Below are 61,163 nucleotides of genomic sequence, written 5' to 3' on the forward strand. Positions count from 1 at the left end.
ATGCAAGGTTCTTTGTATATTAATCAGTTGGCAGTCAACTGCACTGTCGGCTGAAACGTCGAAGAAGCCCAATCATTTTTGCCTGAGTTGAGTTCACCCGTGATAATGTTGTGGGCCTAGCACACATCCTGAGCACTCCTAATTTGGAAACATGGCGAAGTAGCCATTTCCTAGGCATTAATGCTTCATTGTTATTAATAGGTTAAATACTGTATGAACCAAAGTAGTATTACATACTAGGTCGTGTTGAGCAAATCCTGTATAGGCTAAAATATTTACCAACAGGTCAGGAACATGAGTTCTACCTGCTTTCACATTTTTTACAAAGTGAGACTTCTGTTGCCAGCCACTGTTTGTTGAAAAAAGCATATACAAATTATCACAAATATAATTACTTATTTTATTGATCAAAATAAAGTTGGTAAAAAAATAAAAAATGGGGAGGGATCCTTTGTTATAGACAAAACAAATCTTCAGACCAAACATAAAATGATTGAAGTTTTTATTGTAAACTCTGGTGTTCTGTAATTTTAGAGTATATTCCACATTATGGAATAAAATAATACAGTGTGAACTGAAGTAGGTGTGCGGATGTTCAGTGACAGAATCCAGGCTTTAAGCAGTCTCAAGAGAAGGGAAATAAGCTGCCTCAACTGACTTGAGGAAGCAGTGAGTTGTTGGCAAGGTTGCACTGCCTCTGCCAGTATAGAAATGTCCACTTTCCTCTGCATAAACGATGTGGCCCACAATAGTTCTGATTCAGATCTGAGAGGAAGGGGAGAGAGTTATGTTACCAAGTGGTATTACCTGACCCAAAAGCAGACAGACACAAAGACAAAGCATTCAAGCAAAATGGACAGAGCAAAAAGCATTTCACTCAATTGAATGTGATTTCAATTGATTGACTGCATCACACCAATTATTACCTATGGATGGCATTCCTTGTAACTTGCAAGAGGAATCCTCTACTTACATCATCAATGTCCTCGTCGTCGTCTCCAATGTCATCAAACTGAATATCCTCATCATCGCCAGGTCCAAATGTGTCAGTCTCATTGATTTTAGCTAGGGTGTTAGAAGATAGCCACAATTAATAAACTAGCCTGCTTTAAAAAGAGTGAACATGTGCCTATAATTTGAAGCAAGACAATTCTCCATTCCTGGCTTTGTGGCTTCAGCATCACATGGCGAATGATGGCTTACCTTAAGACTAATATGACATTTCAAGAAGGTTAAGTTAGAGGCTATTAACCTCCCTGACTCCCTCTCAGTCAATTGTAGTGGTCCAAGATACATACCATGTTCAGGAAGCTCCCCATAGGCCTTCAAACTCCTGGCCTCGTCTGCATTGTACTTAAGGATAACATCGGCTTTTTGGTCCTTCAGGGAAGAATGTAACCATTAGGACATACTCTTCGATCTTAGGGCCTCCTAGTGCCTTGGGTTGTATTATCATTAAAAAATATATTAATTTTTTTACCTGGTAATCTCGAAGTCCCACAAGGATGATGTCTGAAGTATTGATCCAAACCTGCCCAGGAGCAAAGAACAAGATGTCAGCAAGGACAGCTTGGAGTATAAAAACTATAATACTTCCAGCATAGACACAAACTGCCCAGGTAGAAGTCTGTCAACCCTCATGTCATGTCAAACCCAAAGCATGATGGAAGTGGAGTGTAAAGGATGATGACATTGGATTACATTTATACAGTACACATAAGATCTCAATGGTCTTCAGCCTCCAGCTACAGTGAGGGAAAAAAGTATTTGATCCCCTGCTGATTTTGTACGTTTGCCCACTGACAAATAAATTATCAGTCTATAATTTTAATGGTAGGTTTATTTGAACAGTGAGAGACAGAATAACAAAAACAAAATCCAGAAAAACGCATGTCAAAAATGTTATGAATTGATTTGCATTTTAATGAGGGAAGTAAGTATTTGACCCCCTCTCAATCAGAAAGATTTCTGGCTCCCAGGTGTCTTTTATACAGGTAACAAGCTGAGATTAGGAGCACACTCTTAAAGGGAGTGCTCCTGATCTCAGCTTGTTACCTGTATAAAAGACACCTGTCCACAGAAGCAATCAATCAATCAGATTCCAAACTCTCCACCATGGCCAAGACCAAAGAGCTCTCCAAGGATGTCAGGGACAAGACTGTAGACCTACGCAAGGCTGGAATGAGCTACAAGACCATCGCCAAGCAGCTTGGTGAGAAGGTGACAACAGTTGGTGCGATTATTCGCAAATGGAAGAAACACAAAATAACTGTCAATCTCCCTCGTGGAGTTGCAATGATCATGAGAATGGTGAGGAATCAGCCCAGAACTACACGGGAGGATCTTGTCAATGATCTCAAGGCAGCTGGTACCATAGTCACCAAGAAAACAATTGGTAACACACTACGCCGTGAAGGACTGAAATCCTGCAGCGCCCGCAAGGTCCCCCTGCTCAAGAAAGCACATATACATGCCCGTCTGAAGTTTGCCTATGAACATCTGAATGATTCTGAGGAGAACTGGGTGAAAGTGTTGTGGTCAGATGAGACCAAAATTGAGCTCTTTGGCATCAACTCAACTCGCCGTGTTTGGAGGAGGAGGAATGCTGCCTATGACCCCAAGAACACCATCCCCACCGTCAAACATGGAGGTGGAAACATTATGCTTTGGGGGTGTTTTTCTGCTAAGGGGACAGGACAACTTCACCGCATCAAAGGGACGATGGACGGGGCCATGTACCGTCAAATCTTGGGTGAGAACCTCCTTCCCTCAGCCAGGGCATTGAAAATGGGTCGTGGATGGGTATTCCAGCATGACAATGACCAAAAACACACGGCCAAGGCAACAAAGGAGTGGCTCAAGAAGAAGCACATTAAGGTCCTGGAGTGGCCTAGCCAGTCTCCAGACCTTAATCCCATAGAAAGCTGAAGGTTCGAGTTGCCAAACGTCAGCCTCGAAACCTTAATGACTTGGGATAAAATCCCTCCTGAGATGTGTGCAAACCTGGTGGCCAACTACAAGAAAGGTCTGACCTCTGTGATTGCCAACAAGGGTTTTGCCACCAAGTACTAAGTCATGTTTTGCAGAGGGGTCAAATACTTATTTCCCTCATTAAAATGCAAATCAATTTATAACATTTTTGACATGCGTTTTTCTGGATTTTGTTGTTGTTATTCTGTCTCTCACTGTTCAAATAAACCTACCATTAAAATTATAGACTGATCATTTCTTTGTCAGTGGGCAAACATACAAAATCAGCAGGGGATCAAATACTTTTTTCCCTCACTGTATTTGCCAAAACACGTGGTGGATATTGTGACTCATGGCACTAACACTATATAGGCTACTGTGTACACCATTACCTTTTTCCGTAGCTTTCCTCGGATGTGGCATAGTCGCTTGACTCCATCAAAACACATAGCTTCCAGTCGTCCATTACCCAACATCTTAATCACCTGTGCATATTCTAGATTAGAACAGAAGTTCAGCCAGTTAGTCAATTCATAGAGGGGGTCACGAGGTGGCTCAAATGTAAGTGCTGAACTGTTAAACAGGGAGTAGGGCTGTTACGGTGACCGTATTACCGCCAGTCATGACCGAAAGTCAAATTCCACATGACCGTTGAGTCACGGGAACTAGGCTTCTTCAAAACTGTGCTCTGATGCCGCTGATGGTCATTAGTAGTCTACTAAACTTGCTAACAGCTAGTGGCCTGGTACTCAGCGCTCTATTGTCCCTCAAATCACTCTGACATCAATGCAAATGCAATCAAAAATCTAATCAATCACTTCATGAGAGCTCTGGCATTCAGAGTTTGAGCGGAATAGGATCACCTGTTGCGCAGCGAGAGCCAGCTCCTCATAGCTGGTTGATGCATGGAGTTAAATAAGGGTTCTTACAATAAGCCCATGTTGAACAACCTTTCTATAGGCTATGCTATGCAATTGTGTGAGAAAACAAGAGTTTTGATGGTAATAGGTGAATTACCCTATGTGAATGCAGCCAAATACAAATTGTTTTTCTTTCCACAGTGCAGTGCATTTCAAATTCTCCTTGCTTGATGTGTGCCTAGCAACTCCTTTGGTTCTATTAAAAGCATGCTCCCAGTTAGAATACCCGCCTTGGGTGAAGGCCTTGTTTGTCTGCGTTACCATTGGACCCAATACAGAACTTTCGACATGGGAACGAAACTGCCACATCTGCAGTGACTGAGTATTCCAGCCACTCTCTTCCTATGAACCAGTTGCTATTAAATTAACGTTTTTGGACAGAACACCTGCGGCTAGGGTATGATTCGAGCCATTATCCTGGCGGCAATTGTGGGAGGGGGGTAAGCTAGCGGGAGTTCGGCAGCATAATTTCTGCTGGGCTTGACAACTGCCTCTGTGGTTTCATTTATGATATCCATTGCGGCAGTGGCAGATTAGCTAGTTAGAGCTAACTAAACTCTGTAGTGGTGGGGCGTGAGGCAGAGTTGAGTGGAGCAGCTTCAACTGTATCTTGTTATTCACTTAGCCTACCACGTTATTCACGTAGCCTACCACAGATGAGAAGCATTTTTTCCCACTTTTTATGGAAACCCAAAAGGAGTCATACCTAACCGCCCAGTGACATTCCATAGCCGCCCTACACACTGCGCGGCATGTTATGTCCATGGTGCTGATACAGCGCAGTGGATATACAGATTTCGTGCCAACCTGTCACTCAATAATTTCAATTTTGCTATTTTTATATAGGGACATAAACTAAAACTGAGCCGGCCAGATTGACAGTGAGTCAAAACCTGTTTGCCAAATGTACAGGTTAAATTAGGTTGAAGGGGGACGATGAACTCACCTTGGCCATCCTCTTTAAATACCAGCTCTCTCTTTTCTGATTCATTCTCGTTCTTACCACGTCGCCGATTCTTTCCTCCCTTACCTGTAATGAGAAGATGAGAGATAGTGAACATGTGTCATTCCAATTCTGGTAACTGTCATTCCAATTCCACCTGTCATTAGCATCATAAGCCAAATAAACGCTGATAAATAAACCAACCAAATGCCTGTAACCTAGCAACAAAGATTCTTTAACTAACCCCTTTTATATGTGGTAACTAACTAGTCAGCTAGTGAATGTGACAGCGATCAGGGCAGAGGCTCAAGATGATGGAAACTGCTGGGCAGGGATATTGTTGGCCTACCAGTACCACTAGTTGATGGTAACGTCATTCTGCGGCGCCACAATGTGACAAAAGCAAGCAAGGCAGTTCAGTTACCTGGATAATCGCCATTTGAATTCCTTAATTTTTTATAGTCAAATTACGATTAAATAAACAACGCCGATGGTTGTAACTAAGGGTAACGTTTCCACGCTTTCAGGACTTGTTCAATGACATACGGTGTCTTCCTCTGGTTACGTTGCTAAGCATGGGCCGGGAAGCTAGCTAGCTAGCATAAACTTCAACCCTGAAATGGTTTAACAACCAAAGGCAACGTATTTGGTGCTTACCTTTATTCTTAGGCATATTCCCAAACGAACCAACTTAAACCAGTCCTGTTTTGTCGGTATCGAATTAACTAGCTAGTTTTCTTAAAATGGAATGGAAACCAATCCTTTACAAAGTTAGCTAGCTATCAAACTTGTCAGCTAGCTAAGCCAGAGCTATTAGAGAAAGGAGGAGATGGAAATCTCATTGGGCAAATAATGGAGGAACCTATAACGCCCCACCCAGCAGACTGTCGACCAATCGCGTTCACGTTGTAATGTCACGTCACGCGGTTGCTAAATTAATCGTCAGGCAATCCCTTCTCAAAGTCAGGGTAAATCGAGAAATCTGCCTATTTTCCTCGAAAGTACGTAATGTTACGATTTCAAAGCTGTATGATATTACAGAGAACAGGTTAATTATCTCGGAAAAGATTTGTGATGTTGTACTTCTTCACGAAATTAATACTAATGTTGTTTTTTTGAGCTACCGCCCAATAGGCCCTTTTCACGATGACGTCATCTAACTTCCGCCTTTCCGCGTAGCAGGTTAACTTCACTTCCGTTCGCCCGTAACCTGAGACTTCTCTTCTGAGGTACGTTTAAGTTAAATTAGTAAAGTTAAGAGTAATAATGTTTACGTATATGCAATGGTTTGTAACTTGCTAACGTTATTGTTAATTCATAATTGTTCACTGCCTTAGTTACTTATAAGTGGGCTAACGTTAGCTAACAACAACTTAGTACCAGATACCGATAACGTTAAAAGGTAGCGTTACATTGCTGCCTGGCTGTAATGTAACAAGTTTACTTAGCTAGCTATCTAACCCTTTGTTAGGCAGTTAGTTTATTCATGAATGTATAGTAACTCACCTATTCAAATACTGTTGTGCATGATAGCTAGATAAATATTGATTCCTGGTCAAAGCTGAATGTTAATTTAGCTGTTTCTTTTCTCCCGGTGTCTGTATCGCAACAGTATCCCATCCAACACCGAAGCATGGCACAATCTTCGAGAAGATGCTATTGCAGTGTACCATTTTGTTCAAACAACAAACAGAAATTCCCGTATCTTCCCGTAAAAATCTCCTCAGCTCAGCAGGGAGGACACTCTTAAGACCCAGGCCATCGCCCGGCTGAGGATTTTAGTCGAGAGGGCCATACGGAGGGTGAAGGAGTACCATATCTGGGATGGGCTTGTTCCTCTTTCCACAGTGGGTTCAGTGAATCAGCTGTGGGCCATCTGCTGCCTCATGTCGAACTATCAGGGACCTCTTGACATTAAAGGAGACAAACCAGTCTGATGTTTTTGTCAACTGGAAGTTGTATATTTCCTGAGTAAGCTAGATGGGCTGTAAATAGAAGTACTTTTATATTACTGTATTGTATGTACAAAAAAATGTAAATATGAATTAACTTTGTTGGTAATTTAATTGATCTAATGTTATACTGTATGTTTTTTTTTTTTTTTTTAACTTTTTCATAGCTATTAATGAACCTAATGTGATATATTGTAAAAATATCCAACTATTAACCATGTTATGTGCTTATGTGTCATGGCACTGATGGAACTATTAAATATATGTTTGCAAGCAACTGCTTCCAATCCTTTTTGATTTTGGTAAGAGCATTTACAACATCGCAATCCTTTTCAAAATTTGTATTTCAATACATAGATATACAGTATATAACACAATTAAGTTCATTTGCAGTTAAAGAAAAACATGTCGACATTTACATCACAATCCTTTTCAAAATGTGTGTTTCAGTACATAGGAGATATACAGTATATGACAAGTTAATTTGCAGTTAAAGAAAAAAATGTCAAAGGTTCACCTTCCACATTTACCTTAACACTATTTACACATAAAATTCTGCCTTATGTTTTATAACTTAAGAAGACATCCATGTAGATGTTATAATAGAAATGATCAAGCTTCTGTCGCATTGAGTGGATAATCTCCTCATCCCTAAAGATTCTCTCAACTGTGAAGTCAGTGCGGGTATCTGTAATGAAGTCACACCACTGAAGTCCGCTTAAGGCGAGTTGGCCTTGAACCTGATAGTAGTATTTGTGGCTCTTCTTAAGGCAGGCCTGGCCTTTAACTGTGATCAGGTGTTTAACTTGGGTAACATTTTCAACATCGCAACTCTTAACCTCAGCAAGACCAAATGGTGGTGCTTCTGTTGGGCAGAAGACTTTAGCATCCGGGCTGGCTGCAAGGTGAGGTGAATCAGGGTGGATGATGACCCCGCATTGTTTCAGAGAGACATCACAAAAATCAGAATATTGCCTCAGTATCTCAGGTTCCAGATCCAACCCTCTTCTCATAGCAGCTGTCTGAGGAGTTCCTCTCAGAATGCGGGTTGCCAAAGCCTTGGCAGACAACTCCCCACGAACATGGCATATTTCACGGAATCTGCTGGCTGTCAGTCGGGGTTTGCGTACCTGGCTCCACAGCTGGCATTCTGACTGCATTCTTGTTTCTGCTTCAATAGCAGCAGACATCTCCTCTGACACAATCAGGCTGTCCAAATGACATTGTTGTATGTAGTTGGGCTCAAAATCAATGGGAAATTTAAAGTTGTAACCTTCAATAGGCAACTGAGGAAACTCACTGGCACCAGGGTGTTTAATAATATCTCTACTTAATTCTAGAGGGCACTGGTAAGAAAGCACAGACCCAAATGGCACAGGGCCAAATTTAGAGTCCACCAAATTAAGGCCCTCAAGCCCGTGCAGCAATTTGCAAATCCCTGGTTGTGGACGGATGTCTTTCAGTTTCTCAGCACTGGCCATGACGTGAGGATCCGGAATAGGCCCTGGCATGAAAGTGAGATATGTCAAGTTTAGATTTCATTAAATGCCACCTTATCTTTTTCACTAAAAAAGACAACCACACTCATCCAGTCTCGTACATGCTTCTAATACAAATAAAAAAATATCCACTGAAAGTCTATATAAAAAGTAACAAATAATAATCACTTTTATGTTTGTATTATTTTAGAAATGCACTAAAGTCTTTGTGCTCTAGTACAGGCGGGGGCTCATTCAGACTCACCATCATAGGCTCGGTACAGTGTGCACTTCACACCAGCTCTGACACTTGTTTTTTCTTAGCCGCTGGTTTACACACCGCCATATCATTGGTGGCCTCTGGTACAATTCCCTGTGATATAATAATGATGAACAATACATTGTCAAAAGTCAATACAAACTGCAAAGTTCTGCATCAGTGTAACAAATAATGTCTGACCTGTGTCCTAGGCCGGTGCCAGGTCTGCAGTGCGCTGGTGCATGACAGAGGCAATGGCACTGTCTTAAAGCCCATGGTAACATAGTGAGCACTTTGAAAAGAAGTGCTACTATGTGATTACATAGTGCTTTCCCAGCAGAGCAGGAACATGACATGTGATTGAGTACCACAGGAACCTCTGCAGAGTCTAGTGTAACCTGTTCATAGAGACATAACAATTAGTGCTGTACTTACAAAACATTTTTTCACGTTTCATTATAAACTACTGTACACAATTTTCAAAACCCAATTTCTTTTTTTAATTAAGAAAAATTGGCTGTTCTGAAACCTTTGACAAGTAGTGCCAACACTTATCGAAAATTTGAACATTTTGAGTTATCACAGAATCTTTCCCAGTCTTTATTGCCGTCAACAACCCACATCGGTTTGTTAGAATTTCGTTGTGTATTAAGTTTAATGATACAAAATCAGAGCTCAGACTGAGAAACAAACTGATCCACAGTGGAACATTGTGGAATCATTCTTATTAAATCTGCAACCGCAGCAAAACACAACAAAAAGAAAACTTATCTATCTTAACCTATCTTATCATAATGTTAGAGAACTGTTTATCTGAGAAACCTGAAGCCGATGAGCCTCCTCATTTTTCTTCATGGACCTGTAACATCGCCCTCTCACTGTCACCTCACCGTTAACTACACTTGAGACTGTTTCAATACAGTGATTGGGAGAAAGGGCGCAGCATTAGCCATTAATACATTACTGACTCTTATCTTACGGTCGATACAAACAGCAGTAATATTAAAAAGAGGCTGCAAAACAGAAACTCGTCAGCTCATAACCTTCGCTAGCATAGGGCTAATTTAAGCTAAATAAAGATAAACACGTACCTTCATAATCAAACAGGTAACCTTCAACGAAGAACTTGTAGCCTTTATCAAGCTTCGATCTTGAAGTAAGGGACCACTTGTCAGCAAGTCGTTCTACGTCGTTAAGTCGTATTGGTGGCAGATGTGAAAGGGACTGGGTGAACTCCATAATGATGTGCTACTAGCTAAGCGTTCCTAAGCGACACCGGATGTAAACATAACCTGCATCGCGGCAGAACGGAAGTTGTCTGACGTCACGTGAAAAGGGCCTATTGACTCCCATTCACTCCTTGAAGGAGACCTCTCCTTATCCCAGAATGGCCAAGAATGCACTGTGAGGCCCATTGACGAAGCATGGGCAACGTACACAATGGGCGTTAATACCATTCCAGTGGAGTTTCCCATCTCCTTAACAAAATTTTGCCAGATATACTTTTTTCTTGGGAAACCTCTTCCTCTTGGAACACCGTACTGTGCTTGCGTGAAGCAGTATTTGGTTATAGAAAGTGGTTTCCTACCCCCTATCTGGTCGCCTACATTATTTGACTTTTCAGTGGAGGAAATAATAAAAGACTGATACATTATTTGATTGTATATTTATTTAATCGTGATCAATTTCATTTTTGAAGCTACAAAATAAGCTGCAGTCACTTGCCTGGACCACACCTGAGATTTTTTTTTTTATCTGTAAAAACATGGATAGACAGATGCCAAAACAGAGGGGAAATACAGTGTCTATTCTCACCTCCATCTAGCTTGTTACATTTCCACAACAGCTTCTTGGAAAGCCCTTCCCTTTCAAACAAAGCTGTCCTGTGGCCTCATCAGTCATGCACACCAAGTAGGAAATGTTTCATTCATCCACATACAAAAATAAATTCTTAATAGGCTCTTAAAACTAGACTGTAAAAGTAATCTTAATTGCTATAAGTATATACCTTGTTCACGTTTCCCTTTATAAATCATGAAAAGGACAAAAAATGTAAAGACTGATAAAAAAAAGAAACCCCTTTTGACCCAACACAAAGGTCTGAGAGAAAGTGCAGCAGCAGAGGTTAGCACATGTTCTCCCCCCAGTTTGACAGGGTCTTGGTAAACTGATTGTTGTAGAATTGAGGAGTTTGCCCAATAGATGGGTATAAGCAATATAGTAATAGCTCCATATTGAGTACCTATCTAATATTCTCAGATTTACACAAGTGCATAGGTAGTGGTAGGGGCTTAGGTTGATTTGCAATTGGGCAAAGGTCCGTACACAGTTAATGATATTTTTGCAGTAAAAATCTCATTTTCATAAAATAATATATACTGTCTTGTAACTTGATCTGTAGGCAGTGAAGATTGTACAAGCAAATACATTGTCAAGTTTCTTTTTGGTCTTACACACTGTTATTCTAACACAGTGGGAGTCGAAACTCACACTAATGCACTGGTGCAGGTGAGATTGATACTAGTGGCAGGTGGATCACAGGGCTGTGGAGGTCAACTTCTTCACTCCTCTTCGTTGAGCTAACGAGGAGTGTCCTACAGGGTCCAGCACAGGGGGAACATGCATGTTCAGAGCAGAGTAAGTGGCTTCCATCGCACCCTGTGGGAGGAGAGAGAGAACAGTCTTGGAGTTAATTTATCAATACCCAGCAAATAATTTATTTCAGAGTGGCAGAAAATAGAGAATTTTGTGCATTGAATAAAGTTTTATTGTTACCTTGACCAAATGAGGAGTATCATGTCTATTGAGCTGGGACTTGGGCAACCGGTCCTTGTGTACTATCCAGGAGTGTCGCAGCACCTGAGCAGCAGTTAGCCTCTGGTGGGGGTCCACATGCAGCATCTTGGACACTAGGTCCTAAAGAGAGCAATCCAAAGTTCAGTTTGTGCATTAACCTCAAGTACATTGTGCTAGGAAAAGTATTTACTTCGGAAACTACTATCACAGAGTAATTGGATACTATGGGAAGCACAGTGCTGCCGATGTTCCAGACATACCTTGGCCTCTGCTGAGACAGAGTTCCAGTAGCCGCCCTTCAGAGAAAACTTTCCACTGCCAATCCGAGCCAGGACCTCTTCAGGAGTATCCTCTGGTCCATTGGCAAAAGGAGTGAACCTGAAACATCAAGAGAAATACATACTTCAAAAGGACCTATAAAATATGAAAGTACTTTATTGGTCCTCTTGTACTGTATTGTATTTCTGTGTTAATATTATATTTGTATGCACATCATTGGCTATTGCCTGCATTACTGTTGGTAGAGTGCACATACCCAGTAAGCATTGTGTAGAGCAGTACTCCCAGACTCCAGATATCACACGCTGCATCATAGCCCTGTTTCTTCAGCACCTAACAACAACATTAAGTATTGCACACTGCATTAGAATACAGAAAGCAAAGAATATTGTGTCAGCTACTAGACAAATATATTGAAAACACGTTGGACAAGTTATACAGTTAGACAAACATTAGCTGAGGATGCAGGTACTAATCACAGAAACATATAGAAGAAGAGACACCTCGGGGGCGACAAAGTTGGCCGTGTAGCAGGGAGTCATCAGGAGCCCGTTTTCAGCTCTCAGCTGTTTGGCGAAGCCAAAGTCACAGATCCGGATCGACTCTGGGTTTCCAGACTCATCCACATACAGGATGTTACTGGGCTTCAGGTCTCTGTGGACAACCTGAGCAGGGGGACAGATATTCCATCAGTGACATCCTAAGTCAAGGAGTCAAATTTCATAGATAGCCAACTCGTATTTCCTATATAGTGTGCGGTAGGATTTTAACAGTGAGGAGGCTGACGAAGTCAATGGATTTTTCTTGCCCAGAGTGAGGCTTTTTATTTGCAAGTGAAGATAATAAAAGCCGTGAAAATGTACAAGTATTTACATTACATTAAAATAATAAACTGGATCAAATAGAGCTCTTCAAACAAAACGAGCAGCATGCCAAACTGTTCTCTGTCCTGTCCCTCAAACAATGAGAGGACAGGCTTTTTATAGCAATACCCATGATGCAACTGACCAATGGGAAACCCTTACACATACTGTAGCTGGTCAATTAACATCTAAAGCACATGATATACCATACAGACATGTTCAAATAAACATACAGTATGTAATTATACCAGCACACATTTCAATAAAGGTGCAACCATGCTTTATGCATCAATAACCTGGGATAAAAACATGTACGTCTATCGTAATAAGATACTACCGCATTACCCGCACCCTCAAACCATGCGCTCGAACGAGCCCCATTTTCCCATCAATTCTCTGAACAGGAAATTAACAGAACCCTCTTCAATAACGTGAAAAACAGGTACGTTTGCGAACAATTCTTTACCTTTAACCTAGCGATTACATTACCAAAGTATGTGCACTTGAATGTTAATATTGCTAAGAAAAGGGACACTATGATTGAGTAACACAGCACTACAAACAAATGGTTGGCGCACCCAAAACCAAATGACTGTCGACGTAAACTCTAACATGCATTTCTCTCGTTACAGGCGAACGTCGGCAGCACCGAAGGACATAGGTAAACGCATTAAATTCAATAAATATATGTGCATTCTCATGAACCAATAAAGCGTTTCAAATGTCTGGTTATTGATATAAGGTATGTTTTTAAATGATGTGACGAGATCATAAGTCGATCGTCACATACAGGAAAAGGTCCATATAGTGCATTGAAAGTACCAAAGTGCTCTAGGTAAAAAATATAATACATACTCTGAAAGCATAATATATTAGTATTATGTATCATAGTGATGGTGATTGCTTACCCCCTGTCCATGTAGGTACTCCACAGTTTTTGTGATTGTGTGGAGAACTGCACTGGCCTCCCTCTCAGAGAAGAACTTCTGTCGGAGGATCTTATCCAGCAGTTCCCCTCCTTTCATCAGCTCTGTCACCAGGTACACAGAGCGCCCATCGTCATACACCTACAGTCAACAGAGCACAACCTCACACTGTCACCTAGAGAGATACTCACAAATAACATGACTCATTATAGAAGAGTATTCAGCACAATCACAAAAAATGGAGACAAAATTAGTCAGAGGAAATATGCCCATAACTCTCTCAGAACATAGACATACTAGCCAAACAATGAAACAACCAAACATGTGAATCTAGAATAATAGCAACCATCTTGCTGTAACTTTCAACTGTGGCTTAAAAGCAAAACAGTGTTGCTTGCTTCATGAGCATACTGCTGATGTAATGACTCACATCTTTGAGAGTGATGATGTTGGGGTGCTGTCCGTAGCGCAGAAGAATCTCCACCTCTTCTGCGGGGTCCCTCTTGGCCTTACTGATGATCTGAGTTAATAACATCAGTAATAACCGTTAATCATACCATTCTAACATGGGCAGCCCAAGAGTGCGATATTGACCGTGTTTAAGGACAGTGTTACAGCTCACCTTCACAGCATACTCCATACTGTTGCTCTTCTGAACACAGCGTTTGCATATGGAGTAAGAGCCAACACCGATGTCCTCCTTCACATCGTATGCTTCACTGAACTGTGCTGCATTTCTGTGGAGTTGCTGAAGAGACAGAGAGTCAGATATAACGACCAGTTCTGTTATTTCCACACACAACCATATAACAGCAGGGATCATACCCCATAATGTATGTGTTGGTACCTGTATTGAGGTCATGTTGATGTTCTGTGGTGGTTGACTCTCCTCCTCCGAGATGGCCACGAAGCTGAAGCCTTTGAAAAGCTGGTGGGCGTTGGCACTCGGGGGACAGCCGGGAGAGTCTGTAGGGACAATCCTCATGTCAATCCGCTCACTACTTTTCATTCACACACACACAATTATTATTAATAATAATAATAATAGTGGGTGCTTATTGTTCTGGCTATTGTTAAGTTCCAGTTCGCCACTTGATGCATGAGTGATGGAAACTGTTGCTAATGATGTCATGTCCAGACTTTGATATACTGTTGAGCGATGTTCCCATTTAATTAACAAAATAATACGATGACATATTAAACTTGATGATTTACCTTGGTGACGATGGTTTGTGGTCGAGTAATCCGGGTTGAATAGCGGTAAAAACCATGCAGCCCTACTATCTGTTTGCCTGTGACCCTATACACCTGACCCATAAACCAAGTGAGACTGCTCTCTAGTGGTGAGAAGACCAAACAGACACAACATACATCAAAATGGCTCTTACACATATATTTGTCCTATTTCACACATGTACGAGTGTGTATTATACGCATGTGTGAATTGGAAATCATTTGTCTGACTCCCCGAGACACCCTCGGAGAGTGGGGTCACGGGCAGGGTCTGCCACTATCAACAGCGACTCTGGAGCAATGGGCACAGACGATTTTTTTTCATCTTGTCGGCTCTGGGATTCGAACTAGCGACCTTTCGGTTACTGGCCCAACTATCTAACCGCTAGGCTACCTGCCGCCAATAACACTGTTCAGATTATGAAACTGTGTATTGTAAAAGCGCCAAACAATATTATTTTATTTACCTCGTGGAGTTTTTGCAGTGAATTCCGAGTCAAAGTAGACAGTGTCATCAGGTCTGCCACTCGCAGGTTTAAAGGGGGGATGGATCTCTCTCCTGAATAATTTCTACAGGCATACCAAGAAAAAGGGATACTTATTGGAATAAACCTAAACATGTATGTTAAAAACACACAAAACAACATGTATAATACACAAGGACAGAGCAGTGGGCAGATGGTACACATCTGAACAGCCGAACTTACATTCCAGTCAATAGTGGAAAAGAAGGAATGTCTCTTGATCTCTTCCACTCTGTCTGGACCAGCACCTGTGACCAACAAAAACCACACACATTACATCAGGATAGCTGTGGTAATAGGATTGCAGTTCTGCAAACATTCAGTGATGTTTCAGTAAAGTCTGACTAGTTTTTTTCAGTTTGAGTGTGATTTATTTCAGCCACCCATTAGTTACAAGCCACGACACAAAATACATTTTTAGTGATGAGATTGATTACCTAGTCTGTTGCCTGGGTTGCGTTTGAACAGGTTACGTAGGAGAGACTGGGCCTCTTGACTCAGGAACTGTGGCATTCCTAGCTTGGCCCTGCAATGCAAACAAAAAAATTACTATGGTAGATTAAGAACAAATTATGGATAACAATTTTAACAGCCTGGTAAAACTGGTACTAGAGGACGGGACATGTTGAGTAGGACACACTTCAGTATCATTGTCATGGTTTCCTTCCGATCCTTCCCTTGGAAAGGCAGTGTTCCAGTCAGCATCTCAAACTGGGGAAGATGAAAACAGTTTTATTCCCATGTCCACTCAGTGGTACTGTCAGCCATTGGACACATTGGCCCATCCAGGCAGATATGAAGACACTTGATACCAGTCAGATATTTGAACACATCTCAGAGTAATAAAAGGTTAAAGAGCTACAGCATTCACCATGAGCACGCCATAGGACCACCAGTCAGCGCTAAGGGTGTGTCCTCGGAGGTTCACGACCTCTGGTGCCATGTACTCCACTGTTCCACAGAAAGAGTAGGCCTTGTTGTCATGATCAATGGACTCTTTACTCAGGCCGAAGTCTGGAACAAACAAAGCAGCAAAATGAGTCGAGCTGAAAATGAGCTTGTGTTTAAATTCTATTCATAATCAAGCAGAAATGGTACATAGGCAAACTGAGGGCTCCTAAAATTACATGCAAAGGCATTAATAAGACTAACAATGCTTTCCTATTCTGCTTGGTGGCTGAGTCAGGCTGAGTGTGAATATGAAATATGAAAGCATTACTCACCAGTGAGTTTGATATGTCCCTCCTCATCTAACAGAATGCTGAAAGGACAGAGTGATCTCAGTCAGAGAGGAAAACAACATCCCCCAGCAGAAACTCATACATTAAATAGACAGCATGTAACATGGTCTTCTAAGCTCAAAATAGATTTCACTCAAAATAACATTAGATTTAAATATAAAGAATACACAAGTATTTTCCAGGTTGCTGATTGGAAGAGAAACAAGTACCTAATGTGAATAAGCAATGTTTATAGCATTAGTGTAATAGGTACTTCTCAGGTTTCAGGTCTCTGTAGATGATTCCCAGGCCATGCAGATGGTCCAGGGCCAGAGCCAGCTCTGCCAGGTAGAACTTCACATCCTCCTCTGTGAACATCACCTGGGAGTACGGAGACAGAGACTGGTTAAAAGAACACACAACACACAGCAATTATTCAATAATTGTCCTTTTTTTAAATATACTGAACAAAAATATAAAACAACATCCAACAATTTAAAATATTTTACTGAGCTACAGTTCATATAAGGAAATAAGTCAATTGAAATAAATTCATTAGGCCCTAATCTATGAATTTCACATGATTGTGCAAGGGCACAGCCATGACTGGGCCTGGGAGGGCATAGGCCCACCCTCTGGGGAGCCAGGCCCAGCCAATCATAATTAGTTTTTTACCACAAAAGGGCTTTATTACAGACAGAAATACTCCTCAGTACCCCCCCTCCCCCCTCAGACGATCCCGCAGGTGAAGAAGTCGGATGTGGAGGTCCAGGGTTGGTGTGGTTACACGTGGTCTGCGGTTGTGAGGCCGTTTGGCCGTACTGCCATATTCTCTAAAATGACGTTGGAGGCGGCTTATGGTAGAGAAATGAACATTCAATTCTCTGGCAACAGCTCTGGTGGACATTCCTGCAGTCAGCATGCCAATTGCACGCTCCCTCAACTTGAGACATCTTTGGCATTGTGTTGTTGACAGAAAAATGGAGAGAAATAAGCTTTTTGTGCGTATGAACATTTTCTGGGATCTTTCATTTCAGCTCATGAAACCAACACTTTACATATTGCGTTTATATTTTTGTTCAGTGTAAAACAACCCCCCTCAGCATTAACATTTTGTTCACCTCTTTGGACAGCCGCGTGAATAAATCTCCACCCCTGAGGAAGTCCAGAATCAGGTACAGCTTCCCTTCTGTCTGGAATGCTGCGAAGAATCATGGGTACATGTTCAACTCAAAACTCATCTGTAAGTTTTGATCATCTCAGACGTAAAAAAAATATGGCAGGTCAGTCAGATGTCTGATAACTCACCGTAATGTAGTCGGACGACAAAAGGATGGTTCACCTCCACCAGAATGTCTCGCTCCATCTTGGTCCGGACCCTATCTCGCACTGGTGATACGTGATATTAATAATAATAATAATAAGTAAAACACGGCTGTATAGAATTCAACAAGAAATATATATATATATATATATATATATATATACTGTAGTTGTAAAGTAGCTCTAAACCCAGTGCAAGCAAGATATTCAAAATAAACAAATTCACACAAATCAGTGCAGACTAATGTACCTTTCAATGTGGCCTTTTTCAGCACCTTCATAGCATAGAGCTGTCCAGCATCAGGCCCTGTTATTTTCTTCACAAGGAACACCTGAACATCGATAGACAGATACACAAATCAGTTCAGAGATGTATGATCATACTTCCAACCATTATTCATATGAATAATATCAACATTAAGAACAAATACAAATTCCGACCACTGCGTCTACAAATGTCAACCTCACAATCATTTACCTTCCCAAAGGAGCCCTGTCCCAGGACCTTGCGCAGCTCAAACTGCCGACGATCAGCCCTTTCAGAGCCCTCTTTAACATGATGTGTGATACTGATCTCATTCACAAAGCCCTCATCCTGTGAAAGAAAAGAGACGCAGTCAAGCCAAAGCCAGGCACGCACCAAATACACAGCACAGCAATGTGGGAAAAGTACAACAATACACAGCCATTCTATAAACAAATGCACATGCAAGTACGAAAACAAACACACGAGACATGCAAAGAATAAGCAAATATACAAGGCAATAGAATGAATCTAATAAAATACATTCACAACCTTTGATGTAAAACCCTACTAAGAAAGAGACCGCATACTCAGCGTCTTTTCTCTGCACTTAATAAGATACTGTGGGAGGATGGAGAAATAAACTCCCATGCTTTCCCACCCAAACACAACACCAAACCAGACCCACATACAGCACACCAGCTTTCAGTGAAGTCCTTCTTTGGCCCGTGTTCTGCCCAAGCGGAGGCCAAATCCCCCATGCCTGTGCTGGACCAGCAGAGCCTCTCTCCCTGTGTCAGTGGCCGAGAGGATGCGGTGCTGGAGACTGCGCTGCACTCTGATCAGCCGGGAGAGAGAGAGCTCCTGACTGACAGCTTGCAACTGGTTGCCATGCCGCCAACACCCCCTCCCATTGCATCAGAGGAGGTGTGGAGGAGGATGACTAAAGACACAGAATGCTCCCTCTCTCTTTCACAGTCGCTCTCACGCTCTTTCGCTACCCCCTCATCTTCGCTACCCATTTCGCTCGCCCTTTACTCCGCCCTTTACTCCCACCGACTCCACCACTACGCCATATTAATACATAGTACTCAGCATTATTGTGGAGTGCCTGAATGTAGGTGTTTCAGTGAGTGAGTGAGTGAGTGAGTGTGTGAGAGAGAGAGAGGAGGGAAGAGGGACAGAGAGAAGACAGAGAGAAAACAGAACATAAACACATATGCACACACCAACTGTGGAAATTAGACAGTCAGGGAGAAGACAGAAGGTGAGATTATATATATTTTATTTTTTTTTACTTACACTGCATGCAGTATCGTCATCATCCCCCATGGAGTCATCCATGACCTGTACAACACATAAAAAGTTATAATCTCTCTCTATCCCTTAAGGTCCTTGTGTAATGTGTTATTGTACCCCCTAGCCCCATTGTAATTTGTATACTATTTCTGTATACTTGTGTTCCCCATGTACCTTTGTATTGATTTATTATTGTTAATACAAATTTAATAAAAACGTACACACAATTGAGATTGGCTGGTATTTTTTGACACGGTCTAAATATGCTTCAATTGTTCAGTTGATTATAAAACATATAGAAATATAACTGTATTAATTAATAGGCCTTGTTTACACGTTAGAACGTGTCCAATACACATAGCATGTTCCCTGTAGTGAGTGAGTAGCCCAAAGGCCAGCCAGCCCAGCAGCTAGTGGGTGAGTAGCTATGATTCATACACTGAGTGTCCAAAACATTAGGAACACGAACAACCCTCCTAATTGAGCTGCACCCCCTTTTGCCCTCAGAACAGCCTCAATTCATCAGCATGGATTACATGGTGTCAAAAGCATTCCACAGGGATGCTGGCCCATGTTGACTCCAATGCTTCCCACAGTTGTGTCAAGTTTAGCTGGATGTCCTTTGGGTGGTGGACCATTCTTGATAGACACAGGAAACTGTTGAGCGTGAAAAACCCAGTAGCGTTGCAGTTCTTGACACACTGAAACTGGTGCGCCTGGCACCTACTACCATACCCCCATTCAAAGGCACTTAAATATTTTGTCTTGCCAATTCACCCTCTGAATGGCACACATACACAATCTATGTCTCAATTGTCTTATGGTTCACCTACACTGATTGAAGTGGATTTAACAAGTGACATCAATAAGGAGTCGTCTCATTCACCTGGTCAGTCTCATGGAAAGAGCAGGTGTTCCTAATGTTTTGTGCACTCAGTGTATTGCGATTCGTTTTTTTACATTTACATTTTAGTCATTTAGCAGACGCTCTTATCCAGAGCAACTTACAGTTAGTGAGTGCATACATTATTTTATTTTTCATACTGGCCCCCCGTGGGAATTGAACCCACAACCCTGGTGTTGCAAACGCCATGCTCTACCAACTTAGCTACATCCATTTTTACCCACCACAGCTTCCTTCGGGCAACAAAGGTCTGTTTTTACCAAAGGAGGTTGCTGGCACCTTAACTGGTGAGGACGGGCTCATGGTAATGCCTGGAGTGGAATTTTATCAAATACATGGTTTCCATGTGCTTGATGCCATTCCAGCCATTATTATGAGCCGTCCTCCCCTCAGCAGCCTCCACTGGCTTGTTACAATGTAGCAACCTGCACTTGAGAAAATAAGACAGCTTAAGATCACAATGCAGTCCTTTTGTTAATCGTTTAAGTTTTAAAATCCGTTTGTGCGAAACTAAAACGAAGTTGCTGTCCCACAAACTCTAGGGAGGACGTCAATTCACAAGAGACCGCGGCAATCATTGATTACAAATGACAGCTACGGTGGCCATAGGTCATTCATTGGCATGCCTATTTACCTCGGTTTCCGAATTGCCCAATGCCATTTTCTGCCAAGGGTCTGCTCCAAACTGTGCCAATGGCATCTTCGACAGGAATTCAGTTCAGCGCTAGATTCCAGTGACTTTAAGTTTTCAAGAGTGAGATAAGTAAAAGTATTCCTTGAGGTCTCTGTTCAACGAGAAAAACAAAATCGTTCGAGGGTTTCAATGTAACTGTAGGTATCAACTACTTTTAACACTCTTTCTAATGTTTTCTTGAAACTACATACACTTTATCCACAACAAAATCACTCACTTCCGTTGTCAATATGGCGCCGTGGTTCGGTTTACCTGTCTGTCACAACGAGGCTGAGGAATGCGTCACCCATATGTCATTGGTTGGGAGGGACAAGATACCGTCCTCAAGACAGGTAATGATAAGCAATGTCTTTTACAAACGAGCATTTATCAAATATGGCTTGAGATGGCAAATGTCACCTAGGATTTATTACAGTGGGGTCCTATTAGTCAAATAGCCATGTCATTGTGTAACATTGAGCATCCCAACCATGCCTTTTATTAGCAAGGGATAAAATAAAGTGTATATATACACTACCGGTCAAAAGTTTTATCAGACCTACTCATTCAAGGTTTTACATTGTAGAATAATAGTGAAGACATCAAAACTATGAAATAACACATGGAATCATGTAGTAACCAAAAAAGTGTTAAACAAGTGTTAAACAAGTAGCAACCCTTTGCCTTGATGACAGCTCTATTTAGTAAAATACCAAGTCCATATTATGGAAAGAACAGCTCAAATAAGCAAAGAGAAACGACAGTCCATCATTACTTTAAGACATGAAGGTCAGTCAATATGGAACATTTCAAGAACTTTGAAAGTTTCTTTAAGTGCAGTCGCAAAAACCATCAAGAGCTATGATGAAACTGGCTCTCATGAGGACCGCCACAGGAATGGAAGACTCAGAGTTACCTCTGCTGCAGATGATAAGTTCATTAGAGTTACCAGCCTCAGAAATTGCAGCCCAAATAAATGCTTTGCAGAGTTCAAGTAACAGACACATCAACTGTTCAGAGGAGATTGTGTGAATCAGGCCTTCATGGTCGAATTGCTGCAAAGAAACCACTACTAAAGAACACCAATAAGAAGAGACTTGCTTGGGCAAAGAAACATGAGCAATGGACATTAGACCGGTGGAAATCTGTCCTTTGGTCTGGAGTCCAAATTGGAGATTTTTGGTTCCAACCGCCATGTCTTTGTGAGACGCGGTGAGGGTGAACGGATGATCACTGCATGTGTATTTCCCACTGCATGTGTATTTCCCACCGTGTGTGGGGGTGCTTTGCTGGTGACACTGTCTGTGATTTACTTACAATTCAAGGCACACTTAACCAGCATGGCTACCACAGCATTCTGCAGCGGTACGCCATCCCATCTGGTTTGGGCTTAGTGGGACTATAATTTGTTTTTCAACAGGACAATGACCCAACACACCTCCAGGCTGTGTAAGGGCTATTTGACCAAGAAGGAGAGTGTTGGAGTGCTGCATCGGATGACCTGGCCTCCGCAATCACCCGACCTCAACCCAATTGAGATGGTTTGGGATGAGTTGGACCGCAGAGTAAAGGAAAAGCAGCCAACAAGTGCTCAGCATATGTGGGAACTCCTTCAAGACTGTTGGAAAAGCATTCCAGGTGAAGCTGGTTGAGAGAATGCCAAGTGTGCAAAGCTGTCAAGGCAAAGGGTGGCTACATTGAAGAATCTCAAACATAAAATATATTTTGATTTGTTTAACACTTTTTTGGTTACTACATGATTCCATGTGTCATTTCATAGTTTGCCTTCACTATTATTCTACAATGTAGAAAATAGTAAAAATAAAGAAAAACCCTGGAATGAGTAGGTGTCCAAACTTTTGACTGGTACTGTATATAATTTATTTATATATATATATATATATATCACACACTTTCTCTTGCTCTTAAAAAACAGCATATGCCATTTAGCAGACTTTTATCCAAAGCAACATAGTTACGGATGCATACATTTTTGTATGGGTGGTCCCAGCGGGAATCAAACCCACAATCATGCCGTTGCAAGCGCTGTGCTCTACCAACTGAGCCAGTGGACCACACATTCACATATACAAAGCCCAAAACAAGTTCATTAGTTTCTTTCAATGTTTATTTGTTTCGACAGACAATAACGGAGCACATACACTTCCTGATCTCATCACCTCCGGGGGAAAACCAGGACAGATCCCTGTGTAGTGCCCCACTGTTCTGTAGTATGACCATTATTCACTGTAACAGTTGACCACCAAGACTCCCAAAAGAGGCATTTTCTATTCCTTCTTGAAGCAGTTATAGTTTGAGTACTGGTACGTTAGGTGCAAAACACATTCAGCAATAAATACGAGGCTGATAGGACAAAACAATTATTTCAGGGAACTAGAGAGCAGGGGGCATTATGATTTAGAAGGTGATGGTCTACAAAAATGGTGTATGACTAACAACACAGTGAAGGCATGAGGTCAGCAGTATTCAATAATCTGTCTCTGAAGCATCACACCACAATTTCCAGACTCCGCCTTCATTCATGTGGATCTTTAGTGCTCCGCTACGAGTGACACGCAGTCTAGAGACACATCTTCCAAACACAGACAAGATCCCACAGGCACAGGTTTGATTTCGCAAGATATATAAAAATGCTAACATCCCAACGTAAAGCCCTTTATTTAATATACCCTTTATTTAATCTTATTTGGATAGGGAGAAGAAAAAAAACAATCAAATAGGAATACATTTTTTTTTCTTCATTTTAGCAGACGCTCTTATCCAGAGCGACTTAATTAGTGCATACATTTTATTTTTTCCCACACTGGTCCCCCGTGGGAATCGAACCCACAACCCTGGCGTTGCAAGCGCCATGCTCTACCAACTGAGCTACACGGGACTATGTTATACCAGTAATGTTGATAAGGACAATTGGTCCAAGTGACCAGTCTCAGAACAACATTTGGAGAGGGATAATGAAAGGCTCTTCTTACTTCTCTTGTGTTTTAAGTGACTTTTCAACAGAAAAGACAAGAGCCAATAGTGTGGCATGAGCACTGCAAGTAGCAATGACTCAGAGTTAGTCAATGAGGTATGACACAGTCAGGCACTGTTTTTGGGTGTGGAGTGTTTGGATTAGGGCTCTCAAGGGAAAATAAATGGGTGGTATAAGTTATTGTCGGCATGGGATAATGTGTGTGTGGGGGGGCAAGAAGATTAGTCCATGAAGGCCATTGGCTGAGATGAGGAATGTGATGTGTGCAAAGAGAAGTGTGCGTTGATGGAGCATAGGGGAAGGGCCTGGAAGACAAAAGGGTGGGGCATGAGAGCCTTTAGCTGGTCGACGTCAGCTTGGTCCATGGGGTGGCGCCACGCACTTCAAAGGGCTGATCGTTGGCGAAGATGTGGCTACACAGGTCATCCAGAGGGGGCTCTGGGTCTGTGGTAGCAAACTGTGCAGCATCTTCAATCTCCTTCCTCACCGCAATATCAATCTCCTGCACACATACAGGACAAGGGAAGTTTGGTCATTACATCCTCCAAGACATGCTTCTGTCAGCTGTAACTATGTATATACTGCCTATTCATACTGTGTCGAATGGCCAGTATATTAGTGAATATTTGAGAATCACCTTGAGCTCCTCTATGCTGGCCATGTTGTTGCTGAGCATGCGGTCCTTCAGCATGGAGATGGGGTCGCTCTTACTACGGACCTCCTGGATCTCCTCACGTGTGCGGTAGCTAAGGAAGGGGAAAGAGCGGGGTAGGGGTATGCAGTGTCACTACGGCAGGTAAGAGAATGCAGGGAGGAGGCTACTGGGGGACATAGCAGAGTGCAAGGCAGCAATATATTAAAGCACTGAAAAACTAGCTGTTGAATCCCTGGTAGGTCAGCACTAGGCTAGGTTTCCATCCAATTGGTGCCAGATTTTCATGCGAATATTCAAAAGAATCTGCGTATTTTCCCACCAGAGGTGTTTCCATCAAACTGATTTGTTGCGGAGAAAAGTCTGTGTGATGACGTAGTGCACATAAAAAAGTTCCCATGTACCCAATTTAAAGAAAAATAGGCTGTGGCTGCAGATCTGTAGGTAACCCCCCAGTTCTACCCCCCCGTAGTAGTTGAGTATCCCTGTAATATGCTATGCTATTATATTGGGTTCTGTTATGTACAATACTATCATCATGTGATGTTGCAGACATTGATGATTCAGCTTTGATCTAACTTTATTGAACAAGCACCAATCGCCAGAGTAGCCTGTTCTCCACGAGTAGAGCAGGGACTGAGTAAGTAGAGAATCCCGCGCATGCGCAGAAGCGTCGGGACCTTTAGCTGTCGGGAAGAAAGGTCCAGAAAAGTCGGATCCGCAGCCACTCCGTAAAAAAAATATATCAACTCTGCCGAGGGTTTTGTCGCAAAAACGGTTAAATTGAAAACTTGCCCAATCTGGTTTTGGCGCATGCTCTCTAGACAAGTTTGCTGATAAAGTGGACAGGTTTTATGATGAGATATGGATAAGAGCAAGATCATTTTATTTGATTATTGGCAGCAAACAGCGATTATCATGTCACCAGCATTCAAATAGTCTACCCTCGATATTTAGCCTATTGGAAATGTGCATGATCACTGTGCACTTAACCAGCATGTGAAGTTCATCATAACTTATTTCATCCACCTATATGCTTTCCTGCATCGTGTTGGTAGGCCTACAACGTAACATATTGCGTGACTTGTGGTTATTATATCAATATTTGTGCATAAAAAAGGTGTTTCCACCCCCATTTCTCACATAATACATTTTACAGACACAAAAAGATCCCACCCTGTCGAACGAACAAATTGTCTGTCGACATTTATGAATTTTATCCGACATTTCCTGTTTCCATTACCCCTGTCGTGACTGTTTTTATGGGGCAGGTAAATCCTTCGCATTAAATGGTTGGGTGGAAACCTGTTTACTGATGGAGTTCAAATCACTTCTACAGAGAAAATAACAGATAGGTAGGTAATAAGAATCATGTCTATGGCATCAACAATACTAATCTACTAATCCAATAACGATATACAGAGCATACAAAAAAGAACGCTTGCTGTTTCCATGACAGACTGACCAGTTGAAAGCTATGATCCCTTATTGATGTCATGTGTTAAATCCACTTCAAATCAGTGTAGATGAAGGGGAGGAGACAAGTTAAAGAAGGATTTTTAAGCCTTGAGACAATTGAGACATGGATTGTGTATGTGTGCCATTCAGAGGGTGAATGGGCAAGACAAAAGATTTAAGTGCCTTTGAATGGGGTATGGTAGTAGGTGCAGGCACACCGGTTTGTGTCAAGAACTGCAACGCTGCTGGGTTTTTCACGCTCAACAGTTTCCCATGTGTATCAAGAATGGTCCACCACCCAAAGGACATCCAGCCAATTTGACACTGGGAAGCATTGGAGTCATTGTTTGGTACACTCAGTTGAGCTGTGGACATTTACCTGACGCCAGGATCGCTCATGCTGTGTCCATGATAACGGTAGGTCTGGAGCTCCATGAGGATAGGGCCCTGAACACAGGTGGAGCAGAGAAACAGTCTCAGTTGTGCTACTTCGACTTAAAAACACACAAACCTGTACACAGTACACAGACACAAAATCAACAACCCTACATACTTGATGCTCACCTTTCCAGATCGGCAGTGATCAGCTGCAAACTTGGTGGCCTCTCTAACACACAGAACATCCATCCCATCCACCTGGATACAGATACATTACTTGAGTTTAAGAATTACATTTTGCAAGTTATACAGAAGCGTGAATGTATTAGTTAGCAGTCTACCCTGAGGCCAGGAATGTAGTCTCCTCTCTTGTAGTATTCGGTGCTGGCAGCAGAGCGCTCTACTGATGTGCCCATGCCATATTGGTTGTTCTCACAGATGAAGATGATGGGTAACTTCCAAAGAGACGACATGTTATATGTCTCAAAGATCTGACCCTGTGGATTAATAAAAATTCAGTCAACAGTTGGGCTCAAATCGTTGTACTTCATATGTTCAATGCATGCAGGTGTTAAGAAGCATGTTGTATGTCAAACCTGGTTGGCTGCTCCATCACCATAGAGACTGACACACAGCTGGTCATTGCCCAGGTACTTGCAGGCCAGGGCTACACCAGCTCCCAGGGGTACCTGAGGGGAGATTAGGCAGGTGTTATATTTGAGAGGGAGAATCCACCCTCTTTGAATGGGATATACAGCTTAGACAAATGATCAGGTTAAAAAAGGAATCAAATGGGATTCTTTCAAATCTAAGATAAATAAATAATGCTAGGCCTTTGTGAATTACCTGAGCTCCCACAATGCCATTGCCTCCATAGAAGTTTTTAGTGTACATGTGCATAGAGCCTCCCTTGCCTTTAGCAATGCCTCCTCTACGACCTTAGTGAGACAGCAAGGGAAGAAAATAATGAGTGAAAGAGGTGTGTTTGAATGGTTAGGAAGACAAAATCAGAGGTGCAATGTAGAATGATTAGCTCTTGGTGCTGAGCGATTAACCAAATGTTGCTTTTTTGGTTATTAAACAAATAATTGACAGACAATTTCAATTACTTTAATTCCATTTTGTTTTTTTTTGTGAGCCAACGCGCCGTTTCTCTAGAGAGAAATCAAATCATTCACGAGATAAATGAAGCCAAGAACTATATGGGACGCTGGGCTGACGGGAGTTGTAGTTTTTATTTTTATTTATTTTTTATTTTATTTCACCTTTATTTAACCAGGTAAACCAGTTGAGAACAAGTTCTCATTTACAACTGCGACCTGGCCAAGATAAAGCAAAGCAGTGCGATAAAAACAACACAGAGTTACATATGGGGTAAAACAAAACAAAGTCAAAAATACAACAGAAATACATATAATATACAGTGTGCAAATTTAGCAAGTTATGGAGGTAAGGCAATAAAATAGGCTATAGTGCAAAATAATTACAATTAGTATTAACACTGGAATGATAGATGTGCAAGAGATGATGTGCAAATAGAGATACTGGGGTACAAATGAGCAAAATAAATAACAATATAGGGATGAGGTAGTTGGGCGGGCTAATTTCAGATGGGCTGTGTACAGGTAAGATGGGCTGTGTGATCGGTAAGGTGCTCTGACAACTGATGCTTAAAGTTAGTGAGGGAGATAAGTGTCTCCAGCTTCAGAGATTTTTGCAATTTGTTCCAGTCATTGGCAGCAGAGAACTGGAAGGAATTGCGGCCAAAGGAGGTGTTGGCTTTGGGGATGACCAGTGAGATATACCCGCTGGAGCGCAGACTACGGGTGGGTGTTACTATGGTGACCAATGAGCTAAGATAAGGCGGGGATTTGCCTAGCAGTGATTTATAGATGGCCTGGAGCCAGTGGGTTTGGCGACGAATATGTAGTGAGGACCAGCCAACAAGAGCGTACAGGTCACAGTGGTGGGTATTATATGGGGCTTTGGAGACAAAACGGATGGCACTGTGATAGACAACATCCAATTTGCTGAGTAGAGTGTTGGAGGCTATTTTGTAAATGACATCGCCGAAGTCAAGGATCGGTAGGATAGTCAGTTTTACGAGGGCATGTTTGGCAGCATGAGTGAAGGAGGCTTTGTTGCGAAATAGGAAACCGATTCTAGATTTAACTTTGGATTGGAGATTCTTAATGTGAGTCTGGAAGGAGAGTTTACAGTCTAACCAGACACCTAGATATTTGTAGTTGTCCACATACTCTAGGTCAGACCCGTCGAGAGTAGTGATTCTAGTCGGGTGGGCGGGTGCAAGCAGCGTTCGGTTGAAGAGCATGCATTTAGTTTTACTAGTGTTTAAGAGCAGTTGGAGGCTACTGAAGGAGTGTTGTATGGAATTGAAGCTCGTTTGGAGGTTTGTTAACACAGTGTCCAATGAAGGGCCAGATGTATACAAAATGGTGTCGTCTGCGTAGAGGTGGATCTGAGAGTCACCAGCAGCAAGAGCGACGTCATTGATATACACAGAGAAAAGAGTCGGCCCAAGAATTGAACCCTGTGGCACCCCATAGAGACTGCCATAGGTCCAGACAACAGGCCCTCCGATTTGACACATTGAACTCTATCTGAGAAGTAGTTGGTGAACCAGGCGAGGCAGTCATTTGAGAAACCAAGGCTATTTAGTCTGCCAATAAGAATGCGGTGGTTGACAGAGTCGAAAGCCTTGGCCAGGTCAATGAAAACGGCTGCACAGTACTGTCTATTATCGATCGCGGTTATAATATCGTTTAGGACCTTGAGCGTGGCTGAAGTGCACCCATGACCAGCTCGGAAACCGGATTGCATAGCGGAGAAGGTACGGTGGGATTCGAAATGGTCGTTGATCTGTTTGTTGACTTGGCTTTCAAAAACTTTTGAAAGGCAGGGCAGGATGGATATGGGTCTGTAACAGTTTGGATCTAGAGTGTCACCCCCTTTGAAGAGGGGGATGACCGCGGCAGCTTTCCAATCTCTGGGGATCTCAGACGTTACGAAAGAGAGGTTGAACAGGCTAGTAATAGGGGTTGCGACAATTTCGGCGGCTAGTTTTAGAAAGAAAGGGTCCAGATTGTCTAGCCCAGATGATTTGTAGGGGTCCAGATTTTGCAGCTCTTTTAGAACATCAGCTGTCTGGATTTGTGTGAAGGAGAAGCGGGGGGGGCATGGGCAAGTTGCAGCGGAGGGTGCAGAGCCGGGGTAGTGGTAGCCAGGTGGAAAGCATGGCCAGCCGTAGCAAAATGCTTGTTGAAATTATCGATTATTGTAGATTTATCGGTGGCGATAGTGTTTCCTAGCCTCAGTGCAGTGGGCAGCTGGGAGGAAGTGCTCTTATTTTCCATGGACTTTACAGTGTCCCAAAACTTTTTGGAGTTAGTGCTACAGGATGCAAATTTCTGTTTGAAAAAGTTAGCCTTTGCTTTCCTAACTGCTTGTGTATATTGGTTCCTAACTTCCCTGAAAAGTTGCATATCGTGGGGGCTATTTGATGCTAATGCAGTACGCCACAGGATGTTTTTGTGCTGGTCAAGGGCAGTCAAGTCTGAGGAGAACCAGGGGCTATATCTGTTCTTAGTTCTGTATTTTTGAATGGGGCATGTCTATTTAAGATTGAGAGGAAATTACTTTTAAAGAACAACCAGGCATCCTCTACTGACGGAATGAGATCTATATCCATCCAGGATACCTGGGCCAGGTCAATTAGGAAGGCCTGCTCGCTGAAGTGTTTTTGGGAGCGTTTGACAGTGATGAGGGGTGGTCGTTTGACCGCGGACCCGTTACGGACGCAGGCAATAAGGCAGTGATCGCTGAGATCCTGGTTGAAGACAGCGGAGGTGTATTTAGAGGGTAAGTTAGTCAGGATGATATCTATGAGGGTACCCATGTTTACGGATTTAGGGTTGTACCTGGTAGGTTCGTTGATAATTTGTGTGAGATTGAGGGCATCTAGTTTAGATTGTAGGATGGCCGGGGTGTTAAGCATATCCCAATTTAGGTCACCAAGCAGTACAAACTCTGAGGATAGATGGGGGGCAATCAATTCACATATGGTGTCCAGGGCACAGCTGGGGGCTGACGGGGGTCTGTAGCAAGCGGCAACAGTGAGAGATTTATTTCTGGAAAGGTGGATTTTTAGAAGTAGAAGCTCAAACTGTTTGGGCACAGACCTGGATAGTATGATGGAGCTCTGCAGGCTATCTCTACAGTAGATTGCAACTCCACCCCCTTTGGCAGTTCTATCTAGACGGAAAATGTTATAGTTGGGGATGGAAATTTCAGAATTTTTGGTGGCCTTCCTAAGCCAGGATTCAGACACTGCTAGAACATCAGGGTTGGCGGAGTGTGCTAACGCAGTGAATAACTCAAACTTAGGAAGGAGGCTTCTGATATTTATGTGCAGAAAACCAAGACTTTTACGGTTACAGAAGTCAACAAATGATAGCTCCTGGGGAGTAGGAGTGATACTGGGGGCTGCAGGGCCTGGGTTAGCCTCTACATCACCAGAGGAACAGAGGAGGACTAGAATAAGGATACGGCTAAAGGCTTTAAGAACTGGTCTTCTAGTGCGTTGGGTACATAGAATAAAGGGGGCAGTTCTCCGGGCGTTGTAGAAAAGATTCAGGGCATTATGTACAGAAAAGGATATGGAAGGATATGAGTACAGTTCAGGTAACCCTAAGCGTTGGGTAACAATGAAAGAGATAGCGTCATTGGAGGCATCGATTGAGCCGGTCTCGGCGTGTATGGGGGGAGGAACAAAGGAACTATATGAGGCAGTTTGAAAGGGACTAGGGGTTCTACAGTGAAATTGTATAATAAGAACTAACCCAAACAGCAAATGTTCAACCTAGTGTAGCAAATGTTCAACCTAGTTCAGCGCAGAACCGTGGTAATTAACTACAATGACCATAATCCATTGCGCCTGTTCTTTTCCGGCTCGGACCCAGATGGATACACTTTTACGCCTCCTATGTTAGGTTAGATACACAGATAGCATACGCCGCTGCATGAGAGAGTAATGTACACAACAACGAGAAGAACTAGTACAATTATTTCATCAGACAACTCTGCAGCATACTTAGGCAGGCTAGCCTAGCTAAATAGGATGACTAAAGACAGTACAGTATGGGGAGAACACAGAATGTTAGATGGTTGTCTGGCTGCTACTGTCTGAGCAGAGGAGATGAGATGACTTAGGAATGAAAAATTATAAAGTCAAAAAATAAAACTAAGTAATATACACAACTGAAATATCTTATTATTTAATAGTAATTTCCTTTTTTTCTATATGGACCTGACAAAGACAATGGAATATTTTCAATGTTTTGGCAATTTAACGTTCACCATTTCTGGCTTTGACATTTCCATTAAAAATCTCTCGTCATTTTAATATCATTAATTCATAATGCATTTAATGTTTAAAAAAATAATAGAAACCGAAATTCGTGATTATTTTTTAATAATCGAACCGACCTCAAAAAGCACTAATCGTTCAGCACTATTAGCTCTTATTAGAGTTATCTATTGGATTGGGTCAAGTCAAGTACACTCACCAGTGAGCTCAGCCATGATCTCCCTGACGGTCCCGCCCCTGGTGAGGGTATAGCCGTGGGCGCGGTATGCAGTAATCAGGTGATCTGACAGGGTGATACCCCCCTCAATGCCAACCGCACAGGCTTCCTATCATAGAATAACAAACAGAATCTCTGAGCGTTTATATTTGAATGAAGTATGTGTGTATACATGCGAGACTATATTTGCTTATACAATCCATGAGAGTGATTGTGTGCGCCCTAACCTGGCCATCATACAGATGACAAAAGCCTCTGATGATCTTCTGCTTGTACAGCTGATCTGCCTTCAGCTCCATGCGTCTTATGGTCTGCATGGTGCGGTAGTACTTCAGTCCCTCCTCCCGGGTCAGAGTGGCCGTCAGAGGTGGGCCCTCCTCCAGACGATGTAGGTCCACTTTCTATACGAGGGAACACACACAATGCGATCTCATCAAGGCAAACAGTGAGAATCAATCAGCTAAAAACGTTTTATTTTTGTCTTACCTTTATGTCAAAGGTGGCCTCAGGAGTGAAATCAGCATATGAACGTGATGACGCCACCATGCTGGCGGCCTAAAATAAAACAGAGGACGTTGAGAGATGCACTCCATGTGTACATTCTACCAGACATCATCACGTCTTTTCACAACTACAAAAATACTTCACAAGACCTGCAGTTGGGCAAGCCAGGAGAGGCAGCACAAAAGTATCTGAAATAGGACAGACCCATACAGTGATAAAGGGTGGAGTGAATAACCTTGAGATAAAACATACCTACACTTCCAGAGGTTGATCCACACACCACAACACCAACTAGCATGAATAAACACTCCATTGTCACTGAGATCACCAGTGAAAAGTCAGATTGTCTCAATCACTGAACCAATCAGCTAACAAGAACGCCTCATTGGCTGAAACAGACATATCCAGAATAATGTATGTTCAAATGTGAATGGTTAATGAGGGGAAAAAGAGAACATATTATTGTGTTGTAGACCAAAGATGAAAATAGTTCATTTTGGGGTGGGCAGGTTCACACAGCCAGTCAATTCAAACACTAAGGAAACAGTGATCATCACACCATGGGCTTAGCCTTAGCGTGAGAAAACAGCAGGATCACAGCACCTGTGCATAAGGGCATGCAGAGCACTGTAAAAGCGTGAGTGGTTGTGAGGGGAGGAGAGTAAGATACAGAGGGGCTGCCAGTACTCACAGCAAGCTGTGGCTCTGGTAAAGGAGTGTCTTCAGTCAAGCTGAGGGCGATCTCAGGGCGTGAAAGCAACATTATGTCTGTATTCTGGCTCCTCTCTGCCAGCTGAGGCTCAGATATGGATGAGTTAGTAGTGTCGCTGTTAGTACTGATGTCAGGTTCTGAGAGGTTTAATTCCTGGGTCGGTTGGCCTGTGTTTAGAGGTCGTTCTGGTGATGTTAGTTCTAGTGTTAGTTGGTCAAAGTTTATTTCTGCTTCTGTTGAAGAGTGGGCTATGATAGGTGCATCAGAGGTTATTGGAGGCTCTGGTAAAGTCGATTCTGATACTTGAGAGTCCATCGCAGCTGACTGTTCAGATGAGTTTGATTCTGGAATAACTGGGTTTGTTCTAACAAGTGGTTCGGATAAAGTTAATTCTGAAACAATCGGGACATTTAAGGGTTCTTCTAAGGGTTCTGAAACAGTCAAGGCAGTATCTGCCAAGGGTTCTGCTTCTGAAACCGTCAGGGTAGTATCTGATAAGGGTTCTGTAACAGTCGGGCCAGTTGCTAAGGGTTCTGGTGAGTTTAGATTTGGTTGCTCTGATAAGGATAATTCTGAGACTGGCAGGTCCGTATTTATCACATGGTGAAGTGATGTTGGATCTGCAAATGGTTTGTCAGTGTCAAATAACTCCTCTTCAAGTTTACTGTTAAAGGCAGGGGACGGATCGACTAGAGTGGCCTCTGGGGGTTCTTCTTCAGGTATTAGTCTGCTGGCAATTGTAAGTTCTGGGGTTAGTACAGCACTGTGGTCTGTTTCAGTAAATGTTAGATCAGTCTTTGGTCTTTTGAAATTGTCTGCTAGAGGACTGTGTGAGACAGAGTATAAATCTGTGTCTGGCTTGCAGGGTCGTAGTGCTGGGTCTGGCGGAGAGGTTATGTCAGCATACTGCCCCTGGACCGCCAGCAGCTGCAAAACAGCCCTGCACATGGAGGACTGGGGAGAGAAGAGCCAGGCAGATCAGTCACTGCAGAGTCTAGCTGTAATGTCAACACCCACTGAGGGGTCTGAAAACAGCAGCAGTTACCTACTCCAGCTCAAACAGCTAAAGGCCTGGTGGTTGTTCTGAAGGTGTTGATCCAGTCCAATAGAAAAGGCTTTTCAACACTTAAAGTGCATCATCTGAGTGCTTTGTTTCATCTATGAAACAAAACTAAGCTCTGTGAATTAAAATTTGCCTTTGAAGTGGAATTCCACATAAAAACCTCTCCCAATGAAGGCCCTATGAAGACTCAGGCTAGTTCTAAACCACATTCTCTGCACTCATTAACTCACTAACCAAACAACTTTCCACTCACAATATAAAATAAACTGTACCTACCTACCTATCAAACCACTTTTGGCTTTGCCAAAGCATCTGCACTAGCCTGTTGGCTCTGACACCGCTATCCAATGTAAAATAAGTAGGACTAGCTAGAAGATATACATACATATGAGATAGGTTTGTGTGTGCATGTGAGAATTAATATCTCTTAACAGTATAAGAACTTTCAAAAAGCAACAAGATGAGGGATTAGAAGATAGCAAAGCATTCACGAGATAAAATCATTGAGTGAAAGTATGGCACATACCAAGTGAAAGGGAAATAAATCATTTAGAATAAAGCTGGAGTCAGGTGAGCCACAGGGATTGTATCACCCTTACACTACAGTAAAACCACATCTTACCTCTGACACAACCTGGGCTCCCTATAAGGCAGGGAGTGAGAGAATACAAGGGAAAGACATAAATGGATAAAGAGACAGATCAATGAGAGAATCACCTGAGAGATTATATTGTCAGACATGAAAGGGAAAGTTCTGACAATTATGTGCCACATCAAATGTTTGAGGTGTGTTATCCATGGTGGCCAGCCAATCATTGAAAACGTGAGTTTTTAGTTCCCTGTGATTACCTTCATATAACACTGATCCTTTCATCATACTGACACTTCAGTCAGAAGCTTTTTCACATCATTAAGACCTTACCATTGGGTATCTTGATTAATAGCTGACATTGTGGCACAGAAACAAAACAACCAATGATGTGACATGAGGAGATACTCTCGCATTTAACGTTATTAGAATTACTTTGATGATGATGCTGCTGCTGCTGGAGTGGAGATTAGGCTTGTTGAGGTCAACTATGTTGACAAGTTAGCAGCTCGCTAAACGATTTGCTAGTTAGCTAACTAGATAAAGTACCGGTAGGCCTTTAATATGATTCGCTTGGATCTTAGCTAGCTAACATTAACAGGTTTAATTAACTACAGCTAGGCAACAGTCCTATGTGTATCTGAAGCCAGGCTAGCTAACGTTACCCCGGTACGAGTACGAATCCGGGCCTTGCTGTCTAGCAAGGTCAAGACGGCAGCTGCTCTCGTTTAAGAAAAAGGCAAGCGGTCCTTTTTATCCTATACTAAAGTACTATCCAGAAACAATACTTACATTTCTGCTTGCACTACCCCTAAGCACGTTGGAGATTATTGTCAGCATCTTTTGCATACTATCTTGCCGCCACCGATCTGCAGAACGTTTCTGCTGCCCGTCTTCTTCTTCTTCTTCGATGAGGTTTAACGGCGGTTGGCATCCAATAAATGTTGCATTACCGCCACCTACTAGACTGGAGTATAACTCCCTTATACTTCGCTTGAAAAAATGGTCTAAATCAACAAATACCCTACACTTCCAGAGGTTGATCCACACACCACAACTAGCATGAATAAACACTAAATTGTCACTGAGATCACCAGTGAAAAGTCAGATTGTCTCAAACACTGAACCAATCAACTAACAAGAACGCCTTATTGGCTGAAACAGACATATCCAGAATAATGTATTTACTCTGGATAAATCAAATGTGTGTTCAAATGTGAATGGTTAATGAAGAAAAAAGAGAACATATTATTGTGTGGTCAACCAAATATAAAAATAGTTCATTTTGGGGTGGGCAGGTTCGCACAGTCAGTCTATTCAAGCACTCTAAGGAAACAGTGATCATCACACCATGGGCTTAGCCTTAGTGTGAGAAAACAGGTGGATCACTGCACCTGTGCATAAGGGCATGAAGAGTACTGAGGGGCTGCCAGTTCTCACAGCAAGCTGTGGCTCTGGTAAAGGAGTCTTCAGTCAAGCTGAGGGGCGATCTCAGGGCGTGAAAAATATATATACTTTTTTTATTTTTATAATCAACAAATACCCTACCATCTAACCCTGCACTCACTAAAAACCCACCATCCTACTCCACTATTTAAATCTATTTAGTCCTACCTCAGGCCAACAGCCTGAAAGGATGGGACACCACCACTTAACACACCCTGTAACTTCTGTAATACTCTAACTATGGAAACCTCAACCTGCCTCTTGCACTGGACATTTCTGATCCCCAGCCCCATGGGCACCCCTACAATTAGCACATACCACTACTTTCCCCAATGCTACACATTCCTTTGTCTCATGCCCTTCTGCACACTTCTCACACTTAGGAACCTCCCTCCTACACACTGCTGCCATATGCCCATAAGCTTGACACCTGTAACAATGTGTTCGGCACAAAAGCTCGTAAGGAATAACTTATATATCCTAACATCACTTTGTCATCCTAACATCACTTTGTCGGTCAAAGACTCAACATCAAAACGTCAGACAATGACTCTTCTGTTTGACCACTCACGCCACCCTGTCTGCGTCACACCAAACGACGAGCATCACAAACATTAGGAATCTTCCCCTTCAGTTGGTCAACTTTCACATTTACCCCTACCCCAGTAATCACTCCTCTCAATGGCGCCCTTTCCTTGAGAGCAAAACAAGTCACCTCTCTTGTCCCCCTTCATTTAATGCGGAGCGCCTGCTCCCTCTGACCAGCAGAAACACAAACAATTATCACTAGACCACTTCTGGTTACCCTCACCGATTCCACAGCACCCAACTCTGTTTTCACCCACCCTGAAACCACAAATGGATCAGCCAAAATGCAAGGGTCAACTTTTTACAAAAATGTCACTCCACAGACTCATCTTTATCATGACCCTCGGTGCAGCCCTTATGAAAAAAGATTCCAGTCAGAGTGCAGTATAACTGCAGTATGCTGCAATTACTGCTTCCAAAGTACCACAGTGCACTGCCCTTTTACTGCAGTTTCAAAACTGCGATCTTTTTTTGTAAGGGAAGCCTCCCGGGCTCCAAAAACTTCACCACACCTACCACCTCAGATACTTCTCCCTCATTCACTTCCATTTCTCCTCCTGTCTTTGATCCGGCGTACAGCTCACTCTGCTTACACTTTCTACCATTCTTCTTTAACAAATAATATCCCTTTTCCCGCCATTTTTAACCAACTCAAGCTCACCCTATTCCTCCCTCTCTCTTCGACCTCCTCTGCCTCTTTCTCTTTTTCCCTCCATTCCTCCTCCGTATTCCAAGTATACGTCTCCTTATGATAATACTGCACTTCTACTGACATACATCTTGTTCTTGCCCTCTCAAGGGACGCCATTTAACCGGCTGTCACAATCTCTGTTCAATCAGCACAAACCACTCGGGATGTAGCGCTCAACAGTGCATCCCACTAGAAAAGCAGCTGCTTCGTCTTAATGTTCTTCTTTGTCAGTAGCTATCGAAAAACTTTTCAATTTCAAACAAGCGCGCTCTTCCAACCACCATCCACAGACCGATTAATCGGTGTTTCTATGATCATCTGCAAAATAAATGCCGTCTAATATCATCTTCCCCTTCAAAGCGCGCTCCTGATGCCTGTCAAAACAACGTCGACTGCAGATGACGACATGCGCTAACCAATGACGTTTTGGCGCTAAAGTTGCTTCTAATTTAAATGGCTATCCGGAATACTTGGGACGTCCCTACCCGATTGAAGTTTACATTAAAAATAGTAGGGGTTAGGATTTAGCGTAGGAACGTCCCAAGGATTCAAAATAACACTGACCCTTCTAAATGCACAGCTTCGAGATAGGGCACGAGCATAGGCCGGGGTAGCTATAGCAAGGTAAAATAAAGCCGATTTCATCTTCAAGCATTTAATTGCAAAATGAATTACCGCATACTAAACAAGTACGTATAAATAGTCATGAATAAGGATGATGCATAAACTGGTATCTGACTGTTTAAACAAGGACCTTCAGAGGATTACATTGTATTTCAAATACTTAAAATACATCCTTCACATCCTCAGTTCTACTGAGTTCTCCTCAGCACGACTTTATCTGTTTTCCTGTTTAACTGTTCACAGGTGTGCGGTTAAGGTTACACCGCAGAGCACAGGGTTATCACTTCTCGTATTTTGTGTTGGGTGACTAGTGAAAGGAAAGTTTTCGCTTCGGGTAAGAGTTTGCTTGTCCACTTTTCTTCCTCCATTTACTTTTGTAGCTAGCGTTACACGGCTAGCTGCGGAGACTTGGCTAGCTTAGCTGCAAGGCATAGCTAACCTGGCTAGCTATCCTGCCGACTAGCTTTTCTACCTGGAAGGGAGAATTACTAGTTTGCGCTCTCGTTTAGTTCAACCCACTACCGGCATTGACTAGGCCGAACGTCCCAGCTTTGCTGCTTATCGGTCGAGAGCCACACGTGTGTTCGTCGCAAGACCAACATAGCACTAACTTTGTGCTAACTAGCTAGGCTACTAGCCCAAGTGGTGAACGCTAGTTACGTTTCACTCTGTTCCCAGATTAGCTGTTTTTTGGAGCCATGGAACCTGCTAGCTCGGCCCAGGGATCACCAAGCAAGACCCCGACCCATTCCCCAGCACACCCATGCCTATGCAGGGCGACCATTTCGGGCAAGGACACGCACTATGTCGTCTGCCTGGGTGTCGAACACACGGAAACAGCGTTTGACCGACCCCCGGTCATGCATCCATTGCAAGGTTTTTGCTGCTGAACAAGTCTGCTAAATTAACATATTCTTTCTACAGCTTATCAGCATACACCCAAGACGTTCCCTTTGTTGATGATGCTTATTATGCATTACGGTTTAACCAAAATATTACATGTAACAAAGATTAAATTAAATGGAAACCATGAAATAATGTTGAATGTATTACTATGGACAATATCTAATTATGTTGCAATATGATAACAATAGCCTAATATTCAACATGCTGTAAACTATTGTCTTAACAGTTTAATTTGTTTTCATTCTCATCACCCTAATAACTGACACACCCCTCACTATTGTCATTGGTTTGTCTACATAACCTGGTTCAAGCCTTCAATGACATTACCGTGAAGAAGGCACAGTGATTCCGAAATGTTGGTGGTTTACACAATAAATAACTGGGAGCTTGTATATAGAGTGCGCAACAATTTTTTTTTTAAGCCTACAATTTACTCGCTTTTAGTCACCTCTACCAACTTTTCTGGGTGTGCGCCAGCTCATGCTTTTTATTTGTTTTTTTTGCTGCTAACAACCTCTGTCGGAGAGTGCGCAGAGCAGCCCAACATGGTTCGTCTCCCACTCTTAACTCGAGTGGGGAGACTGCCTCACAGACCCAGCCCTCATGGGCCGACGACTTGGATGACTAATCTGAGGACCTTTACCCACTTTTCCAGGGCTTGGTCCCAGTGGAGGGGGAAGGAAACCTTGTCATCGATGATGGCGAGGGTATAACTGACCTCCTTCAGGCAGCAGAGGATGAAGAGGACGAGGAGGCGCAAGCCGCTCTGCCCTCTTCCGCCCTTAGCGTGGCATTAATGGCGGATGACAGATATTCGCTCATTGACGTCTGCAAACGTGACCAGATTGAGTGGCAGCGCAGAGAGGGACTGGTACGACGGGAGTAGGGTTGCAAAATTCCAGGAACTTTCAATAAATTCCCTGGTTTTCCAGAAAGAAACCTTTGACTGGCAAGGTCCAAACCAGACTTTTTGTCAACATGAATGTCAAGGACATGGAGGAGCTGGGCCTCGACAAGCCACTGGTGGTCGAGCCATCACTGGCTAACCACCTCAACCCCAGTGCCTTAGCAATGACAGGCACTTCACTCCCTGGTAAAACAGACTGCCTCTCTGCGTCTATCTACCAAAAAATATACGTGTCTGCCGCACGTTCTGTACTGGCGTTGAACCTTATGTCCCTACTACTGGCTTACCAGGCCGATTTGATGTTGGAAATGCACCTATCGATTGGCCTAACCCAGACCTTTGGGATAAGATCTGTGTCGACAGACCTCAACCTCCGAGTCTCCAGGGGCGCCATTCAAGGCTGTGGCCGTGCCATGAGCCTTGCAGTGGTAGAGGAGAGCGCCCTGTGGCTCAACCTGTCGGACAGAGAGAAAGCAGATTTCCTGACGAGCCGAAGGAACTGTTCGGAGGGCGAAGCCTTCAACTTCTGTCTGCCCCATAGACCCGGGAATTGTGGCTACCTGAGAGAATTCACTCTACCCCTGAGTGCCCTCCGTACCACGGCTCTAGTTCAAGCAGCTCGGGCAGGAAGCACTGTTCCCATGTTCCAGTGTTTTAACACTGCCCTTTTAAATAAAAAAGCTTCTGCTGTATCCCGGCATCATGCCAAAGACACAGAGTGAAAATACTATGACAAGGAGACTTTCTCCATCACCACCTAAGGGCGTGTCGGCACCACTGGTGAGTGAGAGTCTATCGACCTGTGGGTGACTCGCCAACAGAGCAGGGAATTGGCGTGCATGCGCAGTCCATCCCTGGATCTGGTCCACAGTGATGAAGGTGTACAGACTTCAGACCTACGGGTCCTCAACAGCTATCTGACAAAGTTCACGTTCCATATGCTCACATTCAATGTGCTGTCTCATTATATTCGTTCAGGTGACTGGTTCACCTCAGTCTTCCTGCAGGATGCTAATTTTCACATAAGCATCCTTCCAGCACACAGGATGTTTCTGAGGTTTGCTTTTCAAGGCACAGCCTACAAATACCTCGCTGTCACATTCAGGCTAGCACTAGCTCGCCAAACGTTCAGCAAGTGTGTGGAGGTAGCTCTCGCACCTCTAAGAAACAAGGGGTTGAGAGTCTCCGCCAACATAGACGATTACCTGCTTTGCTCCCCGTCCCGGGAGCAAGCGGTACAAGACACAACTTGCCTTGTAACCCACTTCTCCGAGCTAGGGTTAAAGTTCAATCAGAAAAAGAGCTGTTTGGTGCCAACGCAGAGAACAGAATACCTAAGTGTAATGCTGGATTCTCTCTCTTAACAAGCAACACTCTCGGAAGACCACATCGCGTCATTCTGATAGTGCCTCTCCCAGATCCACAGGGGGCCCTCGGTCATGTTCATGACGTGCCTCCGAGTGCTGGGGTTGACGGCGTCCACCATCTCAGTAGTACCTCTTGGCCTACTGAGGATGAGAGACTTCGAGAGCTGGGTGTTTGCCCAAATTCTGTGTAAACAACGGCGTCACCTTAATCGTCATGAGGTGACTTCCGCATATCTCCTGGCTCTCCGTCACTGAAAGAGCCACTCGATCTTTGTTCCTGGCACTCCCAGGTGACGACAGATGTGTCACTCCAGTGGAGGCTGCAGAGGGGAGGACGGCTCATAGTAATGGCTGGAATGGAGCCAATGGAATGGTATCAACCACATGGAAACCATGTTTTATACCATTCCATTGACCCCATTCCAGCCATTATTATGAGCCGTCCTCCCTTCATCAGCCACCATCTCATCACTCACAGGCTGGGGTGCAGTTGAAACTGCAGCAACCTTGTTCATATGAGATATATCTGTGAGTTAGCAAGCCCAAGTTTAAATATAAACAAAATGTAATCACATTCACATTTTCAGAAAATATATTGATGTATTTATAGCCCATTTAGACAAATAAATGGGCTATAAATACATAACATTACCACTTCGTTTACACTGCCTAAGGGGGACAGGGCGCATTGGCTGTAATGCAGCTGCGGTTGTAATCCGAAGCCTACAATTGATCACACTGGAAGATCGTCTCATTTTCATCCCGAACAGCATGTCAAATCAATATTGTTTAGGTGTAGGCTGCTGCAACATTTCTGTGAAGAGTTTGTTTTTGCTTGTGTCTGTCGGGGTTGAGCTGTTATCACGTTTGCTAAATATCAGAGGAACGTGGAGAGCGCGCTTTGCTAGATGATATGTCTTGTGCCAGCCCGCGTGACCTGTGATTTCCATTAATCTGATTGGTCAAGACATGCAGTACTCTGATATGAAGGACAGATAACTTGTGCACGAGTTGACAAATCATGAAGCAAATCCGTCAAAAAAAACTAAGACTTTCCTCATATTTGTAATGCTTTTGCATCAATATTTTCATTAATCTCAATCTAAGGTGGTGGGGCGCTGCGGGCAGTGGGGTTCAGAACAACAAGGACAAAAATGCATACCCTCTGGAGGTCGCCCCCCCTCCCGAGATAGGATATGAACACGTCATAAGCCAAGGCAAAAAATTATTGAATTACAGGAAATTAGCTGTAAAACTGCAAAATGTTATCTCAGCCTCATGGCAAAAATTTGTAGAATATCATAAGGTTAGCTATAAAACTGCAAATTGTCCTCTCTGCCCCATGGCAACAGAGCCCCACAGTGGAGGTGTCTTTCGTGTAGGTTTATCCTGGCATGACATTTTGATAACAATGTAAATCTCTCTCGGACAAGGTGACTTTTATCAATATATTAGTCTCTATTTACTGTCAGATTCAAGAATGCTAATTAGCATCAAAGTATACATCATGCAAAACTACAAATCACTGCAAGCTCCTGCACGTCATCTGTAGCTGACACCTTTGCTAACAGGGATTGTGTCAATTTAAAACTTGCACAAGGAAGTTCACAGAATTGTCCATTTAAAGAAATGTAGCCAATTTATTCATTACTACATTTAGCTAATATTAGATAGTTAATCCAGATATTCTTACCTTTGCCTTGATTCGGCAGTCTCGTCCAGATCATCATGGCATTTGTAGTTCTTTATGATAGCCACGTTAGCAGCTAATTAGCATTTCATTTGTTGAGGGTAAATACAGGCGAATATTTTGATAAATGTCACCTTGTCCTAGAGAGATTTACACGGTTATCAAAATGTCACGCCATGGTAAGCCTACACGAAACACTGCCCTTATTTAAAGTGTTTCTAAAAATCCCCTATGGGAAAAATGAATGTTGGAAAAACTATTGGAACCATTTCCCTGTTTGACCGCTAGGTGTTATGGGTATTATAACTTATATTGTGGGACTCTATATGTGTAGAATTTATTGAAGGCTGCTGAGGGGAGGACGGCTCATAATAATGGCTGGAACAGAGCAAATGGAATAGATGTTTGTTTACCCCCAGCCTTTTTGGCATTTAACTGACGCTAGCTTGCTGACTAGTGAGATAAATTAATCTCGATCTAATTCGCAAGTCTTGGATATGCCGCGTAACTACTTCCAGTCTTTGCCTGCCTTTGAACGGTCTAGGTCAGGGGTGTCAAACGTCCGGCCCGCGGGCCGGATCAGGCCCGCAAACGGGTTTAATCCGGCCCGCGAGATGATTTTGTAAAGTATAAAAATGAGCTGCAATTTTTCAATAAAATAAACTGCTGTTCCAATTGTGTCCACTGGATGGCGCAATAGCAATTGTGTTAAGCAAGCAAACTGTTTATACCGGGGCAGAGCAAATAGGTCAAGCAAGTGCAGCCAGTCCGGATGAGCTACTTTGTTTTGCCCGCAATATTTATTACGGCTTCTACTTTTAACATTATGTGCTTTGGCACCCTCATTGCCCCAATATGTCTCTGTCAAAAAAGAGAAAAGTGGACACAGAGTGCAGAGTGTTCCAAGAAAAATTGTCATCCTTCTATTTATTCACGGAATTGAATGGGAAAGCTGTATGTTTGGTGTGTTCACAGCATGTTGCAGTGCTGAAAGAATATAACCTTCGTCGCCACTATGTGAGTCTTCATGCCGACAAATATGACAACTTTCAAGGACAGCGGAGAAGAGAGAAGTTGAATGAACTGTTGGCGGGTCTGAAGAAACAGCAGTCTGTGTTTACTCACAGCCGAGACATCAGTGACGCTGCAGTGAAAGCTAGCTACCTCATTGCTAATGAAATCGCAGTGGCTTCAAAACCATTTAGTGAGGGTGAATTTGTAAAAACATGCATGATGAAGGCAGCGGAGATTGTGTGCCCTGAAAAGCACCAGGCTTTTGCAAATATCAGCCTGACAAGAAACACAGTTGCAGACAGGATTTCCGATCTTTCAGTGGATTTGGACAGCCAGTTGAAGAAAAAAGTAAAGGAATTTATTGCGTTTTCGGTTGCAATTGATGAAAGCACGGACATTACAGATGTTGCACAACTGGCCATTTTCATCCGCAGAGTTGATGACACATTGACCGTCACCGAGGAGTTCGTGGAGTTGGTGCCGATGACAGATACAACGACAGCAGCTGATATTTTCACTGCACTCGTCAGCGCGCTGGACAGGGTCGGAGTGGACTGGTCCCGCGCTGTCAGCCTGGCTACAGATGGTGCGCCCTCAATGATCGGGAAAAAAGCAGGCGTTGTGACAAAGTTCAGAGAGAAAGTGCAATCTGCAAATGGAGGACGTGATTTTTGGACTTTTCACTGTATTTTGCACCAGGAGGCTTTGTGTTGCAAGTCATTAAAGATGGATAACGTCATGAAGGTGGTTATTATTTTTATTATATTATTATTATATTATATTATTATTATATTATTATTATATTATTATTATATTATTATTATTATTATTATTATTATATTATCCAAACTGTTAATTTCATCCGATCCAGAAGCCTGAATCAACGTCAGTTTGACAGCCTTCTCAGAGAGAAAGACCACATCTATGGCCTGCCATACCACACTGAGGTAAGATGGTTAAGCCGAGGTGCTGTGCTGAGGCGTTTCTTTGATTTACGAGAAGAAATTGAACAGTTCATGGAAGAAAAGGGCAAACCAGTGTTAGAAATGGATGCAGGACCTTGCATTTATAGTGGATGTTACAGAGTACCTGAATAACTTGAACAAACAGCTGCAAGGGTGCAACAAAGTTGCCACGCAGTATTATGACAGCATACGTTCTTTCAAGTTGAAGCTGTCATTGTGGGAGACGCAACTCGCCGGTGGTGATGCAGCTCACTTCCCCTGTCTGAAAAATGTGTGCGCGACCCAACATGTGGCAGACATGAAGCGGTTCAAAGATAAAATAACGGGACTGTTAAGGGAGTTTGAGCAACGCTTTCAGATTTTTGGTGAACTGGAGAAAGACTTCAACGTTTTTTGTTCGCCATTAACTGTGAATCCCTCTGATCTGCCCGTCAGCATCCAACTTGAAATAATATACTTGCAGTGTGACTCGGATTTGAAGGGCAAATTTGCCGCAGCTGGCTTGGACACATTTTATCAGAATCTCTTGCCAGGTTACCCCAACTTGACAGCCCTCGCTGCAAAACTGTTGTGCATGTTTGGAACCACATCTTTGTGAGCAAGTTCTCTGTAATGAGCATAAATAAAACAAAGCTGCGCTCAAGGCTCACGCACAAGCACTTGAATCACATCCTGAAGTTGGCTGCCACTCAGGATGTGACGCCTGATATTGATGTGCTGGTGAAAGCTAAAAGATGCCAGGTATCAGCAGTAAAATAAACTATCAAAATAAACTATGCAACCCCACTTAAAGTGCTGCATGAGACACCCTGATATAGTTCTGTGATCTGTGATATACTTCTGTGAATCACTGAGGCATTGTGTGTTTGTGTGTTGTTTGTCCTCAGAATTTCAAATAACTTGAGGTGTTTTATGATTAATAGTGATGTTGTGCTTTTGGACACACTGTCCTCAGGCTCCAGCTTTATGTGTATATGTTTTTATGTTGATGTGCTATTGTTTTTAATTGTTTTTATTTTATTTGTATATTTAACCTATTCTTGACTCTGTGGTTCTTGCACTTGTTTGGGGAACAGGATTTCATTATTTGTATCTACATTTCTGCCTGAGAAATGACACCCTGATATAGTTCTGTGATCTGTGAAACAGTTCTGTGAATCACTGAGGCATTGTGTGTTTGTGTGTTCTTTTTCTTTAGAATTTTCAAATAAACTTGAGGTGTTTTATGATTAATAGTGATGTTGTGCTTGTACTAATTTGGACACACTGTCCTCAGGCTCCAGCTTTATGTTTTATGTTGATAGTATTAAAACAAAGAAAACAATCTGAAGTTGTTGTTTTTAAGTTATATATACCATGATTTTACCGGTCCGGCCCACTTGGGAATAGATTTTCCTCCATGTGGCCCCTGAGCTAAAATGAGTTTGACACCCCTGGTCTAGGTATTTAGAAAAGTTGATTCTTGTTGGCTTGCCTATATGTACTTTCAACTTGCCGGAGACCAGTTGTGCAGACAATCCTACCAAATGGCCCAAAGTAGCCTATGGCGAGATCTACACCTACTTCGTGGAATCTCCAGGTTTACACAGGCAATACACATAGCTAGTTAGATACAAACAAGTGTTAGCTAGCGACTTACCGTGAATGAAGTGCTTCGAACACACAAATGTATCGAGTAACATATTTCCATCATCCTCGCAGCTTATAGCCTGAAACAATGAGGTTCGTCTAACATGGTCCTTGGGCAGTTGATGAAACTTGAATTGGTGGTCTTTTCTTGGACTATTATTCAAACAAAACGGTATGCAACAGCTTTTCAGCATCTTAGCTATGTGGTCCTCTGTAGCTCAGCTGGTAGAGCACGGCGCTTGTAACGCCAAGGTAGTGGGTTCGATCCCCGGGACCACCCATACACAAAAAAAAATGTATGCACGCATGACTGTAAGTCGCTTTGGATAAAAGCGTCTGCTAAATGGCATATTATTATTATTATTATAAAAGCAGAGTTAGTTAGCTAACGTTAGCTAGCTGAAGAAAGTCCATTGGAATCGTCTCTTTGGCTGATGATGGTAACGTACATTCCATGCGGCAGTCTTATCTGTTCATGCAAAAAAATGTAAGTTTAGAATCAAAGTGTTTTTAGGGATGATGTAGTTTGTTGATTAAGATGACATGGAAGTATGTTAAAAACAACCAACCAAGCATATCCAAAATGTTTATAGAATGAAAAAATAATAATACAGACGTTGTCAGGTTTGAGTAGTCAAAAAAGGTAGGCAATTTAACATTGGAGTAAAGGGAGTACCCCACGTCTGTACCCTACTCGGGGGCGTGGTCATGTTAAGCCACGCCTCGCCATGTTTATCTATGGCATCAAACCATGTGTTTGATACCATTCCACTTATTCCGCTCCAGCCATTACCATGAGCCCGTCCTCCCCAATTAAGGTGCCACCAACCTGGTAGAATTGCAGGAAGTTAGCTGTTTTGAGCAAGGGTTAAGTGCCTTGCTCAAGAGCACATCAACAGATTTTTCACCTAGTCAGTTCGGGATTCAAACCAGCGACATTTCGGTTACTGGACCAATGTACTTATCGCTAGGATACGTGCCGCCCTTCTACACGCTCACTGTATGGAAATAAATGGTGCAATTCTGAGAAGTGGTGCTACCGAAAATAGATCCTATCTTACCAATGCTCTGTATCCAAGGTGTTATGCTTCTTGCAGGACCTTTTGGACAGAGGGAAGGTTTTCTCCGCTGTTAAGGTCTATCTAGCCGCTATCTCGGTCTGTCATATAGGCTTCCATAAGAACAAGGTGGGAAACACCCCTGTTATGTTGTTTCATGAAGGGGGCACGTCCAATGATGTGTATAAACCTGGGATGACTGACGGGGCGCTGTGTTGAAGTCACCACGCAGCCATCTTGGTAGAATTCGGACGCTATAGAAATGTATTTATTAATGTCTACATTAGTTTTGACACGTTTCTTCTATTACAGACACTTAATGTATACTTTTACATTATATTAAACATACAAATAATAAATGATAAATAAAAACATTTTCCTTAAAGTATTTTTTTAGAGAGTACTAATGTTACTGTCCCCACTACAACAACAAAATACTTAAAATACATATAATTCTGTCCTTGAAACATTTAATTGAAATACTGTAGAATTCCATTCATTCCTATGGAGGACTGCTCCTGCTGGGGAGTGCCAATATGGCCGACCAGTGGCTTCAAAGCCTCTCAATGGCCAATACATAGCTTCAGCAATCCAGGGTTTACATACATCATTGGGCACGTCACTTACGTCCAGTTCCCAAGCCCTTAGCCCCATCATGGGATTTGTCTATTGTGCTTGAGCCTATTTCACAGCAGCCTTTTGATCCACTGGAAATCATGGAGATGAAATATCTCTCCTTTTAAGACCGTTTTACTGCAAAATGAGTGAATGAGCTGCATGCACTGTCAGTTCACCATTCGTGCCTGCAGTTTGCCCAGGGCTTTTCCAAGTTCACCTTGTTGCCCATGTAGCCCATGAGTCGGTCATTGTCACCTGATGAGGAAGCCTCGCTGATAAAGAAATGTGTGAGTAAGATATGACTAAAATGTCACACCCTCAGTTAAACTAATAATGTATGACTAATTAGTAGACTAGAGCTTAGAGAGTTAATCAAATGTGTTTATATCACAGCAACAGAGTATTTGTGTCTTGCAGAAGTGCAAAACGATTGAAACCAATAACAGGAGACTGGTTCCCAAAACACACAGGGAAAGGGGAGTGAAAAAAGGCTTGCAGGATATTGTGAGGAAAGAATGCAGCCTGCCCGAGCAAGGAGTAGACTATGAGAAGAACGTGTGTTTGTGTGTGTGTGTGAATGTGTGTGTGACCTGATGGTCAGGAGAGCAGAGGAAAATCACATGAGCTAAACCCAGGTGTGAGCTTACAAGATGCGTACAGTGGGAAAATACAGCCCGCCTACAGCGGGGTGGGATTTTTCCTCTGACGTGTGCGTATAAAAAGATTGTACGACCATTTTGTTGCAGAGCGCTCTCATGAATAAACATGCTGACCATTGCAGAATTGGGTCTTTGTTTAATTTATTCAAACTAAGAGATTTACAACCTTTTGGGAATTATTCAAAGATTTAAGAAGTAGTTGACTTCAACCATTGAGATAACAAAATTCTCGTGACACTCGCCTGCGAACTTCAAACCCAGTGTCTGCCCCCAGCCTAACGAGTTAATTTCCTCATGGTCTAACGGTTTCAGACGTTGGTTTCTCCGGGTTCATGTCCCGTGTGTTACAATTCTGCCCAACGTGGGGTGGTCTCTATTGGTGAGGAGGTCAAAGAGGGGTGAATGTAATGGTTATGGTCATGTGATGAGGTAGCCCTGCCTGTGAACTTCAAAACAAGTGTCTGCCCAAGGGGGACATTTCCTCTTGGTCTAAAGGTCTAAGACATTGCTTACTCCTGTGGAAGACCCGGGTCCCGCATGTTACGCCCAACCCCGCCTTTATGCCCAAGGTTAGCACAATTACAATTGTCTCGCCTTGGAGCTTGTGGCTTTCCATCCGCCGCCTTTCCTTTCCATGGAAGAGGAGCGGCTACACCGTTTTGTCCAGTACGTGTGTTGCGCATATACAGTGGGGAAAAAATGTATTTAGTCAGCCACCAATTGTGCAAGTTCTCCCACTTAAAAAAATGAGAGAGGCCTGTAATTTTCATCATAGGTACACGTCAACTATGACAGACAAAATGAGAATTTTCTTTACAGAAAATCACATTGTAGGATTTTTAATGAATTTATTTGCAAATTATGGTGGAAAATAAGTATTTGGTCAATAACAAAAGTTTCTCAATACTTTGTTATATACCCTTTGTTGGCAATGACACAGGTCAAACGTTTTCTGTAAGTCTTCACAAGGTTTTCACACACTGTTGCTGGTATTTTGGCCCATTCCTCCATGCAGATCTCCTCTAGAGCAGTGATGTTTTGGGGCTGTCACTGGGCAACACGGACTTTCAACTCCCTCCAAAGATTTTCTATGGGGTTGAGATCTGGAGACTGGCTAGGCCACTCCAGGACCTTGAAATGCTTCTTACGAAGCCACTCCTTCGTTGCCCGGGCGGTGTGTTTGGGATCATTGTCATGCTGAAAGACCCAGCCACGTTTCATCTTCAATGCCCTTGTTGATGGAAGGAGGTTTTCAATTAAAATCTCACAAAACATGGCCCTATTCATTCTTTCCTTTACACAGATCAGTCGTCCTGGTCCCTTTGCAGAAAAACAGCCCCAAAGCATGATGTTTCCACCCCCATGCTTCACAGTAGGTATGGTGTTCTTTGGATGCAACTCAGCATTCTTTGTCCTCCAAACACGACGAGTTGGGTTTTTACCAAAAAGTTATATTTTGGTTTCATCTGACCATATGACATTCTCCCAATCCTCTTCTGGATCATCCAAATGCACTCTAGCAAACTTCAGACGGGCCTGGACATGTACTGGCTTAAGCAGGGGGACACGTCTGGCACTGCAGGATTTGAGTCCCTGGCGGAGTAGTGTGTTACTGATGATAGGCTTTGTTACTTTGGTCCCAGCTCTCTGCAGGTCATTCACTAGGTCCCCCCGTGTGGTTCTGGGATTTTTGCTCACCGTTCTTGTGATCATTTTGACCCCACGGGGTGAGATCTTGCGTGGAGCCCCAGATCGAGGGAGATTATCAGTGGTCTTGTATATCTTCCATTTCCTAATAATTGCTCCCACAGTTGATTTCTTCAAACCAAGCTGCTTACCTATTGCAGATTCAGTCTTTCCAGCCTGGTGCAGGTCTACAATTTTGTTTCTGGTGTCCTTTGACAGCTCTTTGGTCTTGGCCATAGTGGAGTTTGGAGTGTGACTGTTTGAGGTTGTGGACAGGTGTCTTTTATACTGATAACAAGTTCAAACAGGTGCCATTAATACAGGTAACGAGTGGAGGACAGAGGAGCCTCTTAAAGAAGAAGTGACAGGTCTGTGAGAGCCAGAAATCTTGTTTGTAGGTGACCAAATACTTATCTTCCACCATAATTTGCAAATAAATTCATTAAAAATCCTACAATGTGATTTTCTGGATTTTCTTTCTCAATTTGTCTGTCATAGTTGACGTGTACCTATGATGAAAATTACAAGCCTCTCTCATCTTTTTAAGTGGGAGAACTTGCACAATTGGTGGCTGACTAAATACTTTTTTCCCCCACTGTACTTAGATAGGAAGAGAGTTTTGCGCAAGTGTGACCAACTCTTTGTGTCCTGGGTGCCTCCCTGCAAGGGGACCACCCTCTCTTGTTAACGGTTGTCTCATTGTATTGTGGAAGCTATTGTATTGGCCTATAATAGCAAGGGGTTACAGCCTGGAGGGACTAAGGGCTCACTCCATCAGAGGTATGGCTACCTCTTGGGCACTGTTCAAGGGCATCTCCTTGCAGGAGATTTGCAGTGCAGCTTGTTGGGTATCCCTCATACTTTTATGCAGTTCTTCCGACTAAACGTCACTGCTCCGTTATTGGCGCATAATGACCTCAATGTCGGGGCCTCTGGGGGTTGATATTGAGACTGCCTGGCTTCAGAGAGCATGTGCGATACGGGAGTTGGTCATATCCCACTAGTGAGATGTCAAAACGAATAATTGAAAGATAATTTAAGGTTCCTTGTGTAACCCCGGTTCTCTGAGTTTATGAGTGAGACATCTCACCACATTCCCCTACTCACAAGAGTGTGAGGAAGTTTGGCACGCTCGAGAATGATCGGAGGGCAGCCGGGTGGCTCTTTATTATGAGGGGAGGGGCTCCCTCATTCGCCACTCAACGTGTCTGTCTCTGACAGACGTGTATGATTGATTCTTCGAGCTACTTAGAAGATTCTGGTGAATTCCACTAGTATAGTGAAATGTCTCACCCATAATATCAGAGAACCGGGGTTGCGCAAGTAACCTTAAGTTTCTCGGCAACCGAGGGATCCTGATATATTGCATGTGAAAAAGGTGTATCAGTCATAAACTGCACAGCACAAACAGAGAAGAAATCTGAGAAAAGTGGCATCATTGTGAGTGCAGGATGAAGGCCTACCTGTGGCGGCAGGTGTGGTGGTAGAGATTTCCAACATTTGCCCTGAGAGACGATTTTGAACAAGGTTTTTGGTAAAAGTGGATCCATGCTTTTTGGCCTGACCCATATATTGTTTCAAGCTGGGTAAAGGACAAACTGGGAACTGTTACATCCGTCAATGTTTTGAGAAGTGGAATTGTTTTGATTTTTTGTGTATCCTCCACCCCAGAGGCAGCGGGCGCTCTGTGTCACGCTTCTCGGAGGTTGACTTGTGTTGTTCTTTGGTCTCCAGAGCAGGGCGCTGCTCAAAGGAGTGATCAGTGGGGTGGTGTTGACTGTAGAGATGGATAAGATGAGAAAGAATATTCCTGGTGTTTGTGACACCCGCCGTTTGGTAAGATGCAGATCTGGTAGAAATCGTGAGATGGAGGATACCCTGTCTGTCTTGTTGAGCTTCGATATGGAGTTTCTACCTGATAAGGTCAGGCTAGGGTACATTAACTATTTGTTGAGGGCAATTTTGCTACAGCAAGCATTTTGCTACAGCTGGCCATGCTTTCCATCTGGCTACCACTACCCCGGCCACCAACTCTGCACCCTCCGCTGAAACTTGCCCATGCCCCCCCCCCGCTTCTCCTTCACACAAATTCAGACAGCTGACGTTTTGAAAGAGCTGCAAAATCTGGACCCCTACAAATCAGCTGGGCTAGACAATCTGGACCCTTTCTTTCTAAAACTAGCCGCCGAAATTGTCACAAACCCTATTACTAGTCTGTTCAACCTCTCTTTCATAACGTCTGAGATCCCCAGAGATTGGAAAGCTGCCGCGGTCATCCCCCTCTTCAAAGGGGGTGACACTCTAGATCCAAACTGCTACAGACCTATATCCATCCTGCCCTGCCTTTCGAAAGTATTTGAAAGCCAAGTTAACAAACAGATCACCGACCATTTCGAATACCACCGTACCTTCTCCGCTATGCAATCCGGTTTCGAGCTGGTCATGGGTGCACTTCAGCCACGCTCAAGGTCCTAAACGATATTATAACCGCGATTGATAATAGACAGTACTGTGCAGCCGTCTTCATCGACCTGGCCAAGGCTTTCGACTCTGTCAACCACCGCATTCTTATTGGCAGACTAAATAGCCTTGGTTTCTCAAATGACTGCCTCGCTTGGTTCACCAACTACTTCTCAGATAGAGTTCAGTGTGTCAAATCGGAGGGCCTGTTGTCTGGACCTATGGCAGTCTCTATGGGGGTGCCACAGGGTTCAATTCTTGGGCCGACACTTTTCTCAGTGTATATCAATGATGTCGCTCTTGCTGCTGGTGACTCTCAGATCCACCTCTATGCAGACGACACCATTTTGTATACATCTGGCCCTTCATTGGACACTGTGTTAACAAACCTCCAAACGAGCTTCAATGCCATACAACACTCCTTCAGTAGCCTCCAACTGCTCTTAAACACTAGTAAAACTAAATGCATGCTTTTCAATCGAACGCTGCTGGCACCCGCCCACCCGACTAGAATCACCACTCTTGACGGGTCTGACCTAGAGTATGTGGACAACTACAAATACCTAGGTGTCTGGTTAGACTGTAAACTCTCCTTCCAGACTCACATAAAGAATCTCCAATCCAAAGTTAAATCTAGAATCGGCTTCCTATTTCGCAACAAAGCCTCCTTCACTCATGCTGCTAAACATGCCCTCGTAAAACTGACTATCCTACCGATCCTTGACTTCGGCGATGTCATTTACAAAATAGCCTCCAACACTCTACTCAGCAAATTGGATGTAGTCTATCACAGTGCCATCCGTTTGTCTCCAAAGCCCCATCGCTACCCACCACTGTGACCTGTACGCTCTTGTTGGCTGGTCCTCACTACATGTTCGTCGTCAAACCCACTGGCTCCAGGCCATCTATAAATCACTGCTAGGCAAATCCCCGTCTTATCTTAGCTCATTGGTCACCATAGCAGCACCCACCCGTAGTCTGCGCTCCAGCAGGTATATCTCACTGGTCATTCCCAAAGCCAACACCTCCTTTGGCTGCCATTCCTTCCAGTTCTCTGCTGCCAATGACTGGAACGAATTGCAAAAATCTCTGAAGCTGGAGACTCTTATCTCCCTCACTAACTTTAAGCATCAGTTGTCAGAGCACCTTACCGATCACTGCACCTGTACACAGCCCATCTGAAATTAGCCCACCCAACTACCTCATCCCTATATTGTTATTTATTTTGCTCTTTTGCACCCCAGTATCTCTATTTGCACATAATCTCTTGCACATCTAGCATTCCAGTGTTAATACTATTGTAATTATTTTGCACTATAGCCTATTTATTGCCTTACCTCCATAACTTGCTACATTTGCACACACTGTATATATATTTTCTGTTGTATTTTTGACTTTATGTTTTTTACCCCATATGTAACTCTGTGTTGTTTTTATCGCACTGCTTTGCTTTATCTTGGCCAGGTCGCAGTTGTAAATGAGAACTTGTTCTCAACTGGCTTACCTGGTTAAATAAAGGTGAAATAAATAAATAAATAAATTGTTCCGAACCCGCTACAGTGCTTTAGGTGCCAAGGATTCGAACATGTGGCAGTAATATGTAGAGTAAGTTTGCAGGAGGGCATAGTCAGAGGGAGTGTGAAGTGGGGGTTGAGAAAGCACTGTTTGTAAACTGCGGGGGCGCTCATGCAGCTGGTGATTCGAAGTGCCCTGTACGAGAGAGACAAGTTGAGATTGCCAAAGTTTGAGAAGGGAAGAAAGTTTAATATGCTGAGGCAGTAACCAGAGTATAGGATAGCCAAGGATGAGGGATTCGACTGAGAGCTCCAGAGAGGATGAGTTTGAATAAGGTTGGATTTCTTGCATTTATAGCCATCGTGATCAACTGCACTGCACTGATGGAGCGGAAGTCACAGAAAATAGATGTGGTAGTTGCAGCAGCAGAGAAATATTTGGGTGTGAGAGATTTCAGTGCAGAAGATCTACAGGGAGTTTTGTGAAAAGGGGTTCCTCCCAGGCCAACGGCCTGGTGTAGGATCGTTTAGAGCCAAAGTGGTGGGATGGAGTGGTGGGTTTTGTGAGTGGTTTATAGGCAGTGGTGTGTATTCATGGATGCCAAGGGAAGCCAGGCTTCTACAAAAAATTGACCAAGAAAAAAAGAGAAAAACATAAAATAATTTATCCTTTGTCTCTCTGTGTTTCATAATTTAGGCCATCTATCTGATGCTGTCTGGTCAAAGAGAGTATGACGTTGTTGCCGCCCGTAGCTTTGAATGCAAGGGAAGGAAGCCAGCGAGCATTTGGCCTCCCCAACGCCAATCAGCGTTGAGCTAAATTGAGTGAGCGCAACTGTGAATGGTCCTGGTGCACCCCAACATTTTTTTCAAGGGAAGCCAGTTTGGATTTGGCTTCTCTCCAATCATATCATGTTGAGAGCAATACGTCATTGACAGAAACAACTTGAACTGTTGCATCTAGTTGTGTTGGATGAAGACAGGGATTTGGACTTGTGGTTTTACTTAATTCTCTGTACTGGCCAATAATTATAACGCCGATTCTGATCCAACCATAAATGAATACATTGTGCCCCTGGCCTGAGAGGATGGAAGTTCAGTATGTAGCTAGATGTAGGCTAATGTTAACTAGCTAACGTTGCCCATAAAAAGGAAGTTAGGCTAGTGAGAAAGCATTTTAGCCAGGTAGCCTAGGACAACAAAAAATAATAGCATGTACTGTATAGCAGAATCATAGACAGTTTTATCAACATGAAAGAGAGAAGGATGGCATTGGCGTTTCTCTACAAGTAGGGTGAGTCAACATGTTTTTTCTACTTGTACGAACGCACACACACAGAAATCAGAACCATGGACAGCCACATCATATTTAACTTACATTGATTGGACTAAATTGTTTTTGGTATCTATTAGTAGTCACTATCAGACTAAGCATAGGTGATTTGATGATTTTTAAATGTTGAAGTTGAAATGGTGCTGGAATAGTGGAGGCATTTCCTGTTTTCTTTGCAACTTGCAGTAACTCTCCAAGTGATTCAAAATAAATAGTTGTTTAGTAGTCCAAAAATGTCGGAAACATTAACTTGCTTGACCATGCTGTTTGTTACATGCAATATGCTTTGTGGACTTCACCGGACAGAGGTTGTTCTCCGGTTTTGTGATCAAACACTGCTACTGTGTCTTCTTATTGTCTCGGCCTTAGGCCTATATATCACGGTCGCAAGGCATATGACCTAACAGGCTAGAGCAAACAATGCAGTTATCACAATTCATAGGTTGTAATATGGCTTTTTATTCTGTCTTGGCTTCCCCAGTGATTTTATCCACGCACCGCTACTGTGTATAGGTAAGGTGCAGGGTTAGATGGTGGTGCAATTTCAAATGTCCACATGCCCCCTTTTTTTGTGACCAAAATGTGCAATCCACACACCGACCTGCGAAAGGCAGCAATACGCAACACAGCGTCTAGTCTGCCGAAATTTCACACGAAGAAGAGGATTTGTAGTTCTTCCTGTACAGGACTTTCTTAGCAGCTAGCTAGATACGTGGTTTTAGCAAGACAGCGGAATGGACGTCATGCTTCATATGAAAATGTTAAAGGACATTTTAAGTGTGTTTTGCGCAATTTATCTTGTCACCAAGTTTACCACTGCAACCCAAGACGGCTCTAATGGGAAAAAGGACCAAGAGTGTTACAGCTACGCTGGAGGACACGTCTACCCCGGAGAGGCTTTCCGTGTGCCCGTCTCTGATCATTCCTTGCACCTCAGCAAGGCAAAAAGTGGGTATTGTCCCCCTGCACGGCAGTTGTACTTGGCAATTATTTTAATAACTGAAGGATGTTTTACTCAACAATACAATTATACTTTGTTTTTAACTACACAGCTAGCTAGCTAACTAGTTTGCCTGCAGCAAATTAGCTAGTTAATTTAGTAGACTTGATTAACGTTAGCTAGCCACCGTTCCAGTTATGCTGCAAAGTTTCACAACTGAAGTTTGCATCAAATCGGTATGCGCGTTATTGTAATAATATGCCAGCTTTTACTTGTAGATCCAAATTCATAAGTTGTAGGTAGTAGTACATTTGGACACGTCATGCCAAAAAACGTGGGTCGAACTGTAGCCAGCAGATTCTGACCCTACCGTTAAGCTTGTTTACACTGAGCTTCACTGGGGTCAGAACGCCATCAGGGTTAGATTAAAGGCCCTGCTACACTACAGCCATTGGCGTGGCATTGCCATCAGCCGTTGAAGAAATGCTTCCTTTGAAATCAATGGAAGTTGCTTCACTGCCCATGTTGCGCTTGTGTTGCGTCATGTCCAATGGCAGCATCCAAGCTCAAGAATCAAGGTTCAATTCTCGATTGTTGACGCACGTTCATTCTATCTTGTGAATTGAAATTATGAGAAATAAAGTTTATTTTGGTTGCATGTGGCCTTGACTATACACCACTGGTTATTTTCCAAAGATCAGGGTCCTTAATGTCTTAAATTCATTCATCTGATTTAAAGCCTTAAGTCTGAAGATGTCTTAAATTCTGTTTTTTTCGAAAGTCTTAAAAAATGTGACGTAGATGACTACAGTGTTTCCGTTATGTTGTGCCGCTGCTTAATTGTTTCCACCACAGAAAAATATACAAAATGTAACATCAAATAATGCTTGAGGTGCACTTTTAAGATGTTAGAAAGCTATCCACATGTGCGCCTCTCTGTGTGTGCACGTCAAGTGAGTGTGCCAGTGCGAGTCGGCCATTGCCAGAGGAGAGAGCAAGGAAGCCTATACAATTTGATAGACAACAACGCTAACTAGACCTGAGATGATAAACCGTCAATTACCGACACCGACATTGCCCTCCTCTTACCGAATAATTTAGCTTAGTGATTCAGTTCAGTGTTTAGGCTACACAACATTCCTGCTGATTTTCTTTTTGGTTCTAAAACCATTATCTGGTCAACACTAATGTGCATTAACCTGCTTCCTGCAATGAAAACATCTGCCCTGTCCCTGTTTTGCTGGCTCTTCTTACTCCCGCTCCCCACCTTGCACATGGAATGAAGCGCAAGCATACTGACAGTTGAGTAACATTTCAAAATATAATTGCGGGAAAGACAGTTTTTAAAACAACTACTGAGTCTCAGCTTTATGTGAGTATAACAATTAATTTCTCAACTTTCAATATAGAGGAAATAACATAATTTTACAAACGCAGTATGTAGTTGAGATGATGCGCCAACGGAGCAGAGTGCGCTATTTGCAGTGGTGACTTATTCCAAATGTTGTTGTTACAGCCTGATTGTACAATATTTGCACATTATTCTTTTTATAATTCTTCAAGCTCTGTCAAGTTGGTTGTTGATCATTGCTAGATCAAGTCTTGCCATAGATTTTCAACAAATTTAAGTCAAAACTGTAACTCGGCCACTCCGGAACATTAGCTGTCTTCTTGGTAAGCAACTCCAGAGTAGATTTGGTCTTGTGTTTTAGGTTATTGTCCTGCTGAAAGGGGAATTAATCTCCCAGTGGTGGAAAGCAGACTGAACCAAGTTTTCCTCTAGGATTTTGCCTGTGCTTAGCTCCATTCCGTTTCTTTTTTCATCCTGAAAAACTCCACAGTCCTTAACAACTACAAGCATACCTATAACATGATGCAGCCACCACTATGCTTGAAAATATGAAGCGTGGTACTCAGTAAAGTGTTGTATTGGATTTGCCCCAAATATAACACTTTGTATTCAGGACAAAAAGTGAATTGCTTTGGCACATTGTTTTGCAGTATTACTTGTTGCCTTGTTGCAAACATGATGCATGTTTTGGAATATTTTTTATTTTGTACAGACTTTGTCAATTAAGTTAGTATTGTGGAGTAACTACAATGTTGTTGATCCATCCTCAGTTTTCTCCCATCACAGCCATTAAACTCTGTAACTGTTTTAAAGTCACCATTGGCCTCATGGTGAAATCGCTGAGTGGTTTCCTTCCTCTCCGGCAACTGATTTAAGAAGGATGCCTGTGTCTTTGTAGTGACTGGGTGTATTGATACACCATCCACAGTGTAATTAATAACTCCACCATGCTCAAAGGGAAATTCAATGTCTGCTTTATTTTATTTTATCTACCAATAGGTGCCCTTCTTTGCGAGACATTGGAAAACCTCCCTGCTCTTTGTGGTTGAATCTGTGTTTGAAATTCACTGCTCGACTGAGGTATTAACTTACAGTTAATTACCTGTATATGTGGGGTACAGAGATGAGGTAGTCATTCAAAAATCACATTAAACACTATTGCACACAGTGAGTCCATGCAACTTATTATGTGACTTGTTAAGCACATTTTTACTCCTGAACTTATTTAGGCTTTCCATTACAAAGGGGTTGAATACTTATTGACTCAATTTAATCCATTTTAAATTCAGACCGTAACACAACAAAATGTGAAAAAAGTCAAGGCGTGTGAATACTTTTGTAGGACATTTACCGTTCTATCAATTGCATGGCTAAAGCAACAATAGATTTAGAAATGTAGCTAATGTGTTTTAAGTTACCATTTCCTCGGGTGGTAAATTATGTAGCATAGGCTATAGCCTAGGTCAATATGCACAAAAACACGCAGGCAAATTAATCTCTTAAAAGGCCAAAAGATATCTGATTATAATGGATCCTATTTTGACATGTTACACTTCAAAATATCCATCATGCATTCCCTGAACATGTAAGATGAAATCGCTAACTTCTTTCATGTCTTGCTTGGCACTGGAAAATGTCTGTCTAGAGCCCTCCCCTACCGCTTAGCTACCTAGCTTCAAAGTATAGCCATTTGATACCTGATTCATTGAATGAGGGGATTATTTTATTAAACGTTTTGGTTTTAGGCTAATGTTCAAATTGTACAGCATAATACGTCCAGGAGAGCTCCTGGGTGTGTACACTGTTTTGTTCCAGCCTCACTCTTAACACACCAGATTTTACAAATCAACTACTTAACAGAACCTTGTTAAGTTGACTCAGGTGTGTTTGAGCAGTGCAGGATCAAAAGCCTGCACACCCATTGGCCTAGCTCTCCAGAGGGAGAGTTGACCATGTGTTTTATACAATAATAATGCTGTATATTTGACTTTATTAAGGCATTTTTTCACAGTGGTATCGTTATGGTGTTGAGTATCATTATACTACGCTGGTATTGATATTGAAGCCTAAATTCTGAAAACGTAGTTTGATCTAGCTAATGATTAGCCCATTGGGGTAGCCTAATAAATGGAGATGGGCAACCCCATGCTTCAGCCATCTATAGCCTAGCCAGTAGCCACTATGCTACTACATCCGTCTGGCTTATTGCTAAAATAGCACACCTGCCTGAGAATAGGAGCCATGTAAGCTATAGCCTTTGGTGAAAGAGCCAGCCCTAAAAATACTATTACTTTTTGCCAACATGGGCTCATCCCATAAGGCGGCGCACAATTGGCCCAGCATCGTCCGGGTTTGGCCGGTGTAGGCCGTCATTGTAAATAAGAATTTGTTCTTAACTGACTTGCCTAGTTAAATAAAGGTAAAATAACATTTCTGAAGGGCAATATTAGGTGTGTGGCTCGCGCAGACCTAAAAATTGGTATTAAATTGCATTCCAAGTGGAATTAAAGGTCTTAGAAAGTCTTACATTCAACTTCATGGAACCTGCAGATACCCTGTAAGAGTTATGAAGTCAAGAAGCTACTACTACTACTAGCTAGCTAGCTAGCAACATTGACTAGCTACGTTCACAATGTAAACAAAAGCAACTTGTGAAATTAGAGGATCATGTAGTATAACCACTAGCAACAATTCTATTGTACTTACAGAATCTATTTAATATGGTATAGTAGGGGAAAATAGAATAAAGACGCCCTTCTCTGCTCCTCTCCACTTAAAAACAACACACTCTGTGTAGCAGGTAGAACGTCACATTGACACGACGCTGATGGCAAAGCAACGCAACGCTTATAGTGGAGCTGAAGTGTAAAACACTGCGGAGCGAAATATGGCTTGGAAAAAGTACCTCACACCAGGGATGTGAAATTGCGTTGTACTCGGAATTGTCCCATTATCCC

The 61,163-nt window shown here is 42.8% G+C and overlaps 4 protein-coding genes across 8 annotated transcripts in view; 1 reads left to right on the forward strand and 3 right to left on the reverse strand.

Annotated features, from left to right (window-relative positions):
* Positions 1-485: 485 nt before the first annotated feature.
* LOC121580246 (eukaryotic translation initiation factor 1A, X-chromosomal) lies at positions 486-5,669 on the reverse strand. The gene is made up of 7 exons (XM_041895299.1): positions 5,491-5,669; positions 4,837-4,920; positions 3,363-3,466; positions 1,481-1,531; positions 1,299-1,380; positions 974-1,065; positions 486-765 (listed from the first exon to the last, which is right to left on the reverse strand). The coding sequence occupies exons 1-7, from the start codon at positions 5,504-5,506 to the stop codon at positions 760-762; spliced, it is 435 nt and encodes a 144-aa protein (XP_041751233.1). The 5' UTR covers positions 5,507-5,669; the 3' UTR covers positions 486-759.
* Positions 5,670-10,176: 4,507 nt separating this feature from the next.
* LOC121579558 (ribosomal protein S6 kinase alpha-3-like) lies at positions 10,177-21,082 on the reverse strand. Its single transcript, XM_041894261.2, has 23 exons — positions 21,045-21,082; positions 20,768-20,918; positions 19,233-19,277; positions 18,165-18,281; positions 17,937-18,018; positions 17,672-17,752; positions 17,485-17,564; positions 16,638-16,744; positions 16,367-16,404; positions 16,015-16,157; positions 15,784-15,854; positions 15,581-15,669; positions 15,327-15,391; positions 15,087-15,189; positions 14,234-14,352; positions 14,009-14,134; positions 13,817-13,906; positions 13,369-13,527; positions 12,101-12,262; positions 11,854-11,930; positions 11,579-11,696; positions 11,298-11,438; positions 10,177-11,180 (listed from the first exon to the last, which is right to left on the reverse strand). Exons 2-23 carry the CDS (start codon positions 20,831-20,833, stop codon positions 11,058-11,060), a joined length of 2,202 nt encoding a protein of 733 aa, XP_041750195.1. The 5' UTR covers positions 20,834-20,918; positions 21,045-21,082; the 3' UTR covers positions 10,177-11,057.
* Positions 21,083-23,633: 2,551 nt separating this feature from the next.
* LOC121579559 (pyruvate dehydrogenase E1 component subunit alpha, mitochondrial) lies at positions 23,634-36,274 on the reverse strand. Of its 4 annotated transcripts, XM_041894262.2 has the most exons (13): positions 35,553-36,274; positions 34,794-34,814; positions 33,088-34,062; positions 32,379-32,447; positions 32,120-32,293; positions 31,875-32,001; positions 27,136-27,227; positions 26,886-26,978; positions 26,631-26,786; positions 26,476-26,547; positions 26,291-26,358; positions 24,439-24,547; positions 23,634-24,303 (listed from the first exon to the last, which is right to left on the reverse strand). In XM_041894262.2, the coding sequence occupies exons 1-13, from the start codon at positions 35,607-35,609 to the stop codon at positions 24,139-24,141; spliced, it is 2,178 nt and encodes a 725-aa protein (XP_041750196.1). In that variant the 5' UTR covers positions 35,610-36,274; the 3' UTR covers positions 23,634-24,138. The 4 variants fall into 4 exon arrangements, with proteins under 4 accessions (XP_041750196.1, XP_041750197.1, XP_041750198.1 ...); XM_041894263.2 differs by lacking the exon at positions 34,794-34,814 and having other exon boundaries at positions 35,553-36,250; XM_041894264.2 differs by lacking the exon at positions 33,088-34,062 and having other exon boundaries at positions 35,553-36,158.
* Positions 36,275-56,567: 20,293 nt separating this feature from the next.
* prdx4 (peroxiredoxin 4) overlaps positions 56,568-61,163 on the forward strand; it is a 9,364-nt gene continuing 4,768 nt past the window's right edge. The window contains exon 1 of one of the 2 annotated variants that reach the window (XM_041894267.2): positions 56,568-56,863. In XM_041894267.2, coding sequence (XP_041750201.1) covers positions 56,650-56,863 — 214 coding nt within the window. In that variant the 5' untranslated portion in view covers positions 56,568-56,649. The remainder of the gene's footprint in view (positions 56,864-61,163) is intronic. The other variant, XM_041894266.2, reaches the window with a different exon arrangement.

The sequence above is a fragment of the Coregonus clupeaformis genome, chromosome 13, assembly GCF_020615455.1.
Source record: "Coregonus clupeaformis isolate EN_2021a chromosome 13, ASM2061545v1, whole genome shotgun sequence".
Taxonomy (NCBI): Eukaryota; Metazoa; Chordata; class Actinopteri; order Salmoniformes; family Salmonidae; genus Coregonus; species Coregonus clupeaformis.

Bases quoted from the DNA above. Each gene is read 5' to 3' on its own strand.
- LOC121579558 (XM_041894261.2), bottom strand. From the start codon at position 20,833: ATGCCATTGGCACAGTTTGGAGCAGACCCTTGGCAGAAAATGGCATTG. The intron at 18,282-19,232 runs GTAAGTAAAAAA...TTTCTTTCACAG, and splicing joins ATGACGATACTGCATGCAGT to GATGAGGGCTTTGTGAATGA. The intron at 15,190-15,326 runs GTAAGTTCGGCT...GTATGCCTGTAG, and splicing joins TTTCCACTATTGACTGGAAT to AAATTATTCAGGAGAGAGAT.
- LOC121580246 (XM_041895299.1), bottom strand. The intron at 3,467-4,836 runs GTGAGTTCATCG...GTTCTAATCTAG, and splicing joins ATTTAAAGAGGATGGCCAAG to AATATGCACAGGTGATTAAG. The intron at 1,066-1,298 runs GTATGTATCTTG...CTAACACCCTAG, and splicing joins TGGGGAGCTTCCTGAACATG to CTAAAATCAATGAGACTGAC.
- LOC121579559 (XM_041894262.2), bottom strand. From the start codon at position 35,609: ATGCAAAAGATGCTGACAATAATCTCCAACGTGCTTAGGGGTAGTGCA. The intron at 32,002-32,119 runs GTTAGGGCGCAC...ATTCTATGATAG, and splicing joins GTCATCTGTATGATGGCCAG to GAAGCCTGTGCGGTTGGCAT. The intron at 26,979-27,135 runs GTAATTCACAAA...ATCTCCCCTCAG, and splicing joins ATGGCATTGTGGGAGCTCAG to GTACCCCTGGGAGCTGGTGT.